The sequence below is a fragment of the Mustela nigripes genome, chromosome 7, assembly GCF_022355385.1.
Source record: "Mustela nigripes isolate SB6536 chromosome 7, MUSNIG.SB6536, whole genome shotgun sequence".
In the NCBI taxonomy this organism is placed as follows: domain Eukaryota; kingdom Metazoa; phylum Chordata; class Mammalia; order Carnivora; family Mustelidae; genus Mustela; species Mustela nigripes.
This window is the reverse complement of record NC_081563.1, coordinates 39,135,184-39,192,089: the sequence shown is the minus strand read 5'-3', so window position 1 is coordinate 39,192,089 and position 56,906 is coordinate 39,135,184. Positions and strand designations below refer to the sequence as shown.

Genomic DNA, 56,906 nt, shown 5'->3' with positions numbered 1-56,906 from the left:
CCTCTCCCCTCTGGCAGCAACCAATGTGTTCTCTGTATCTGTGGGTCTGTTTCAGCTTTGTTTGTTTTTTTAGGTTCCACGTGTAGGTGAAATAATATGGTATTTGTCTTTTCGACTTTATTTTTTAAGATTTTATTTATTTATTTGACAGAGAGAGACACAGTGAGAGAAGGAACACAAGCAGGGGAGTGGGAGAGGGAGAAGCCCCCCCGCCCACCCCCGCTGAGCAGGGAGCCCTACCCAGGGCCGGATCCCAGGACCCTGGAACCGTGACCTGAGCCAAAGGCAGACACCCAATGACTGAGCCACCCAGGTGCCCTGTCTTTTCAACTTTGATATCGGCTGCCTCGTAATCAAGAAGAGTGGCAGTTAGGGGCACTTGGCTGGCTCAGTCACTAGAGCATATGACTCTTGAGTTGTGAGTTTAACCCCCACATCTGGTGCAGAGTTTACTTAAAAAAAAAAAAAATACAGTGGAATTTAAGTCAATGGACGTTTTAGAATTGCCCTCCCCATGTCCTCATTCCTAGGAAAGAAGAAAGAGGATGTTGGTGTTTTGGGGGGAGCAGATACATGTTTCAGGGAAATTTGATTAAAAAAATAGAAATGAGTGTTTTCTTTTTCAAAGTCTGCCTCCTCTCTCTAATACAGCCTCCACCAGCATATCTGCATCATCAGGGAGCTCCCAGACCTCCATGCCCTGGGTGGGGGTGCTGTGGGAGCACCAGATAGTACTGGAGAAGAGGGATGCCTCCAGGAGCCTAAATAGTACTGTTATGTATCTGCCAAGGGGGTTAGTTTGGCATCTGGTATATTCTGCAAACAGTCTGCCTGTGGGGGAGGAGGGAGGGAGACAAGGGGTCTATCACACTTGAGAAGGTATAAGCCTGACAGCTGAAAGTTCCCAGAGCAGCAAGCATCACCTCTTCTCTTGGACCATTTCAGCTGTCTGCTTTGGATTGACAGAGGCATCTGGCTGCTAAAAATACCCTACTGACCAAGTGCTCCCTATTCCAACTAAAGCTGAGTACAACCGCCATCCGGAACTGATCTGCTTCTTGGAAAGGAATTTTTCAAAGTTTTCAGTCCCCATTCGAGGGGCACACCAGCCCATGGTCATTTCTGCCTTGTCAGCTTTGCTGGGTGATGAATGAGACCCTTGTCAGATCACTGTCATCTTGCCTGCCCCATTCCCACCTCCAGGAAACACGGCAGAGGGGGAGGTGAGGCCCCAGTGGCTGAGAGGGGGTAGGGAAGGGGAGGTGCTTGTCCATTTATAGGCTTGCTCTTTGGGATGCTGAAGGTGCTGAAATAGCAAGGACAAGGGACTTGGCTGAGTGTGAAATACCCACCGAGCGGCCTAAAGGACTCTGAGATGACAATAGGGAGCATGGAGAACGTGGAGGTCTTCACTTCGGAGGGCAAGGGCAGAGGTCTGAAGGCCACTAAGGAGTTCTGGGCTGCGGATGTCATCTTTGCTGAGCGGGCTTATTCCGCAGTGGTTTTTGACAGGTATGAAATGTGGGGCAGTGTCGCCTTTTCTCTGTTGGTGTGGGTCTAAAATCCTTTGCTCTCAAAATCATCAGGGAAAGGGATAGAATCCATGTGATTATTTTTAACAAAATGGCACTTCTGACAGCTGTTGCCTGGCATCAATTTTTCTGCAAAGAGTCATTGCTAATGTGATTTACTCTGGTCCCTGAACAAAGGCTTTGGGGCACTTTTTCACAGTCCCGTTGAACTTGGTTGAGTGGGTGTGCTGTATGTGGGAAGGGCAGAGAGAAGGGGAATGGAAAGGTGGGTGTGGTGCTGTAGGAAACATTTTCTTACAGAAGGCTCCATATTTTTAGCTTCTTGAGTAAAATCAGTATATTAGAGCATAAAGTAATTGCAGAGACTTTAAAAAATCAGTTGTAAATACACAACACTGGAATCCATTTACATTTGAAAAATTAGAGTATCACCAATGAAACTGAAAGCCCTTTTTATGTCTCCCACCCCTAACCCCAGTCATCTCTGTCTTTCCTCAGAGGTAATACCTGTTACGATTTTAATGTGTTTCCTTCAAGAATGTTCTTGTACTATGATACACGTATATCTGCATTTATCAGAAATGTATAGCTGTAGTTTGTCTTTTTTTTTTTTTTAACAGAGGTGGTGTTATACTTCAAATGTCATTCTAGAACTTACTCTTTTTACTAAACAACATGTTTTAGATATGTCTATGGAAACTCTAAGTCTATAGATAATTATTTAAAATCCTTGAAGATCTGTTTCTTTTACCCATGTGTAGATCTATCCATGTTGATCCATATGCTGTGTGGATTGCCAGTTTTAACTGCTGCAGATATTCTACCCTATAAATACATGAAAACTTATCTATCCACTTCCCTTTTGAGAGACATTTGGTGGTTTCCAGTTTTTCATAAAAACAAACATTTCTGCAGTTAAAATCCTTGACCATGCTCACTTGTACACGTGTGTGGTTATTCTTCAGGATATATGGCTAGAAGAGGAATTGTGCCATAAAGAGTGCTATTTCTATTTTAATAGGCTCTCCAAAGCACCTGCATTAAATTTACATCCCCATTTTTCCACAACCATGTCTCTACTTGACTACCAAACTTTTAAATTAGTATTAAATCTTTATTAAAAAAAAAAAAACCAAACTGCCAAGTGATTAAATTATAACAATATTCTCCAAGCCCAAAGTTGGGGTGATCTGTCTGACATTAGTATGGTCTGAATCAAGATGGCCTCTGACAATCTAGGCTTTGTGGTTGGCTGAGTGTACTTACCATCCTGAGAATGGGCACTGCTTTTCAGAGATAATTTGATTAGTATTCAGATTTTCATTTCTCCTGTGTAAGGACCTTCAGGGAGAAGGCAGTGAATGGAATATATGGCTGACTGTACCTGAGGACTATAAGGGGGCTGAGGTGACAGTAATACCTCTTCAATGGGAGCTTATCTTACTTGATTAATTTACATGTGTATGTTTCATGGCTGGAGATGAGTGCACTTGAGGAGTCATTTGAATTTGGAATTAAGACTGAAAAGCTGGGAAACTCTCAACTCTGATCTTGGTGCTACCACTGAATGGTCGCATTGCCTTATATAGGATACTTCCATTGGTGCCTCCAGTTTCCTAATAGCCAATTAGTATCCCTTTTAAGAGTGTTTGGAGTTGGGGCACCTGGGTGGCTCAGTGGGTTAAGCCTCTGCCTTCAGCTCAGGTCATGATCTCAGGGTCCTGGGATTGAGCCCAAGGTTGGGTTCCCTGCTCAATGGGGAGCCTGCTTTTCCCTCTCCCTCTGCTGCTTCCCCTGCTTGTGCTCTCTCTCTGTCAAATAAATAAATAAAATCTTAAAAAAAAAAAAAGGAAAACTAAGAAGAAAAAATACGTATCTTCACACAACATTGTTGTATATGTCCTTCCAGCTTATTTTAAAACATAGGTTTCATTTTTACTACACAGCTGGGATCTTATTATAGAAACAATGATGTTTTACATTTAATAATTTAGCTGCTTCTTTGATACTAAGTTCCCTTCATAATATAGTATTTAATGGCTGCCTACCACTTCCTTATGACTGAACATTTGGGATGTTTACATGTGTTTCTTACCATAAATAGATCATCATTCATTTGAAGTTGTAACTACAAAACAACTTTAGTGTACATTGAGATAACATGCTAACAAAATGTTATATTACTATTATAATAATAAAAACTGAGATTATTAAGGTAAATGATCTTTAAAATGATTGAAAAAAATCTAGAAGAGATACTTTTAAAAAGTGATTTTTCCCAAATTTGTCCCTGCAAAGATAAAGGGGCTGCTCTTTGGGTGTACTGGGATAGCCTGGAGAGGCAGCAAAGGAAACCTTTGTCCATGATGTCCTCCCATTTTAGCCTCCTGGTGAGACTCAGCCGCTGGAGAAGAGAAACCCAAGTGGGGAGGTAGGACTGAGTGACTCACAGAAGAGGCACATTCTAATCCATGTTATTGCAAGCCAGGCTTTCTACCCTACCCTCCAAACATAAACAGGAGGAAAGATTTTATTTTTAGTTGAGTGCTATATTAAATGAAAATTCTTTCCAACAATACATGACATATATTATATGTATGAATGTTATGAAACGTAACAATAAATGAACATCTAGGAAACATAATAAATGAGCACCCATGAAACCATCATCCTGCTTAACTAGAGCATGCCATTATATTGCATCTTTATCTTTCCCTATCCAATCCCCGGCTTGTCACAAAGGTGACTAGTATTTTGAATTTTATGTTATTATTCCCTTGGCTTTTGACTAATAGTTTTATCACATGTGTACCTATTCCTAAACAATTTATAATTTAGTTTTTGTGTTTTATTTTTGATCTTTGAAACAATGGTATAATATCACATATGACTTTATGCCACTTGCTTCTTTCACTCAATGTTAGATTTCTTATTCATCCATATGGTTTTGTGTAACTGAAGTGTCGGTTTGTACCACACTTTATTTTTCTATTCTTCTGCCATTGGTTGCAATGGACATTTTTTAATTTTATTTCTTGGTAAACAGATACATAATGTGTGTATCCTAGGAGTGAAAATTACCTGATCATAAAGTATGGGATATTCAGCTTTAAAATATAATGCCATAGTGTGTGAGGCTGTCTTGCAAGTTTGCCTTGTCTTGGTTAGGATGGACTTAGTTTAGCATTAACAGCAACAATCCAGGCCCTTATAATATAGTCCTTAGTCTGGTTAGGATCTTTTGAATTTTACTGGTTGGAAAAATAGGTGGTCTCCTTAAATATAAAGGAGCAAGAATAAAGTAGAGACGGTCTTTTCAGGGCTGGCAAATATGTAATACTTAGACTACTGAGATCCCTTCCAGGTATAGTTAATCAACTGGGCAACTCCTTCCTGAACTCCAACTTAGCCTAAGGAATTTTCCTATCAGGGTGCTCCAAGAAGCCCTTACTAATCCATCAAAACTGGCATTTAAAAGAAGAGCTATTTGCCATCTCTCTTAGGGGTCTGACTGGGTGTTGGAAAGGGATGAAGGTGAAGTAGGTGGGTAAGATCAATGTACCAAGGAGCTGTCTTTCATGGGCACGGTCTTTTAAAGTGGATGAACCCCCAAGGGTGGTAGATGAACTGCTAGTTGCTCTCGACTCCTCGTGCTTTCTACTCTGAGTGTGCCCAGTTTTCGGGAGGGCTTTAAATACCTTAGCTTGGGTGATCCTGCTTATTTCTACATGAGATTGGACTAATCTGGGAATTCATGGTCTTGCCTTGTTCAGATTTTTAAGCTTTTTTATAAAATACAGAAATTATAGGAAAACCAAAGTAAGAAAATAAAAATTCTCTGCAACCTTAACATTCAGAGAAAACTACTGTTAATATTCTGGCATATATCCTTATGATTGTGATTGTTTTGTGTTGTTTTAAGTGAAGTATAATTGACTCCTTACAAATGTTTTATGCAGATATGATCCATATCGAATATTTTCTTGATCCTAATGATTTGTAGGTGAGTGGTGGTGGTGGGAGAAACACTACCCTGAATGTATACCTTGATCGTAAAATGCTTCCCTAAAATTAACAGACTTATTTTACAATGAAAGGAATATGACACATAGTATTTTATTAATTCTAGGATACATATTTAATTTTGACATCTCTGAAGTCATGATGTATCCTACAATCTGTGGCTCATGGTTTAATTGGGAGCATTTGTTTGTTTGTTTCCTAATGGCAAAAAAACGATATATTTAATAATTGACAGTATCTTAGATTCAATGTAATTAATGTACACATTTCTTCCTTTCCCAAAAGTGGGTTCTTATGTAACTTCTTTATCCTAAAATATGTTGTGAGCAACTTTTCAAACCATTATTATCCTCCTAGAGCATATTTAATGACTACATTGTATTCCTTTTATTGACTGTTACGTATCACTTCAGCATGGTCCGTATTTTGGAGATCAAGGTTGTTTCCTCCTTTTCCTAATAGATCGTTCCATACATCTCTGATTATTTATTAAAGATAAACTCCTAGATGTGTTTTGTATTCAAAAGACAGTTTTAAGGTTCTTAATATAGTTTTCCAAATCACCCCCACCAAAGAGGATTATTATACCAGTTTTCTTCACGAGCGATACAGCATTTGCCTTCTTATCCCAGCACTGGCCAACACAGAGAGCTTTGACTTTGTATTTTATATTTTATCTATAAAAACTTTTTTAGTATTATTTTGTTTTCAATCTTTGTATTATTAGGGAGGTGAAAGGTTTGTAAAAAATACATTTATTGATGATCACCTTCCTTCTTTTGTGATTTGTCTATTTTCTTTTGATGCCCTCATTTGAAAACTATATGTGTAGCTCATATAGAGGTCATAGTTCATTCAGAACTTCAAAATTGGTTAACTCCTTCCACATCATTTTGATTTATTACCTCTTTTGATTATACCTCTTTTGTAATTCTCAGTTACTTCTATTTTAATTAATTAATCAACGTATTTATTTATTAAGTACACGCCATGCCCAGTGTGGAGCCCAATGTGAGGTTTGAACTTAAAACCATGATATCAAGACCTGAGCTGAGTTCAAGAGTTAGATGCCTTGGGCACCGGGGTGGCTAGTCAGTTAAGCAACTACTTTTGGTTCAGGTCACGATCTCTGGGTCCTGGGATCGAGCCTCATGTTGGACTTCCTGCTCAGTAGGGAGTCTGCTTCTCATGCTCTCTCCTGCTCCGCCTTTCCCCACTGCTGGTTCTGTCTCTCAAATAAATAAATAAATAATCTTAAAGAAAAAAAAAAAAGCATTGGATGCTTAACTGAGGCACCACCCAGGCACCCCTTGTCCTCAGTTACTTTTGACTTTCTTTAATTTTCATGTCTTTTATTTTTTAAAAACTATTCATTTTTCTATCTTACATATATCTTTTAAAATGATATCTAAGCTTCTTTTAAAGTTTATTTTTATTTTAGTTACTTATTGTCATTGCATTCTTTCACTTTCCTTTTTATAGCTTATTTAGGTCGAGGGGAATGAGAAGATAAGTGGTTTTAGCCTTAAGAGCGACTCAGGCGTTCAGCAAGTTAAGGCCTTATCTTTTTTGCTGCTTTGTCTTGGAAGGACTGTTCCAGTTCTCTGAAGTAAAGCCTCCATCCTTTTCAAACTATAAAATCAGTTGGTTAACCTAGTTGACCTACAGACCAAGGTCCATGGGGCACGCCTTACCACACTGTGAATAGAATTGTATCATTGCCATCACCATCATCATTTAAAACAAAACCCACAACCAAATAGATTCAGGGCCAATCTGGCACAGAATCAGATTTGACCAGGATAGGAATTTGAAACATGCTTTATAGTAATATTGGAGAGCTTCTTTTAATAGCCATCTACAAATAATGGACTGTTGTTTGGAAGAAAGAGGGTTCTGAACTTTTTTTTTTTTTTTTTTTTTTTCAATTGACAGAAGTGTGAGAACCAAGCACCCTGAGCAAAAGTTACAGAGTCGTATTTCGGGTCAAAATGAAGTGTGGAAGGGGTAGTGCTGGTTAGAGTTCAAGCCATCTAAGAACTAAGTAGGCCCTGGAAACCTTTACCTTTAGAGATACCTACCACAATATATCAAAATGTAGTTTTTGCTTACCGTTTTGGAATGGAGTTTTATAACTTTGCTATTGGAATTGTTATTAATTTCCATTTGGCATTTTTCATTTTTTGTTTGTTTTAAGAAAACTTTAGGACTATTCAAAAGTATTATAAGTCCCAAACCTTTTCCTAGGTCACCTATAAGCTTAGGCCTTTGACACTGAGCCTCTATTGCCTAAACGAGACCAGGGCTGCCAGTGCTGTCTGGAGATAGAAAGGCTATTTTCAAGGTTGTGTTGTTCCTGATGGCAACCTGGCAGAGATGATGTCCATGAGGAGTCAGGCAATAGAGGGTAATTGGGTCATTTGGCCCTGACGATCCCCTCTAGCATGAGATTCTACGGGTTATATGATTTCTTCAGTACATGTGAAGGACTCCAGTGCAGCACCAGAGGGGTGCTCGGCTAATATAGAAATGGAGCTTATTCTGATTATTATTTTATTTTAGCATTAAACACAAGAAAGGGCATGGAAATGGTGCTCACAAGCAGTTCTAGGAGCCAAAAATACTGTGTAGTGGTTCTTTTTTTAGCAATCTTAGACATCATGAATTTAGAGCGCATCTAGCTTTTGGGTTCATGGATCCTTAGCTAGGGAGAGACCTGTATTTAGAGGATCAAAGTTTATGTGGATGTGCATCCATGCTTTCTACTTCTGGAGAGAAAATCTATAGTTTGCATCACTTTTGAAATCACTTTCAACCCAGAAGAAGGTTGAGATCCATTGAGTTTATTCAATCCTCTCTTACAGATTGAGAAACAGCTTAGTGACGTGACAGACCATGCCCACGTCATACACAGACAAATCATAGGGCAGGACTGAGATTCCTGGGATCTTGTCCAGCCATCACTTTTCACTGTGTTGAAAAGTGGGGTCCAGCATTGCCTACTTAATTACTTCTTTTCTTGTCCGTCCTGTTAATAATATTTAATTTTAATACAAGAAATGGTATCCGTCCATCAGTTTCAAAACAATCAGTCTGGTTCTGGGACCTGAGAAGGGTTAGATCCAGAAACTGATTAGATCCAGAAACTAATAGGTAAAAAACAGGAATATACATGTGATTACCCAGGAAGAAAAGTGCTTGTAATAATGAACCAATGTATTCCCTTCCTACCATTTCTATAACAAATTACCACAAATTTTAGTGGCTTAAAAACAAATTTTTTAAAAGATTATTTATTTATTTGACAGAGATCACAAGTAGGCAGAGAGGCAGGCAGAGAGAGAGAGAGAGAGAGGAGGAAGCAGATTCCCTACAGAGCAGAGAGCCTGATGCGGGGCTCTATCCCAGGACCCTGGGATCATGACCTGAGCTGAAGGCAGAGGCTTTAACCCACTGAGCCACCCACGCACCCTCAAAACACTAATTTATTATCTTACACTTTTGAAGGTCAGAGATCTAAAATGGGTCCATAAAGCTATGTTTCCTAGACTTTTATAGTTTCTTCAGGTTTCCTGTATTCCTGGGCTCTATCTTCAAAGCTAGCAGCATAGTGTCTCCCCCCCCCTCCGCCCCCCAACCTCTTGCCTCCTTCTTAAAAGGAACCTTGTAATTACATTGGACCCACCGGGATACTTCAGGATTGTGTCCCCTTCTCAAAGTCCTTAATCTTAATTATATCTGCAAAATCCCTTCTGCCATGTAGTATAAAATATTCACAGGCTCGGGGTGGGGGGCTTTTGGGAATTTTAGGGGGGCCTTTGGGGATTTTGGAGGGCTATCATTCAGCCTATCACAACCAATAAGATGAATTGCATATTAATCCAACTCATCACAGAAGATGTTAAGAAGGATCAAAGATAGGGGCACCTGGGATGGAGCCCCACATCGGCTCTCTGCTCAGTGGGGAGCCTGCTTCCCCTTCTCTCTCTGCCTGCTTCTCTGCCTACTTGTGATCTCTGTCTGTCGAGTAAATAAATAAAATCCTTTAAAAAAGAAAAAAGAAGGATCAAGGATAGTGCATTCTTTTAAAAGATTTTATTTATTTGACACACAGAGAGAAATCACAAGTAGGCAGAGAAAGCTGGGGAAGCAGGGTCCCTGTTGAGCAGAGAGCCTGAAATGGGGCTCATCCTAGGACCCTGTGATCATGACTGGAACTGAAGTCAGAGGCTTAACCCACTGAGGCACCCAGGCGCCCCAAGGATAGTGGATTTTTACAAAAAAAATTTCTATAAATAGAAACTGAACTGGATCCTTATTCTGTTGCAAGAGTTTAAAGTGCCCAGGAGATCATGCATTCCTGTATAGGAAAAAAACAAAGTTAAGAACATAAGAAAAAGTAGAATACTTTAAAAGAAATTAATGTCAGTCAGGCTTTTTTGAAAATTAAAGCAGTTAGGAGCTTCAGGTCCACTGGAGACAGCTGGGCTTTTAGCTACTGTAATACTATGTAGGCCTGTGGGAATACTGGGATTAATGTGGCTTAAACACCAACACACTGTGGCCTTAAATCGGATAACAGCTGGTAGGGTGGGTAGTGAGGACAACTGGTGCTATAAATGGAAATCATTTAATAAAGGGATTAGGGAAATTCCTGAACAATTAGTTCAGAAAATGAATGAATCATTGTTTGCTATTCAACTTACAGTGTTAAACATTTACACTCAATGTTCAGAAAATAAATGAATCATTGTTTGTTATTCAATTTACAGTGGTTAAACATTTACACTCCCAGTGTTGAGGATAACCATAGCAGATTTAGAAATATGTCTTTATTTTGTTTTATTTTTAAGTAAGTTCTACACCCAACATGGGGCTTATACTCACAACCCTGAGATCAAGAGTCACATGCTCTACTGACGGAGTCAGCCAGGCACCCTTACAAATAGTCTTCAGGGGTGCCTGGGTGGTTCAGTGGGTTAAAGCCTCTGCCTCCGGCTCAGGTCATGTATAGTCTCAGTGTCCTGGGATCCAGCCATCGCACTGGCTCTCTGCTCAGCAGGGAGCCTTCTCCCCCACCCCCCGCCTGCCTCTCTGCCTACTTGTGATCTCTCTCTCTCTGTCAAAAAAATAAATAAAATCTTAAAAAAAAAAAAAAAGAAAGAAATATGTCTTTAGTTTGGCATTTTTAGTTGCAGAGACAAGACACAGTGAAATGTCACATGACCTGTTATAAGCTGTATTGCTAAATTTCATGAAATAACCCTTAGATGTGGAAGTTTGAGAATAATTGCTTTTTCGTTATAATTAGATCCAGGTTGTCCCCACAGCAATGTCATCTTCAGTCATGTGCATCTGAAGATGTGTTTTGAGCATGGGAAGTGGGGCGCGATCACAGCCCCAGTGTGGGAAATGCAGACAGGTCCAAGTGGGGTGTGTGAACTTCATCATGTGAGTTGTGGCAGAGAAAATGCTGAGAATTGCTACTTAACTAAGGAAGAGATGTTAAAAAAAAAAATAGGCAATACCTATATCTGACCTAAGGAAGTAGTATCACCTAACTTCTTATGCTGAAGTATGTAGAGTACAGACATTAATCCAGCGATGCCCCATGGGCTGACATGGGCCATTTAAAAACAACATTAAGGGGCGCATGTGTGGCTCAGTGGGTTAAGGCGCTGCCTTTGGCTCAGGTCATGATCTCAGGGTCCTGGGATCAGGTCCCGCATCAGGCTCTCTGCTCAGCAGGGAGCCTGCTTTCCTCTCTCTCTCTCTCTGCCTGCCTCTCTGCCTACTTGTGATCTCTGTCTGTCAAATAAATAAATAAAATCTAAAAAAAAAAAATAAAAACAACATTAAGTAGATGGCATCAGGAAATGAAAAATGAATCTCCCAGCCCCATGTGTGTGTTTCCACTCTGCAAAAGTCTTGAGCGGCTCCCCTTTGCCTGCAGAATAAGGACGTACTACTGAGGGTAACATTCCAGCCCTCCTTGTGTCTGGACATTGTTCCAGCATTGACCCAGCAAATTACAGGTCATTTCCCAGTGTGGTGTAGCCCATGATCTTGTCAGATAGCTACTCCTGTCTCCTCCACATGCCTGTGTCCCCCATGTGGATGCCTTGACTCAAGCCAGTGCCTCTCCATGGAAGAACTTGACATTCTCTGAGTACAAACTCAGCCCATGTTTAGTGGGTTCCCTCACAGATGACCGACTTCCCAGATTCCTCACCTCCCCTACCTCAGTGTGAGTTCAGTCTCTCTCCCTTGAACCCTGCAGCAAGTTGCCTGCATTCCTGGATGGCATGCCTTAGGCATGCCCTACATGTGTTTATGCCTCAGCTCAGTCTGGGGACTGCTCAAAGGCAAGGTTTGTCTTGTTTATCTTTTTTTTTTTTTTTTAAGTTTTTTTTTTTTTTTTGGACAGGGAGAGCCCAGGTGGGGGAGGGACGGAGGGCAGTGGGGGGGGGGGGGGGGGGGGGGGGGGGAGAGGGAGAAACAGGCTTCCCGCCAAGTAGGGAGCCCAGTGCGGGTGTCAATCCCAGGACCCTGGAATCATGACCTGAGCCGAAGGCAGACGCTTAACCACTGAGCCATCCAGGCGCCCTTGTGTCTTACTTATCTTTAAGGCCCTCTGTTACCAAGCTCAAGGCACAACACACAGTAGATGCCCATAAAGGCTTGTGAAAGGATGGTAGAGTGGAAAGAACAAGGAAGCAAGGAAAGAAGGAATTGAAAATATTGTAAAATCCTCTGGGTACTTGAGGGGTAGAGTATTCTTTTTTTAAATTTTTAAATTTTTTTTTTTTTTTAAGGGGTGGAGTATTCTTTAAGACATGCCCCTTCCCCTCCATTTTTGAGGGAAGAGCCCCTGGCAGGGTGACAGTTTTTAGGAGCCCAAAAAGCCAGAGTAGTTGGTTCAGTCCTTTCTGGCTGTTTCTGGAAGCCTTGTCCACCTTGCAGGCACCTTCTCTTTGCATCTATCTGTCCAGTAACTAGTTGTTTCCATACAAGGAGCTGAGTAGCAGCTGCATGTCCAGCCTCTTGACTCTGACAGATGATATAACCCAGGACAGACTCCAGAGCAAGGAGTGAGTGGAACCGGCTGGCCAGGGCAAAGCATGCTCAGGGCTGCAGGCAGAGCCCAAAGGTGGGCTTTGGCACCTTCCTTTGTCCTCTGTGCTGGGCGCAGTGGAGGCAGCTGCAACTCCTATAAGCATAATATCCCTGGAAAGACTGTGATCACTATTCTAAAGGGTTGCTGTGAAGGTTTAACAGAGGAGAATTGCTTACAACTTCTATTTGAAAATTGCAGAATGTTGTGAAAAGGGGAGTTACTATTCTCTAGAAGCACTGGAAAAAGGGCCTCAGAAGAAAAATGGGACTTCCCAAAGGTCTCCTGGCTAAGGCTGGCTGGAGGAAGCATCTTTCTCTTGGAATGCAAAAAGCGGTTTTGGACTTCCTGTCTTCTGGATACTCTCTCTCTCACTGGGGAAAGTATGTAGGAGGGAGGTATTTCTGTTAGAGAATTACCTGCCTCTCCTACAGGGGTTCCCCTCTAGCTGGGAGGTCTTCCTTGCTGGCAGCTGCCTGAGAAGATGCTGGAGGAGAACAGGAGCTCTGAGATCCCCTGGCCTGACCTCCCCACATGGCAGATGGGCTGGTGGACCAGGCTGACAGCTTCTGAGCCCTCATCTTGTGCAAGGCTCACTGAGCTGGCTCTTTTACATTTCATTTCATCTTCAAAATCACTCTGAGAGTGGTGGGATTTGGGAACTTCTTTATAATTTTCTTCTTGCTTGAATTTCTTAAAATAGTTAAGCATGTTTCATTAACAAGTAATATTCATCTGTCTAAAAGATTTCAAGATCTAGGTGTTGTTATTCCCATTTTCACATAAGGACACAACGACTCAGAGAGTTTAAGGTACCTGCTTGAGGTCACACAGCTGGTAGCTACTAGAATCAGTTGAACCCAGCTCTGACTGACTTCCTGCCTTCCTGACACTTCCGTGCATACCCTACGGGAAGGAGCAGGTTTTCTCCCATCTCTACATTCCTGTTACTCAGTTACAGCTCAGCATCACCCAGGAACTTGTTAGAAATGCAGAATCTCAGGCCCCACTGCAGATCTACTGAATTGGAACCTGAATTTTAACAAGGTCTCTGACGATGTATATGCACACTATGTTCGAGAAGCCCAGCTCTACATCATACCCACCCCCTCCTCCTTCCCGGTTCCAGTCTTAGGGCTAAGCTTATTGGCAGGTGAGGTGTTGGAGAGAAACATCGGCTTCATCCCAAGGAGATTTAAATTAGGAGATAACTCACAATGCTTTTCACCAGGATTTAAAACTTGACTTTAGGGGTGCCTGGGTGGCTCAGTAGGTTAAAGTCTCTGCCTTTGGCTCAGGTCATGATCGCAAGGTCCTGGGATCAAGCCCGACATGGGGCTCTCTGCTCAGCAGGGAGCTTGCTTCCTCCTCTCTCTCTGCCTACTTGAGATCTCTGTCTGTCAAATAAATAAATAAAATCTTTTAAAAATGAATAAATAAAACTTGACTCTAGGCCCTAGAAAACTTGTAGGATGGATTGTAAAACAAGTGTGTGAGCCTGTAGAAAACAGTTTGGATAATTTGGTGGCTAACATCTGGAACCTACTATGAGTTCACTATGAGAAAAAAAAAAATCATTTCAAATTAACACTCTAACACCTGGTCTGGAGTGAAGTTTTTATGCTGCAGCACGGGACCTCTGTCTCTAGCCTTCTCCTGGTCAGAGTGGTTGTTAGTGACTTAGAAGGCACAAGGGGCTTTCCACTAGAATTTCTTTTGGACATTTTATAGCCATCATTCATGGCAGGTAGATTATTCTGTAATTAGGCCCCATTAGAAGTGTAGTAAGTCAGTTCATGGGATCCTGGAGGCAGGTTCCAGGACAGATGTATTGCCTCCCTTCGAGCCAGGCTAAGAAAATTTGAGCTTTATAAGCAGCGTAGACCAAGGAGAGGGCAATGCCAGAGGTCCATCCCTGGGGCAGACCATAAGGGTGTGTTGTTTAAACAGAATTTAAAAACAATAACAAAACTGACATTTAAAAACCTAACTAAAAGACTTGGTTTTAATTATCAGTGTGCATCAGTAATTCTAAACAATGTCAAGGATACAATACTCTTCTTTGGTGGGGAGTGGGGAGTCTACCTTGGTCTCAGTTCAAAATAATTGTTTTTTTTTTTTTTAAAGATTTTATTTATTTATTTGACAGATGGAGATCACAAGTAAGCAGAGAGGCAGGCAGAGAGAAACAGAGAAGCAGGCTCCCTGCTGAACAGAGAGCCTGATGTGGGATCCCAGGGTCCTGGGATCATGACCTGAGCTGAAGGCAGAGGCCTTAACCCACTGAGCCACCCAGGCACCCCAAAACAATTGTTTTTTCATAAACTTCAAATTAGCACGTTTTAAAATCACTTACCCAAGTGATCTTGTTACCCAAGATAACAAATTATCTTGTCCAGAGGTTAAGCCAGAGGACTCTTCAGTCATCTGGTCGACACCTAACACCCATGTCTTCCACCACGTGTTTGTTGCAAGAGCAAGTTCTTAAGGTTCTCCATTGCTTGGCCATGGTTCATGTCTCCAGCCCCTGTGCTACTACGTCCTCCTGAAGTTTAAATATATTAGAAATAAGTGGAGCCCACAAAGATGAAGCAGCAGAACTTCTCTGTTATTCTAGGTGACCACCTGGAGTTTGTGGTTCTGTTTAAAATGTGAAACTGAAATAGTGCGGGAACTGCAAAGTGTAATATTTAGTAGGTGCAAATTTCAGTTTCCACATGAAATATGTCTATGGATGTGAATATATCTGTATGAATAAAAATATGAGGATATTATACTTTGAGTAGTCTAAAAATATCTAAAAACTGGGCGTAAAATGCTAGAGCAGTTCCAATGTGGGGTTGTTCCCTGATAGCACCCCTAGAGCAGATAGGCATGGAACTCCATGTGACAAGTCACAAGTGACAGCCAGCATGATCATGCTTGCTTCTCTTTCTTCTCTTACTGTTTCCCTTTCTTTCCTGCCTTGGGTTTGTATTTCTGTTCTGGGTCCTGAGACCCCAGAAGTGGGCATCTGCTCCTCCTTCCTCTTCCCAACCTAAGACTTGCTCTTAGCCCTGTATCATCTACTGATAGAAGTGATGGCAGAATGAAAGTTCAAAGTGGTCTGGACCATTTGGAATACTATCAGCTAGGGATAAAGGGGAAACCCCCCACTTCAGGTTAAAAAAGTTCAATGTCATGAAGAAATTTTGGGGAGTGTTGGATAGGTTCACTGTCTTGGTCATGGTGATGGTTTCACAGGTATGTGCATATGTCTGAGTCTATAAAGTTAAAGATTTTGGATAGGTATGTCAGTCATACCTCAAAGCTATTTTAAAAAACACAGCATTGTATAGACACATTGGGGGAAGCTTTGACTCGCCGGCAGCACCTTTAAGAAAACTTGGGAGGTTCTGGTGTCTAGAATTGTCATTTGATCTTAAATAACTGTGAATTTTTTTTTGCTGAAAGAGTTAACTGAATCACAATATTCAGATCCAGGAAATGTGATACTGTACTCTATTCTGGGCACCATAATGCTAAAGCACTGTGACTCACCATCCACCTTTGAGTGACCAGAAAACAAAATTTGGAGCCTCATTGGGATCCAAATTACTTGGGTTCTTCAGCAGTTCAGTCTCTGCTGATGAACTTCATTCACATGCCTGCCAGAGAATGCTATCTTGACTTGAGGCAGATGTGAGAAATTTATAGCTTCCCATCTCTAGGGCTTTGTTGACGCCATTAAATGATCAGGGTCCCTGCCCGTGTGTTCTGTTCTGCTGGAGCACTTGTGGTAGATGACCTTCTCAAGCAGGGAATACCCTCTGCAGCATAGCTACGATGGGTGCAGATTCTTTGCAATTCTAAATATGCCAGTGTAATTCTACCCTTCCTCTCTCACTGGGAAAGCTTAAGGGATCGCAGAGGAGGGAGGAAGACATTATTATGGGGATACCCTTGAACCTGCTCTAAACTTAGAAATAACCACTAACCATGTGAGTACTTCATGGTTAATAACAAATTATTAGCAATGCACCTCGTAGTAGTTGGGGACACAGTGGTGTGTTGAGTTGGCAACCCAGAGACTGAAAACTGTACTTTAGGAAACCCAGGACCTAGCTTAGAGTAATAGCCCATGCAGTGCCCTCAGCTTGGCTCTCTACCTGTCTGTCTATTTCTGGATGCTGTCCTGGGACCATGCGACCTGGCCTTTGGGCTGTTGCCCTGGCATTGGCCACTGGATCTTGCTTGATTGCCCTGCTGTGTCCACCTTCCTTTGGCTGCAGGGACCCACTGTGGGCACACTGAGACCAGAATGGGATTGTTGAAGGGACTGGAAATATTTAATGTTGAAAGGGGAAGTGAAGGGGAGTCACGCCAGTGGTCTTCAGATTCTGGAAGCACTGAGCTGCCCAGATCTGTTCCATGGGACAAGGATCTAGAGAGCCCAATGAGATGACAGGAGTATGTTTCTTGGGAAGGAAATTTGAGCCTATCATGAAGAGGAAATCTGCTATAGTTAAGACTGGCTAACAATGGACTAACTCTTCTTGGAAGCAGTACTCTTTTTTACTATGGGAATTTCAAAAAGGCTCGGTCAGGGATGGACACAAGGGATTTCTGTACTTGTATGTTTTATTGAAGTTTTTTTTTTTTCAGGCTCTAGAACGTATGATTCTAAAAACCCCTATTTTCCTATGCTTTTGAGATCCCTCTTTAGACTATAACTCCAGCCTGAGTTTACATACCCATTTTCCCCGGGAAGCTCCGTGCTTCTGTGCATACTGCTGAACTTCTTTTCATCATTTCTCTACTTCAGGGGCCAGGATTTCTTTTCCCCACATTGCAGAGATACTGAGATATTGCGCATCATATCAGATTTCACTCGCTCTGGGTGTTAGGTTATGTCTTGAAGTACGTTTCCTTCATGCTAACTATACCCTTTTCTGCCTGAAAGACAGCTCCCACCTGGGAGACGCACAAGCTCTCTCTTGGGAACACTGGGGGCTGGGAGCATGGGGTAAGGAAACTCATCTGCCTATGCCTCTCCCCCTCTCCTCCTGAGTGGGCAGGCACTAACTTCCTTCACTGCCACTCACTCTCTGAGCCAGGAGAATACAGTGGATGACCTGAGTGACATCAGTGACCTTGTAATTGTTACTCTTGCAAAACGCACAGAACTGACATGTATCACGATGTGCGGACCCCATTTTGTGTAAAATGTATCATGTTTCATGTTCCCTCATATTGTAGATATGAGTTTTATTCTTCAGGGAAAGGGTCACTGCATTTCAAGAATGAGAAGTTCATGTCACACAGAGCGTTCCCTCCCTCCCTGTGGTGCCAATGGCCTGTGGCTTTTGGCAGGGGGACCATGAGGAATTTCCACCCAGTCCCTTGGCCTGGAAGACTTCCTGGGCTCCTCAAGTGTCTGTTCAAGTGTGTTCCAGGAACAACCCATGGGTCCACTATCCTAGCCTCCTTATGCAGGTTCACTCACTCTGACGGCTTATGTATTCCCAGTGCCAACCAAATAGGGGTCATAAATCTACACTCGCTGAGTTAAATTGAAAGGTTTATAAAGCAGGGTGCAATAGTATCTCCCACAGGGGGCCCAATGTCTAGTGCATTCCTTTTCTGTTGTGACACCCCAGTCACCTGTTTCTCCCTCCATTTCCAGCCTGGTTAACTTCGTGTGCCACACCTGCTTCAAGAGGCAGGATGCGAAGCTCCATCGCTGTGGACAGTGCAAGTTTGCCCACTACTGTGACCGCACCTGCCAGAAGGATGCTTGGCTGAACCACAAGAATGAGTGTTCGGCCATCAAGAGATATGGGAAGGTGCCCAATGAGAACATCAGGTCAGAGCTGGGCCTTGGGGGTGGTACTTAGGATTCCCAAATGTCAGGTGGGGAAAGGCCTTAGTAACAAGCATTCCCAGGCCCAAGGAAGCAGGCTGTGTGCAAATCAGGATAGAGCCTCAAAGAGACTGGAGAGGGGCACTTCTGCATCTGGGAGCCCATCTAGACCTGGATGTCTGCAACAGCCATTCCAGTCCACAACCACTGGTTGGAGCTGGTGGCAGACCCTTTCTCAATGGCTCTCCGATGTTTAATTCTTTTTTAATTGACCTGCCAATGTTTAAAAAATTGGGAAAGGCCACATTAAAAAAAATAAGGATTTCTGGTTTCTATTTTTCTTTTTTTTTTTAATTTTTTTTTTTTTTTTAGGGATTTCTGGTTTCTCTTGGAAAAAAAAATCTCAAGATTTAGCCAAATGAGCTAGAACTCAATCGTAGCAGCTGCCTTTAAAAAATGAAGAGCTTTTTAAAAAAAGCTTTTATTTAAATTACAGTTAGTTAGCAGAGAGTATAGTATGAGTTTCAAGTGTACAATGTAATGATTCAACATTTCCACCCGTCACCCGGTGCTCATCACAACAGGTGCCCTTCTCAATCCCCATCACCTACTTTTCTCCATTCCCCTCCCCACTGCCAGTAGCCATCAGTATGTTCTTCATGGTTATATAGCAGCTTATCCTCAATCATCAGATTATGGAAGCAGCCCATGTGTCCATCAGCTGATGAACGGACCAGGAAGATGCGGTAGATACACACACACACACACACAGAGTAATACAATATATACATATATTGTGTATATATATATATATATACACATATACATATATGTACAATGGAATGCTATATATATATGTATATATATAATGGAATATTACACAGCCATAGAAAAGAATGAAATCATTTGCAATGACATAGAGCTAATGACTATTTTTTTCAAAGAGTATTATCCTAAGTGAAATAAGTCAGAGAAAGACAAATACCCTCTGATTTCACTCATATGCAGAATTTAAGAAACAAAGCAAAAGATCAAAGGGAAAGAAAGAGAGAGGCACGCCAAGAAAAAATGCAGAGCTTTTTAAGCACCACAGCCCACTAGTCCCTGGGCTTGTGCAAACTGCCCTCTATCCTCATTATACGGGAAAGGCATTTGCAACTGTTACTGATGACCCCGGCGGCTAAGGCCAGAAATATCAGGGTCTACACTGCCAAGTAGGGCTGCGGGTTGGTGCTGGGAAGTGGAGAGCAGAGGAGAAGTGGAAGGTGAAATTGGGAGCATTTTCACCAGGTTTGTAGGGTGTGAAGTTGAAGTACAGATTGGAATGATCATATCCTAGAAATTTTTAAGAAACTACAAAATGAAATGGCTCAGTCAACCTTCGCATCTCCCTTAGTTTCATCTGTTGAACTCCTGCTTCTTTAAAAAAATTGTCCTTTTGGGGTGCCTGGGTGGCTCCTTCATTATGCATCTGCCTTTGGCTCGGGTCACGATCCCAGGGTCCTGGAATTGAGACTCACATGGGGCTCCCCGCTTGGTGGGAAGCCTGCTTCTCCCTCTGCCTCTGCCTGCTGCTCCCCCTGCTTGTGCTCTCTCTCTCTCTCTCTATCTGTCAAATAAAGAAATAAAATCTTTAAAACCAACCAACAAACAAAGTACTCTTTTTCAATTTTATTTTACTTATTTTAATTTTTTAAAAAGCTTTACTGAGATATAATTGGCATATCAGTTTGTAAGATATTTAAGCTGTAATCATGGTGACTTGATATATGTATACATTGTGAAAGGATGCCACCCCCATCTAGTTAATTAACACGTCTATCACCTGACATATCCTTCCTTTTTTTTTTTTTCAAGTGAGAACTTTTATGTTCTACTCTCTTAGCAGATTTCAGTGATACAATACAGTGTTATCAACTATAGTCACCATGTTTTACATTAGATCCTCAGACCTTATTCATCTTATAGCTGAACGTTTGTGCTTTTACTAAGCCTCTCCCTGTTTCCCCACGCCCCAGAGCCTGGCAACCACTTTTCTCTGTTTCTGTGAGTTTAACTTCTTTCTTTCTTTTTTCTCCTTCCTTCCTTCCTACATACCTTCCTTCCTTCTTTCTTTCTTTTCTCTCTTTTTCTCTTTCTTTCTAAGATACTATATATAGCAGATACCATGCAGTTTTTGTCTGTGTCTGGTTTGTTTCACTTAACATAATGCCCTCAAGGTCCATCCATGCTGTGTTAAGTGGCAGGATTTTCTTCTTTCTTGGCTGAATAATATTCCATTATATATGTTTATTGCATCTTCTTCATCTTTTCTTCATCACCTAGGTTGTTTCCCTATCTTGGCTCTTATGAATCATCCTGCAGTAAACATGGGAGTGCAAATAGTTCCTCACTATCCTACTTAGTCTTTCAAGCCCAATGTAAATGTTACCTTCCGTGATGGGGAGCTCACTCACTTATCTGCACAGTCCCAGTTGTTAATATCTTCTGATACTGAGTCGAAATCTTTTTCCCATTTGTTTTTACTCTCTGAGCTCTGTGACCCTTTCCCTAATATTCAGAGGTAACAGACACCCAGCCCGAACCTTATTTTCTCCAGTGCTGTCCTGAGCTCTGTGTGGGGATACCTTGGTTCCCAAGCACCTGGGATGCCCAGCAGGGCATCTTTGCAGAAATAACTCTGTGATCTAAACAAGAGGAGAAGCAGGCCTGTTCTTTGCCAAGGGGGTCCCTCAGGGGATGGATCTGCCTTAGGCCACCAGACCTGCAGGTGCCTGGCCAGCATGCATTCAGTGAGTAGCTGAGAGTTGCCAAATGTCCCTCAGTCATAGGCTTCATCTTGTGATCAATTAACATGGGGACCCTCACTGTACTCAGGTGCACCCCTATCTCACTCAATGCCCTGTGCTCTCTAGAACTCCCTCCTGTCCCACCTTGCCTCCACTCCTCCTCCAGAACCCTATGCCCCAGCCAGACCAGTCCCTCCCTGCTTCCTGCATATGCCCAGCCTCTGGTTGCCCCCGATAACATTTACATAGGCCTTTGCTTTTACTGTTTCCCCACCTGGATTGTCTTCCCACTTCTCTCTCTAAGCACTAAGACTATAAGTTCACACACATGTGGACATCCAACATGTTACTTTGTCTTCCAAATACCACTTCAGGGGATGTGTATTATCCCTCTTGTGGCTAAGTTCAGGGAGGTTCAAATGAATTGCCCAAGGTCATACAGTAACTTGAAACAGATATGAACCCGGGCTGTTAGACTCCTTCTCCAGTGCCCATCTCAGTGAGCCATACTATCAGTAGAGACCAGGCTGCCATAGCTCAGTGTCCGCAGACCCCTTTCATGGTCTCAAAGACCCCATGAGCCCTGGTTCCTGCCCACTTCTCTACCCTATTTGCTCTGTACTCCTCACTCCCTAGGCTCCAGCCACTTTGACCTTCTTGCTGTTTCTCCATCATGCCAAGCTCGTTCCTTCTTCAAGGTCTTTGTGCCCACTGCTCCTTCTCCCTCTGCCCAGAGCCCGCTCCTTCTGTTCATTCCATTTTCAGCTCCGGGGCTCCCCCTCCACGTCACCTCTTCTGATCACCGTGGCTTCCCTTCCCCCAGCCACTCTCTATCGTATGACCCTATTTTATTCTCTGCATAGCACTTAGCACTAGTTTCCATTTGTAACTTGGGTCCCCCCCTCTATGAAAAGCTCCATGATTAAAGAAATTCCGTCTATACAGTTCAACACTGCCTGGCACACAGTAGGTAGTCAGTAAATGCATCTGGAACAAACGACTGCCTCGGGACATCCCTAACTCTGCCCCTGTCCACAGGCTGGCGGCCCGCATCATGTGGCGGGTGGAGAGAGAGGGCACCGGGCTCACCGAGGGCTGCCTGGTCGCTGTGGATGGCCTGCAGAACCACGTGGAGCACTTTGGGGAGGAGGAGCAGAAGGAGCTGCGGGTGGACGTGGACACCTTCTTGCAGTACTGGCCGCCCCAGAGCCAGCAGTTCAGCATGCAGTACATTTCGCACATCTTCGGCGTGGTACGGTTCCTCGCGACATCGCAGGGGCTGGGGGCGGGGGGTGGGCAGTGGCAGTGACTGCTGGGATTGGTCTGCCAAGACCTCTTCAGAGCCTGCAGGGCAGAGTGGGAGGGGAGGCCGAGAGAAGGAATGGAGGGGACAGAGGCCCAAAGTAAAGAACTTTCACCCTCTTCCTTCCTTCCTTCCTTCCTTCCTTCCTTCCTTCCTTCCTTCCTTCCTTCCTTCCTTCCTTCCTTCCTTCCTTCCTTTCTTTCTTTCTTTCTTTCTTTCTTTCTTTCTTTCTTTCCTTACTAGGAAGTCATTCCCTCCTTCTCAGAAGCTGGCATCTCATGCACAAACTATTTGTTATCTCCAAATGGTAGATTTGGATAGAAATTTACCCTCTTGGTTATCTGTACTTTCTACTTTTTCTCCTGTTCGCATTGAAAACAAAGACCCAATCACTACCCCTTGTTGTCCACTGGTCACATTGAAAATGAGATCATTCCTTTTCCCAGACATGGTGGACAGGGTAATGGACAGCCTGGAGCTGGGGGCTGTGGACATCGAGGAGAGGAGAGGAAGGACTTTTGGGGAGTGCTGTCTTGGAGCAGCAAAGCCAGACCTCTTGTAGCCATAAGAGTCTAAGGGGTAGTGGAGGCTTAGGCCATACAACACCCCCACCCCTACACACACACAGACACACTAAGGCAGAGCAGGGCAGAGAGAGAGAAACCAAGATAGAGACCAGAGAAGACTCATGTGAGACCCAGATACAGGAAAAGGGAAGACTTCCCAGAAGCAACATTTCTGTTTTTGGCCTTTGTAAAGAATACAACTACCCCAAACTTCCAAGGTGGCCTTGCATTTTAGCAAGTACCACCGAGGTACTCCCCCCAGGGTGCTTATCTCGAGGGTCCTTTGGAGTGACCTAGAGAATAGGAGACTCTCTACGCATCCCCAGAATGCGACCGAGTCTTCTATTTTGTTGAACTCTCAGCAGCCAGGATGGTGTTCTGTCCCTGATCTATGCATGTTAACTGACTCTTTCATCTTTTCCTCTGGGTAGATTAGCTGCAATGGCTTCACGCTCAGTGACCAGAGGGGCCTGCAGGCGGTGGGCGTGGGTATCTTCCCCAACCTGGGCCTGGTGAACCATGACTGTTGGCCCAACTGCACCGTCATATTTAACAATGGCAAGTGAGTACGTCTTTAACTGGGGATGGTGTGATGGGGATGGGGAGACCTCACAGTGTTTTCTCCACTTGACCTAAACCAAACCATGGAACCTGCACTAGTATGGATTTCGACTGGGCAGCAAATAGAAATCTCATTCTAGAATCGTAGTGGATAGCAGAAAGGTAATGAGGAGGATAGCAAAGAATTCCACATGGGTAATTTCTGGGTCTTTACGTGTTTCTTGAGGCTGCCTAGATGTGTTAGGTGAACCTCTGACTACTGCTTTGAAGCTTGAAGCCTGGGATTATCTATCTAGAGGTCACTGCAGAACAGCATCAGCTGAGAAGGGGCTGAGGCCGAGCATATATTAGTCAAGGTCCCAGCAGAAATCAGAAGGCACGCTCAGAGTTTACCCAAAGAGAATTTAGTAACAGGACAATCTACAGAAGTAAGGGTAAAGTTTAAGAAACTAACAAGGAATGGTGAGAGGTCCAGAGTCTAGCAATAGTATGAAACCATTACTGCCTCTAGACCTAGGGGTCAGGTGTACCATATTGTTCCTCCAACTGGTAAGAGATATAGCCATGGGAGAAGTTCCTTTCTCTACCCCCAACCCAATAGCTTGGCTTACTGGTAAAGAAAGCTGCTGCTGCTGGAACCATTGCAAGGCAGAGAGGGAGCCGGGTGACTAAATACCCCAACCTCTCTCTCCTCCCACTTTCTGATCTCTTCCCATTGGCCAAACTCCAACCAGAAGCTAGAGAGCAAAGGACCCTGAGTAATGAAGCCCTTTAGAAGCCCACACCCTTCGCCCCACACTCCAAAGGCACAGATCAAGGGACAGAAAGACAAAGAATATGTCTTGGGGGGCACCTGGGTGGCTCAGTGGGTTAAGCCGCTGCCTTCGGCTCAGGTCATGATCCCAGAGACCTGGGATCAAGAGTCCCGCATTGGGCTCACTGCTCAGCAGGGGACCTGCTTCCCTCTCTCTCTCTCTGCCTGCTTCTCTGCCTATTTGTGATCTCTCTCTGTCAAATAAATACATAATCTTTAAAAAAAAAAAAAAAAGAATATGTCTTGGGGGTGGGCACAAGTGGAGAAGTCAGCAAATAGGAAGAGACCCTATTGTCCATGGCTCAGGGCTGGGGGGATTTGGGGGAACAAGACCTAAGCAGTATTACTTATTTTGCTCTTAGAGATGAGATAAGCTTTTATGACAGATGCAAGTCAACTCTGAGCCATCAACAGTGAGGAGATTTCCTTTCCCAAAACTTCCTGGAAACCAGAGACAGTGCTTTCTGGTTTTCAGTCAAGAATCAAGCCTAAACCCCAGTCTATCAGGGCCTCTGATTCCCCCATTCCTTCCTATTTCTGGAAACAAGGGCCTGCATGACACCAGGCTCTCGAGCAAGTAAGAAAGTCACTCAAGACAGAGAAATTTATTTGGGACCCAAATGGTGATTTTCCCGTGGCACTTGCAGTTCCCTTCTTAAGCCTCTTGGGGTCACTGGCGTGGACCTCATGGAATCCTCCTCAGAGGAGCTGTTGTCCCAGGTTAGCCTGGTTGGATCAAATCCAGCCACGTATAGGGCTGGCCTTTCAGGATGTCACTGCCCCAAGCCATGGTGACCCAGGGCTCCCCTTGTGACATGTGACAGCCATAGGAACCCGGGAGCCCTTTCTTCAGGTCATTCCTGGTGTCTGTTCCAGCTTCTTTGCATCCACTAACTTTGAGCAGCCACATTGTACCTGGCTTCTTGGCTGTTGTGCAAGAGAATGTAACAGCAGTCACCACCCAGCTGTCTGCCATAGTGGAAAGAACCCAATTCTAACCCGAAGAAACTTTATACATGACCTGTGGGATCTAACCAGTCTCCATACACAGTTCACACAGTCCCCCAAGATAGACATCAGAGAGGCAACACTTATTCAGCCAAGATGCTTGTGAGTGGGATAACAATAGCATCCCATTACAGTTTTGGGCACCTACTTTGAAATGCACTATCTCATGGCAACTGCATTTCCAGGTTACAGTGGAGCATACTGAGCCCAGGAACGACGAGGACCTTTGAATCCAGAACTTTTCATTCCAGAGCCAGTGTGCTTTCCGCTATACCAGGCTGCGTCTGGTCGAGGGAGCCCTGCTGGATGGGGCTGGGATGTAAAGCTGGTTGTCCTGGCCAAAACTTTGATCGCACTAGCCGGGATGCTGTGCCCCCTTGCTAGCTGTGCTGAACTAGCCAATGGTAATGATTCCCATTCGGGTGTCTGTTTTGTCTTTCAGTCATGAGGCAGTGAAATCCATGTTTCACACCCAGATGAGGTGGGTCAGTCTTTGCAAGCATCCCTTCTCCTCTGACCCATCTCCCTCACTTGCCTGGTTTGCTGGGCCCACCCCTTCCCGAGACTCCGTGGCTGCTTCTCGGCTGTAATGTTCTCCTGTGTCCCCAGAGCATTATCCTTGCTGAATGCTGTATTTTAAATGCATATATATGAATCATCGTGTTCCTCACCCACCCACTCCCTGCTGTGCCTTTGCTTTCCTTTGCTTCTTTTCTTCCCCATCTTTCATGCCTGACTTCTCTCACTCCCCCAGCCCCAAAGCATGATGGTCCCTTCTAGTCCACATCACCTTAGCAAAGCCCACACTGTCCCTCAAAGTCCTGCTTATCATAAAAGGAGGACTGCTGATGTTATTGACCTACTAAAGAAGTGTGTTTGTTTATAACCCCCAACTTCCCACCCATACTGGCTTCTGAAAATAGCTCCTGTAACTGTGATAATTTTGATAAATATTTATTCACACTATTCTGTTTACTGCTTCTGGACAATTGTGAATTAGTGTTGTAGGTTAGATTTTGCTCTGACTTTTCTTAATGACAAAATAACCCCAGATGGGTCTTTTTTCTCAGGTTTGGTTTAAAAGGACTTGAAATGCTCTTTGGATTAAGAACCAAACTCTGTGTGGGAGTTTGGGCTCTGGGAAGGCAGGGGTAGGAGTGGTTAGTGCATTGGAGTCTGTGTTGGCCTGCGTCACAAGTGACTTTAGATGATTTCCATCATTCCCTGGGCATTTACTTCCACATCTATAGAGCCAAGGTCAGGATGAGACGTCTCTAGGGACCTTCCTGGTTCTAAGTCTCTGTGGCTGTGGCTGCATTTCTAATCTCTCCAAGAAATGCTTAAATAAATTGTCCACGTGTGGCTCAATTAGTTGAGCCCTAGAATTGCTGGGCATTAGAGACGGAAGAGGGAGAATGGAGTGGTGCTCACTGTTTATCCCCTGATCCCCTTTCCAAGTAAGGTAAAATGGGGCACCCATATTTTCATATTTAAGTGACATTAAATTAATTTGGCTCTGGAAATTCCCTTAACATGATTGAAATAATTTGAAATACTATGAGACCTTGCAAGAGTTGGCTGAGCCATGAGGGGACACAGAGCTGCTAGAAATCCTAAGTCGCCCAGCACTGGATCACTGTTGAACATCACGACGGAGCCGTGCCTGGAGAAGGGGTTATTGGGGGCAGAACTGCTGACTTATGCCACCAGGACCAGATGCCAGAGATCCACACTCAACACTGGCCCAGGAGTTGCTCACATGGAGCTCTTCAGAATATCAGCAGAGCCCTAAAATGAAGGGCTTTGGTGCATCTCCTTTCCTGCGCATGGCAGACCCAGGAAGCAGATGGAGGACGGTCCAGGGAGAGCAGTGTGGTGAGGTGAAGCATGACTGGCACTTGATTCTGATCTTGACTGTTGCCAAGGTGCTGTGGGACCTCGGGGGAAGTTCCTTCCCCTCGGCCTCCCATCTGGGAGACTGCACCCTCCCTTGTGAAATGGAGAGGTTGACCCCCTTTGTTGCAAGCAATCAGTAGCAAAATGCACAGGGATAATTGCAGCATGGAAGCAAGGTATGGTTTTGTGATCTCTACCCAGAATCTATTTAATTGGATTTCCAATCAATTAAATAAGTGGAGCAGATTTGATTGTTGATAAGTAGAGCAGAATTATCCACAAAACTATCCTTTAGGTCACATTTTCCCCTTTTGGGAGGAAAATGGGAGTTTTCTCGAGCGCTAGTGGAAGTGGTCTTTGAGACTCAACTCCTAGAGACCTTGAAGAGCAGAAAGCCTCTTCTGATGTCTGACTTCCTTTTTCCTTTACCCTGTCCAGGATTGAGCTCCGGGCCCTGGGCAAGATCTCGGAAGGAGAGGAGCTGACAGTGTCCTATATCGACTTCCTTAACGTCAGCGAAGAGCGCAAGAAGCAGCTGAAGAAGCAGTACTACTTTGACTGCACCTGTGAGCACTGCCAAAAAAAGCTGAAGGATGACCTGTTTCTGGGGGTGAAAGATGACCCAAAGGTACATGCAGCCCTGCCACTGGGGCGAGTCCACGAGGCTGGCGTTCACTGCTAACTGGCGCCCCCTGGTGGCTAGTCCGTGGAGAACCAGCCTGTAACTGTCCAAAAGGTGTTAATGGGGGGTGGACGGAGCACTGATCACAGGTCCCAGCTAGTGTCCTGGGGCCACCCCTTGCCAGGAGTTTACACTGGGAAGTTGCTTGGTTTTCTCATCTATAAAATAGGAATGATAACACCCAGTAGACGGGGTTGTTAAGAGGATCGAACAAAATAATATATGTAAAGGGAGTGGCATATAGGATTGGCACTGAGTAAATTTTAGTTCCTCTCTTTACCCTTTTGCTGGTTAAGTAATGCTGAGAATTTCATATATTGAGACCAGATGGGCAAAGAAACTAGTTGCCTGGTTATCACAAAGGTATTCCTAGTGCCCTGGGAATGGGTAATGTGGACATGGGGCAATGTGGAGGCTGGCTAACAGGCTTAACTCCTGAGTAGCCTGTTGTCTGGTTGATGGTGAGACCATTGAGCAGCTGAAGGATCATGGAGGGGATGTCAGGAGCTCAGCTAAGCTGGGAGAGAGCCCAGCAATGGTATCAACGAAAGACTTAAACTGGCCACCTCCTGTTCTGTTTTCCCCCATGGAAGGGAGCACAGGTGGAAGTCAGGGCACAGATGTGGGGGGTCTTCTCACTGCTGGGGCGCTCAGAATAAAGGGCTCCATCACTTTTATAGACCCTGAGGTGGGGAGGGTGAGGGAAAGGGTGTGGGGGAAGGGCTAGGGGTGGAAAAGTGCTGGGTACTGGGCTGGAGTGAGAGAGAGAGTCTTCAGATCTCCCTCCTCCTCCCTTGTAAGGCCTAGGAATGAAGGCCCCTGGCTGGGAATGAAATTGTGCAAGGAACATGAGCAGCAGAGGGCTGGACTCCCTTCAGAGACTGTCCAGAGGGCACTTTCCCCCACAGGCATGCCAGGTAGAGCCTTTATAATTGTGGTCAGGTCTGAAAAATTACACATAGGTTTTTAACCGGGAGCTGGACTCCTGTGGGGAGGCTTTCTGAGCCCCTCTCTATAGCCCACAGGCCACCAGTACACTTAAGATACAAATACACAAATGTGCTTCTTAGCTTAACTTCTGCATTGTATGTGTGAGCAGAAGTTTGCCTCTGATTAGAGCAAAGACTAGGAGCAAAACTGACTTCTAGGTACAGACAGTGGGGCCACTCTCAATTAATTTGTTACTCAAGGCTATCAGTGCTAATGTTCAGATAACACTATTTCCCCACTTGATTCATTTCTCTCATTCATCCTCTGGCCATTCTAGATTTTTTAAAAAATTTTATTTATTTATTTGGTGGCAGGAGAGAGAGAGTACGAATAGAGGGAGGAGCAGAGGGAGAGGCAGACTCTGCACTGAGCAGGGAGCCGGACATGGGACTCCATCCCAGGACCTTGGGATTGTGACCTGAGCCAAAGGCAGACACTTAACCCATTGAGCCACCCAGGTGCCCTGCCACTAAGTTATTTTTATTCTTAGGATGTAATATTTGTTACTCTTTGTCCAAACAGTTCTACTTCCAAGAATTTACCAGAGTGACTTATACATGTGCACAAAGGTATGTGTATAAAGAGATATGTTGCAGCATTGTTGAGAACAACTGAATAAAACCTAAATAATCATCAATTGGGAAAATTTAAATTAAATTACCTTGCAGTCACTCAAACCAATGAGGTTAATTTTTGTGGACAAATATGGAATGAGCTCTTTTTTTAAAAAAAAAGATTGTATTTATTTATTTGACAGACAGAGATCACAAGTAGGCAGAGCGGCAGGCAGAGAGAAAGAGGAAGAAGCAGGTTGCCCGCTGAGCAGAAAGCCTGATGTGGGGCTCGATCCCAGGACCCTGGGACCATGACCTGAGCTGAAGGCAAAGGGTTAACCGATGAAGCCACCCAGTGCCCCAATACAGGATTTTTGTTTTTCACAAATCAAACGTTCTATATTCTGGGAAATGTATACTGGTATGTGTATGCAGAGCACGGAACATAGTACCATAGGAGCTACAGGAAAGAATAAGCTCCTGTGTCCACCCTCGCCTGGACATTCTAGAACCTGTGGGAAAATGTGTTTTATCTGCAAAACAGCCAGTCTTCCTTCCTGATGTGTGGCCCTGGGTATTTGTTTCATAACTTGCTCCCACAGTTACTTAATTTTTTTTTAAAGATTTTATTTATTTATTTGACAGAGAGAGATCACAAGTAGTCAGAGAGGCAGGAAGAGAGAGAGGGGGAAAGCAGGCTCCCTGCTGAGCAGAGAGCCAGATGCGGGGCTCAATCCCAGGATCCTGGGATCATAACCTGAGCCGAAGGCAGAGGCTTTAACCCACAGAGCCACCCAGGTGCCCCCCCATTACCTAATTTTTTGTTAAGAAACCAGACTCTTTTCTCCCTTCCGAAGTTAAATGTATGTGGTAACCTGGATAAAAATAAAAACCAAATATTTTTAAAAATGAGAAAATAACACTGCATTGTAAAACATTCCCCTCAACTGTAGCTTTGGAACCTCCCTGTTTAGGTTGCTTGGGTTTTTCTTTTCTCTCTCCCCAGCCCTCACCCCTTGTTTTCACAATAGGAAGGTACTAGTTTTTCAAGGTTGGGGAACCAGCGTCCCTCTTTTTTCTTCTAGCTCTTCTCCCTTCAGTGACTCCTCCCCCTCTGCTGACTCCTCCCCTTTCTCCTCTAGTCTTCCTCTGGCTCCTCTTCCACTGTCATTGCCCCCTGCTCCAGTTCCTTACTCTTTCCCTCCTGGTTGTCTATTTATTTTGTGTTTATAGGGAGGGGAGTCTCTCTCTATAGGGTTCCTTAAATCCTAGCTGTGGATCATGCTTTCCTCTTGCCTTTACTCTGAAAAGTGGAGCCAAGTGGAACAGCCCCATTTCCTTTCTCAGAATAGCTTTATCACATGTTGCACATGTAATTAACAAGCTTCTAGCCAGGTTGTTTTGAGAATCTTGGCAGTTGCCTCTTTGAAAAAATTTGATTCACTTCCAGAGCTTGAAGTAACACTCTTCCTTTCAACGTCAATCGAACAAGACTTTTTATTAACATCTGACCACTTGGTATTCTCCAATTCTACCCTGCAAGCTATCAATTACTACAGAAGATTCACTAAGAATTTTGAATTTTAAAGATAATGGAACTTAGATTAGAGACCAGTGGTCATAAACTAGATTGAACCTATGAGCCACTGTTAGGGCAACAAGCTATGGATGTTACCAAAAATCTAGGTTTGGCAGACTAGTGTTATACTTCTAGACTACCAGTTACAGAGCTCTGTACAACCAGATGAGACGTGGACACCCTTTTACTTATGTGCTTGATTGAAATGAGTTTAGGAAAGTGAATATGCACCAAAATGACTTGTCTATAACCAAGACAAGGCCCAAGTCTACAGAAGACTAAGTAGCACTCTGGGACCAGAAGATAACCAGAAGCCAGAAATCTCAGCCATATTAAAGATCGAGACAAAGGTGAGATCAGGAGTGAGGCCTGTGAGCAGAAGTAACAGCAGCGGTGGCTACCTAAGTGGTTGGAGTCAGGCCGTGTGACAAGGGCAGGTAGATGTGCAGGATTCCAAGGAGGCCAGGTACAGAGGGAAAAGAGGATAGTCAAAATTGTAGGGACAAGAATTTCAGAGAAGCCAGAGTAGGTGAGGTGAAGAGAGGCCTAAGTAGAAAGTCCATTCCTTTAGGAGATCCTGACCCAGAAGCAAGCCGTCCTGGCCAGGGCCTCTCGTACTATAAGGTGGACCCTGCCACACTGGCTCAGGACACCTGGGAAGCTGAGGGAAGATCCCGGTCTCCATCTCTTAAGGGAGTATGTTTTTAAGGGGATGAATGCCCATCCTCCTGTTACTTTTTGATAGTGTGGTGAAGGTGACCTCACAAAACAATGTAGGCAGAAAATCTAAATGAAACCTCTGACTCAGTTCCTCATAGTGAGAAATTTTGAAAACTGGAGAACTGGCTAAGTAAATTAATTTGGCTTTATACAGTGGAAAACTCTACAATTAATCGAAGTGGTAATGTGTTTTTATATTGGTATGGGAAAATATCCATACCTACTGAGTGAAAGAACAGACTATTGACAGAAATCTGGTACACTTCCAGTTGGAAGAACTATCTGCGCTGTTGGCATATACACACATGCCTGTGTACACCTACGGAACGCAGTTCAGCCAGTAGGTGCTGATAAGGCCGTAATCGACATGCTTCCTGTTTATGGTCAGTGTCTGTTGATTGGTCAGTGCCTTTCCTGGCCAGTTGTTAAATATTTTAAATATTATGCCTATATGTATGCATTGGAAAATGTTCCTCGAAATGGTGTGGTCATTGTGGAGTGGATTCTAGGAATTTCTATTTTTATTCCCTACTTTTTTTCATATGTTTTGATTTTTTACAGTTTCCATCTATCAGTTTTGTGGGATCCAAATGAATAATGAAGTATTTTCATTTTGGAAAAAAGTTTTATCAGATATGCCTAAGGAAAAAAAACCGGGGGCGGGGGGAAGAAAAAGAAAAAGTTAATTCCAGAAAGGAGTTTCTCATATGGACAAGCACAGCAAGTAAACTTTTTCTTTGGAAATTGAGAAGTTTGACATTCCTTTCTTCAAAATTGTGATGCCTTCATGGGCTTCTTAATTGAGATACCTCTTTCCCTGAAAAGCAAAACCTCATTCTTTTAAAAATAAGATCATTAAGGGGGTACCTGGGTGGCTCAGTCTGTTAAGTGTCTGCCTTCGGCTCAGGTCATGATCCCAGGGTCCTGGGACTGAGTCCCACATCAGGCTCCTTGCTCAGTGGAAAGCCTGCTTCTCCCTTTGCCTCTTGCCCTGCTTGTGCACTCGCCCTCGCTCGCTCTCTCTCTCTGAGACATAAATAAATAAATAAATAAATAATCTTTTAAAAAAGTAAGATCACTAGAGGGGCACCTGGGTGGTACAGTTGACTAAGCATCTGACTCTTGGTTTCGGTTCATGTCAGGATCTCAGGGTCATGATATGGAGCCCTGCATCAGGCTCCTTGCTCAGCACAAAGTTGCTTAAGACTCATTCACCCTCTCCCTCTGTCCCTTCCCACCTCAAATAAATGAGTAAATCTTAAAAAAAAAAAAAAAATCACTAGACCACTCAGGTAAACGCTATAAGCCTAATGAATCCAGATTTCACAGAAACAGCTGACAAACTCTCTTATGATATAACCTGGTCAAGACAAAGAACTAGGAACTGGATGCTAAGATACTTCAGAAGGATCTGAATGCCCACAGCCACAAATCCTCCTTTTAATAAATTCCAGTGGCAAACTGGAGTAGGATTCTTTTTGGTCAAGCCTTAAGCTTCAGTCCTCAGCTCTGTGCTGGTCAGTATGTAAATCGGTGAGTTGAGCAAAGACTAAAATGCAAGGGCATATGTGGTTGACTTGAAGTGATGAGGAACAATGGGAAATATTCAGGTGATAGGCTAAAAATCCAAAATGCCAGAGAAAATACCACAGAGTTCAAGGTCCAATTCGGCCCTGGGGTCCAAAAACCCAGGCGAGAGTGCAAGGTGGGGAACGACTGGCTGCCAGCAAGGCTCTGGGGCTTGGTCAGTGGAAAGTGTCCCTGAGTCAGAAGCTTGATGAGGGAGCTGCAAAAGCTGTAGGAATCTGGAGCTTCCTGTATGGAAGTGAAGCATTCAGAATGAGGAAGGCCTCCATCTTGCACGACACTGAATGTCAAAGATGGCGACTCTGCAGAGATGCAATGGGTTGCTTCGTGAAGGGGGGTTCTAACTCATCGTCCCTCTCTTTCCCAGCCGTCTCAGGAAGTGGTAAAGGAGATGATACAATTCTCCAAGGATACCCTGGAAAAAATTGACAAGGCTCGCTCTGAGGGTCTGTACCATGAGGTAAGAATCCGTTTTTATAGGGATGGGATGGGGAAAAGAGCAAAAAGGTTCCTTGGTAAGCAGGGCAGTGGGGGGTGGGGGGTGGGGGGAGATGGAGTCGGGTGGAGATGAGGAGACGACCAAGCAGGTTGTTTTTCTGGAGGATGCCACTTGGTTCGGACTGTGACTCTTCTTGTCTTCAGAGCCTCCTCGAGGTATGTTGTCAGGGACTGTTCAGCCTACTGAAACTGGGTCTGGGGAGAGCACAGGCAGCCTGACAAATGTCCCTGGGGGATCTGTGATAGCTCAGGTTGGCATCAGAGGTGGAGGAATGGAGTGGCAGTGGCTTGCTTGCTTTTTCATAATGGAATGCATGTCCTGGCTACAGTTTTCAGTCTCTACTGAGTATTCAGTCCTGGCTCTCAAAGAAGCAGACTTATTAACTGTCTGTGCACTAGAATCATGGAAAAGTCCTGATACGCAGACACCAACCCAGGACAATTTTATCAAAATCTCTTGGGGTGGAACCCAGATGTCAGGATTTTTAAAGCTCTCAAGTGATCTCAACAGTCACCCAAAGTTGAGACAAACCACCCCCTCTCCCCCCTCCCAAGTAAACACTGACCTGCAGAGCATTTCATCAAAGTCACCAGGGCAGCCTGCTGGAAATGCACAGTCCTGTGTCCCACCCCCTCTGATTCATCCAGACTGCAACAGACTGCGAATCAGTATTTCGTTTCCAAGCTTTTTAAACATCTCAGGCATGTAGCTGGGCTTGGAAACCACTAAGGGGTGGCAATGTGAGAGATGAATGTGTGTTCACTTCTGTCTGCTTGTCCTTTATCTTCATCCTCCTCGTTTACTCATTCATTGCACATTTAAAAAAAGATTTTGTTTGTTTATTTGACAGACAGAGATCACAAGTAGGCAGAGAGGCAGGCGGGAGGTTGTGGGGGAGAAGCAGGCTCCCCGCTGAGCAGAGAGCCCAATACCGGGCTTGATTCCAGGACCCTGAGATCATGACCTTAGCCGAAGGCAGAGGCTTTAACCCACTGAGCCACCCAGGCGCCCCATCATTGCACATTTTTGAGCCCTTAGTGGGGTGACCAACACAGATCTGCTCCTTGCTTCCCGGGAGTTCTGTCAGGTGGGGAGATGGTCACATCAATGGGTGTTTTTGTACAATGTGGAAACCCTGTGTCGGAGGCCTGACATAGGGGCTGGAGCAACCAGGAGGACTGCGGTGGTTCCCTCTCCTCTTCCTTGCAAACTAAGCCGGGCCAGGTGGAGGGCTGGACACTGGCCCCATGGGTTGAAGAGGATTGTCTTCGAGATGAATGGATTGTGGGCCCACATTTTGTCACACCCCGACTCAGTTGCCTCATGGGACTGGGAGAATCTCAGAGCAAGTTTAGCTTCTGCTCATTTGAAATGGAAGAAATCATGTGGCATTTCTCTCATGACAGTGGCAAGGCAAGAAGAGAACAATGAGCAACTAAAATCCAGAGACCATCTGACTTTGTAGGGTCAGCCTAAACCTGTGTAGACACATGAGTCAGGCAGGAAAGCTTGACACTGAGCTGACTGGTGTCAGGCGTGTCTTATTCCTCACCAGAACCAATGCGACACCCTCCTGGTGGGTCTCCTGGCCTCCTGGGAGCCTCTCTGCCACTCATGTTGTACACTTTCCTCGGAGAATGATTGTCCAGCCTCACTGTGCATAAGGACCACTCAGGGGCTTGTACAAACTACGGATGCCTGGGACCACCCCCGACCCGGTCTCCACACAGCCCCAGATACTTGGTTTCACTTGGTCTGGGGTAGGGCCCACACACCATGCCGTTTTTAAAAAGGTCTGCAGGTAATTCCGGAGCCCCACCGGGGTGGAGAATCACAGGAATGGTTGTTAAGATAAAGCATAACTGCTTAGTTTGAATTTTTGCTCCATGTTTTACTACCTGTGTGACTTTGGCCAAGTACTTACCCTCTCTGTGCTTCAGTTTCCTTATCTGGCAAAATGGGACTATTAGTAGTATCTATGTCATTGTACTGTTGTGAGAATCAATCAGTCCATCAGTCTCTCCCTTTCATAACTCTCTGCTCCCTACTGATCATGAGAACACCTCTCTTTGCTTGTTGCCATGTCAGCCACATCTCCCACGGTTACCCTCTTCATCCCCACTCGTAGCAAAATAGGACCGTTTTGTTATTCAGATCACAAACTTGGGCTTTTCCACCCCTGTCAGCAATGTCCTGAGCCTTAAAAGAAGGGGTGTCCAGGGTTATGGTGATGCTCCCCTGCGTGAGGGCAGTGGTAACGGACGGGGCCTGTGTCTCCTCCAGGTTGTGAAATTATGCCGGGAGTGCCTGCAGAAGCAGGAGCCAGTGTTTGCCGACACCAATCTCTACACGCTGCGGATGCTGAGCACTGTTTCCGAGGTCCTCTCCTACCTCCAGGCCTTCGAGGAGGCCTCCATCTACGCCAGGAGGATGGTGGATGGCTATATGTAGGTAGCAGTGCTGGGTCTCAGAAAGTACCCTGGAATGTGTCTATTTCAGGGATGGCAAATAGACAGCACACGCGTTGCTACTTCCCCTTCCTGTAACTCACCCAGGCATCAGTAATTGATTGTGGTTCTCTCTATCTTTACGACTGAGCATTTTTACCGCAGTACTTTGAGTAGTAATAACCAGATCTTCAGGGCTGGTACCTGCAATGAAACCTATCTGTCATCTCTGGTCTTTCCCACATCCTCCAGCTCATCTATCACTTGGGCAGCGGCTTCTGCTTTTGGTTTTCTTAAGGCTAAGTCCCACTTAATTTAAGTGCTCAGAAAGGTTTGTCTCTCCAGCAGTCAGCATAGGCAACCTTTCTTTTATTAATGAATGAATGAATGAATGAATAGAAGAGGTGTTAGCCAAGCCTGCTTTCACATTATAAAATGCAGAGCCCCTGCCTTCTCTCTGCCAATGTCTTCTCTTGCCTTCCATGTCCACATTGGCATGTGACTTTGTATCTTTGGCCAAATGAGTAAGTTGGCACAAGCAGGTTCCCTTTTTTTTGCGAGTATGTTATTCATAAACAAAAGCCAGGAAAATGGTGCAATATGCTAAAACTATTAGGAGGGTGCCAAGGAGGTGAGAATACAGTTCTGTCCCAAGAAGGACATTCAAGTTCTTTTTATTCCCCTGAACTTCCACTTTCCAGGAAGAGGGCTGGGGTGTCCCCGAGAGCTCCTCTCTTCCTGTTTTCCCGTGTGGAGTCCTGACTCTTGCCCATGAGGACTTGGCTTCATGACCCAGGGCAGAGTCTCAGTTCCCACAAGCCTCACCGTACGGGGTGTTTGGTAACTTCTCCCCTTCTCTGTGGCTCAGTCCCTGCTCCATGGGCTACAGATGCCTCCCGGTGCTGGGGGGAGAGCAGATGGACCAAGTCAATGAGGGTACTTGGTAAGTTGTCAGATGCTGTGCAGAGGTAAGGAAGGTTGGGATTATCTGTGACAATTATTTGCTGTGTCCCCACAGGAAGCTCTACCACCCCAATAATGCCCAACTGGGGATGGCTGTGATGCGGGCAGGGCTGACCAACTGGCATGCTGGTAACATCGAGGTAGGGCACGGGATGATCTGCAAAGCCTACGCCATTCTCCTGGTGACCCACGGACCCTCCCACCCAATCACCAAGGACCTAGAGGCAAGTAGCATGTCTGGATTGGGCCTCCTTTTCTGGTCCGAGCTCTCTCTACAGATGGGAGCTGGGTTCTAGACTCTGCTTTTTGGAAAGTCCATAGATTGCCCACTGGAGCAGAAGGAAATTCAGAAATGCTTTAGACCACTTGCCTTGTTTTACATCTGAGCAAACTGAAGCTCCTGGAAGGGCCTAGCCTGGCCATGGTCCCATGGCAAGTGGATGGCAAAGTTGAGGTTCGAAGCCAGAGATGCGCCAAGCGTGGACAGAGAAAGCCCACCCAGCAGTGTGTGTGTACCCTTGTACCTTGCAAGATGTGCTGTGCAGAGTGGAGCAGGGGAGCGCAGGCTCTAGAGTCAGACTGCTGGGATTAAACTCCAGCTTCACTCCTTTCCAGCTGTGTGAGTGCAGACATGGAATGTGTGCGCCTCAGTCTTCTCAGCAGTAAAATGGACAAAAGGGTAGGGGTGTGATAAGGGTTCCATGCGTTAATGTATGAAAAGCACTCAGAACAGTGCCTAGCAAGTGGCATGCTCGTAATAATTGCTGTTTTCCTTTGTGCTTTGAAGGGCTGGTTTGTTTGAGGGTGATGGACTTCAAAGGACTGTCCTCAGTCAGTACAGTACAGGGAAAGAGGATAGATTTTGGTGTCATAAAATGTCTGAGAAGACTAACTTTATGCCTGGTATACTAAGCTTGACTGCTGTATCCTCAGCCCCTCAGTGATGCCTGAGAAATAGTGCTTGAATAGAAATGTGGGAGCCTGGGGTTTTCTGTATGTCACATACTATACTCTTCCTGGTCCACTGTGAAGTATGAAGGAATCTCACCTACTTTATGTACGAGGAAACTGAACCCTGAAGGGATTGTCACTTGCCTAAGGTCCCAGAATGTTAGTGGGGACCTGTGTGCAGGATCCAGGGCTCAAATCTAGGTCCCCTCTGGTCCGTCCCTGCAAACAAGCATTCTTTGCCAAGAACATTCCCTCGAGCGACTCTCTCAGGCGTCTAACTCCCTCTTCCTAACAAACCAAGCCCACTCCCAGGACATTAAGCTCCCAGAGGATGAGTGAGTGAGTGTGTGTGTGTGTGTGTGTGTGTCTGTGTCTGTGTCAGTGTGTATGACTGTATGTGTCTGTATGTGAGTATGTTTGAGTGTGTGTGAGTGTGTCCTCTGAGCGCGTGCAGCTGAATCTCAGTGACTGGGAGTCCTTTACTCTGTTGTCTGCCCTTTACGAAAGGACCAAGGTAGGTCAGAAGCCAGCATGTCCCTATGGCCTGTTGTCACTGTATGTGGCGTATCTCTGTCCCACAGGCCATGCGGGTGCAGACGGAGATGGAGCTGCGCATGTTCCGCCAGAACGAGTTCATGTACCACAAGATGCGCGAGGCTGCGCTGAACAACCAGCCCATGCAGGTCATGGCCGAGCCGAGCAGTGAGCCAACCCTGGCTCTGTTCCATAAGAAGCAGTGAGGCCCTGTTTGGTGGGGGCGGACTCCATGCCTGGGGAACTGGGGAGACATTCTGGAGGGAGTGGGTTTCTGGGAAGACCCTGGATGAGGATGTTCACTCTTGTTGCTGTGGGAATGTACTGTCCTGTGTTCTCAGGTCAGTTTGGTTCATTAAACTTAGTTCAGTTCAGCTGAACCCTATCCGAGCCCCGCCTGGCCCGGCTTATCCTACCAATATTTATTGGGAGGAAAGCCCTAGGGATAAAGAAGCTTCAAGCGTAGCTGGGGAAGTGAAATGTAAACAGCTAAAGCAAAGTGTAATAAATGCAGCGGTAAACCGTATGGAGGGCGCAGTGGAGGGCATATGTCTGGTATGTGGGAGTGTGTGTATGCATTGGGAAGGGCATCATGGAGGAGGTGACATTTGAGGCGAGGGTGGCAGGGGCCTGGAGCCTCAGGAGGCTGCTCACTGATCTGCATTATCTCTGGGGCTGCTGGTCTCATTCAGGGTCTGGATTACTCAGGTCTTATCCGACGAGGATGGGTGACATCGGGCTTCCTCAGGTTAGTTAGCATGGAACTATGAAGAAGGGGCCATGTTTGGACCATTTAGGTTCTACTTGGAGAATCAAAACCTCTTAGTAAATATGAGAATGAGGTGAATATGCAGAAAGAGGTGTGCCTTTGCCTTAGCCACTGGATTCCTCAGTTTAAGGTCTGGATTGCAAGTAATATTCGGAAACTATTTCTAAAATACCCAGAAAATGTCTCCTTCCCTCACCTTCACTGCCAAGCTTTGATTCCCTGTGATGTGGGTGCCACTTGGACAATATCTGAGATCTTCCTGGCCATTGGCCAAGTAGGATTGAAGTTGTAGCAGGATGAAGCTGAGGGAGAAACTTGTGCGATGGGTCTTGGGTTCAGCAGAATTGGTTTTGGAGAGTTTTATTTGCTTACATGTGCCTGGATGGTCTTTACCAGCTTAGACATCATCATAGGCCCTCGGTAAATTTCTGTTCTTAGTAAGGAATAATTGTGATTTCCCTTGCTTAATTTCTTTCACTGCCCATGCCCTGGGATCTCTGCTCTCTCACCAGGAAGAGTGTCTAATCCAGACTCTGCATGCCTAGGTTAGGATCTCCTTGGTGATGTGACCCACTTGCCATCATGTCCCGAGAGGTTGCTGTGGTTTCCACCCAAGAGTGAGGGTCTTGGAATCAGCCAATCTAGTTGTCCTGTTATCTTCTGGAGTTCTAGAATTCTCACCAATGTTTTAGGGGAATCCTGGAGCAAAGCTGTCCATTAGGGGTTGTCACCAAGTTTTCCAAACCATGACCCCAGAGCTCTAGCTACCATCTTGAAGTGATCCCACCAAGCCCCATATTTGTCACCTCTGCCTCAAATGTTAGTTCCTCCATCTCCCACTTCATCCTCAGAACCACCTCCTGCCTCCCTCTTAACTTCTCCAATGGCTCTTCAAATATGCCAAAAACTGGTCCAAAGCTCTGTGAGTGTGCTACCTCTTTGCAGAATACTCATGCCTGGCATTCAACTGTTCTTCAAGGTTATCCCCTTCTCTAGAAGCTTTCACAGGAAGACTGGCAGTCTTCCAAGCCTTCATTCTAATAGGCCTAGAGATGGCACCAGCATTCTCCCAGGAACCCAGAGCACATTCAAATGATCACTCTCCTGCCTTACTGTAAAGCCGCCCTCCAAGCCTCTTCTCTTCTTTGTCACCATCCTCTGTGTACCTCTCTGAACACAAGCACTTCTCCACACTCCTTGCCAGCCTCAGCTGGCCTTTGGGTGCAGCCTGGAAGTGTTTCATGTGCCCCTCATTGGCTCTCTCTCCCTTTTGCCCAGTAACTATCTCAGCCCTTCACCTCTGCCGTCTAGTCTTGTGCTTTCAGCAGAAGCTCATCTCCCGCTTCGTAGAGAAACAGAGGTCTCTGATTGGACGCCCTCAGTTCTCTTCCCACATTCATGCACGTCTTGTCTGTCTTGACCTTCTTTCCCTCTTTCTCATGTCAGTGGAATGGGAGCCCCTCTCCTCCCACAAAACTAACTCTCCACCTGTGTCCTGGACTCCTCTGAAGTCCTCGGGCCTTACTTCACCTGTATTTCCCTCTCCACCCTGGATCCAGATTGTTCCTCCATCCACTGCCTTCCTCATAAACAAACATGCTGAGGATTCTTGGATCATAATCTTCACAGCTGAGTATGTTTTTTAAAGGACTTGTCTCTCATAGTTATTATCTGCCTTTCTTCACTTTCCATTTCTTCCTGAACCCCCTGCAGGCTGGCTTCCTGAACTCCACTAATATGGCTCATACAAGGTCACCTCTGGCAGGGTAGCTTCTCGTCCGTATTTGGCTTCCCTGCATCAGGTGACACTCCCAACCCTTGATTTCTGGGTATCATTTCCTTGTGATGATCCTCTGATGTCCGTGGTTTCTCCATCTTCTTCCCTAACCCTGTTTCTCTGCCTGCCACCGATACATTGGCGTTTCCTGGGGTTGGGTTTGTTCTTTCTCGTTACTCTTGGATCGTCCTTATCTCACTCTGCACACACTCCCTGCATGAGCCCGGCTAGGCCCTTTGTTGAATCACTACCTTGAGGCTGATGTTCTTAACTCCCTTTTCCCAGGCCTTGCTCAGGAGCTCCAGCCCCACATGCTCTCTCGAATGTTCTCCAGGCACATCACACTTGGCACATCCAAACTGAAACTCTTTCTCTTTCCCTTGTCCCCTCTCCCACATCTGTCCCTCAACACCCTGCCAGGAACACCCGACTTCTGTTCTAGTCTCTCACTTCCATTGCATCCTAGACACCAATCTGACCTGCTCACTCCTGGGTCCCTGAGTGACTCATGTTCTCCTGGGCCTCTCTTTGAGTTTTGAACCATTCTATCTAAAATATCTGTAACCTGCCAACTCCAGTTCCTCTTTCAACATCCAGTTAGGAAATCACCCCTTCAGTGAAGCCTTTCGCCAAGGCCTTAGCTTTTGCTGCCTGCCTGTCTGAGTCTCTGATATCACCTTCAAACCCCCCACCAGAACATTCTCCTCATGGCATCACAGTTGCCTTTTTACTTATCTGCCTCCTCCATCAGATTGTGAACAGAAGCCGTGTCCCTTTAATTTTTTCCTATCCCCAGAACCTAGCCTGGGTCCTGGAATATAGTAGGTGCTCAGTTAATGTGTGTTGAGTGAATGAATAAGTGAATGAACTTGCTTATTTCAGAGCAGAAGAAACATAAAACTGCATATTTTGAGTTTTTATGTCGTAGCAGTCAACAAAGGCCATTAAATCATCTGTATTTCCAAGCAAATGTGTGTGGCTTCTTTCTTTGTGACAGTCTATTTAGAGCAGTGCTGTCGAATAGAACTTTCTGTGATGATGAAAATATATTGTGTCTGTATCATCAAATATAGTACCCACTCACAACATGTGACTAAGCTCTTGAAATGTATCTAGTGTAAGTGAGGAACTGAATTTTAAATTATACTTCATTTCAGTTTAAATAGACAATGTGGCTATTGGCTGCTGTAATAGACAATGCAGTTTTAGAGAATAGCATACTTTTAAGATTATGGACACTGAGACCAGTGACGTTCCTATGTCAGCTCTCCTGATGTCAGCGGGATGACGATGTAGGACTGGTGATTTCACCCAGGCCTGTTTCCTCATTTCTACCTACCACACAGATTTGCTGTTGTGAAAGCCCTTTGAACAATGCCTGGCCCATCCTAAGTGCTCCAGGGGCACTCCAGCCATGCTTCTGTCGAGGATCCCTCCCCCTGCAGAGAAGGTGAAGGTGGAGGGCAGACAGGAGCAGCAGTGGGCGGCCAGCTCTGGAGAGCCGACTGTGCCCTTCTCTTCCAGACTCCGCATTCAGCACCATCACGTTGATAGCTCGATGTTGGCCATGGTGGGAATATTTATACTGGGGCAATCGGCTTAACTTTAGAAGAACACATGAATTTTGGGGAGTTGTCCATCTATAAAAATGGAGTTTGCTACATGGAAGTAACAGAACGAATAGTTAAAAATGCCATTAAAGAAATCTTTCCTAACCCTGGGGTGAAATCTGCATTCTGAAGCTTGTGCCCCAGGACCATGACTAAACAATCTAGGACCTCTGTCTGATTCCTCCCCTTCTGACTAGGCCACCGCTCACTGCACCACCAGTGTGTCGACAGACCCCTGTATTTAGGGCCCGATACAGCCACAGCTTGGGCCAATGGCTCAGGGTTTTCTTCTGTAAGGGTGCAGGAGGGAATCAGGAGAGCTGGGGCACACAGCAGAGAGAATGACGACACATAGGAGGGCAGTCAGCGGTGCGAGCTCCCGGCCCGAGGTGTGCACATGGTAACACGTGGTAACATCCAGGGCACGAGGATGAACAGCCCTTCTGGAAGCTCCCTTGCCCACTCCTGGTCCTGCATTACAAATCACCCAATACGTTTGCATAAGGCCCCCAGGAGTACGTCATCAGTCTTGGAGAAGCCCCACACACAGCACAACCGGGGGCTGGCACGTGTGGTCAATAATCTGGCATGAACTCGTCCTCCTCGTCAGCACCCCAGCTCCGCTTGATCTGAGAACAGTCTGGTCAAGGCACAGGACTATGGTTTCCCAGATGTCCTTAGGGGCCTGTGGCCTGTTGTTGTTGTTTTAAGCCACCTCAGTGGCTTAAAATAACACAGATTTATCATCTGACAGTTCTGGAGGTCGAAGTTCAAAATGGGTCTCACATGGCTAAAATGGAGGTGTCAGCAGAGCTGGTTCCTTCTGGAGACTCTGGGGGAAGAATCTGTTTCTTGCCTGTTCCAGTTTCTAGAAACTTCTTCGAGAATGCCCACACTCCTTGGTCTGTGGGCCCGGTCAGCAGCCTCATCACTCCTCCTCTGATCCTCCTGCCTTCCTCCTTTACTTACCAGGATACTTTGGGCCCACTGGGATGAGCCGGGATAATCTCCCCACCTCAAGGTCTTTACCTTAACGAGTCTTCCCTCCCTTGCATCACATTGCAGCCACGTGCAATCTGCCTGCTTCCTCTTCCTCATTCACCAAGATAGGGGTTGTAGGTGCTCACTAAGTGAACCTCAGTCCTGTCTCACCGCCTTCCTCTGCCCGCCTGTCCCAGGCAGGTGTGGTGTGTGTGGAATCCCGCTAGAGACCAGGCACCTTCCTGGGTATGGCAGAGAGCCGGGGACGGTGCAGGGACCTGTAACTTGAAGCATCAGAGAGCATTCCAGATGTGTGGTTTGTGTCCTTCCGTGGCATTCACATTTAGCCTCATAGGCTGGTTCTTCCTCCTTAGGCACCATCTGGCATGTCAGGGTGTGTTTCTTGTGGGAAATTTTGTCTTGCTCACAATGGTAGGTGTTCAGGCCCTTCATACTGCTCATGGCTGAACTTATCATTTCCCTCCAAACCTCCACCAGCATCCACCTAGTTCCCCAAGATCTGGGCTATTATTATTACTTTTTAGATTATTTATTCATTTCACAGACAGCACAGTAGGCAGAGAGGCAGGCAGAGATAGGGGGGAAGTAGGCTCCCCGCCGAGCAGAGAGCCCGATTGCGGGCTCGATCCCAGGACCCTGAGATCATGACCCGAGCTGAAGACAGAGCCCAACCCACTGAGCCATTAGGGGCCTCTCTCTCCTTCACCCCCTGTAACGGGCTTCTGAGCCAGTCTCTTCAGCCCAGCATCTCTCCAATTCTGAAAACAGTACCGATTCAGGCTCTAGAGACTCCGCTCTGCACAGGTCACAGGAGGTTGCTCAGGACAGGCTGGCTGAGGACCCAGCCTGGACCTATGGTGGGGCAGCATTCCCCGACCCATAATGGGTGTGCTGGCAAATATTTAATAACAGTGTTGAGAAGAGCCCAGATATGTGACACGTGCTGATTTTTATGAAATACATACATACCCTCACCAGGGCCAACACTGAAGCTACCGAGCTGTATGTTAAGTTGGGAGCTGGTTCTAGCTGATTCCCGCATACCTCTGGATGCGACCCAAGCTAGGCAATTGGGCTCTTGGCAGGGCCCTTCTGAATTGGAGGAGGGAGAGTCCCTGCTCTTCTCTGGGAACACAGCTCTCAGTGTGTGACCTGGGAGGTGCTGCTAGTGGTACTCACTGCTGTTTGGAAAGTTCTGGGAGAACCTAAATACGTCCAGAGAGAAAAAGAATGGTATAACAAGAGAACGATTGGTAACATTGTTGTAAGACTTTGGACCCACCTGTTCTTTCCACTTCTGAGTCAGTGAACCCCCTCTTCACCCCACCCGACTTTAATTTTAGCCTAAGTAAGTATATATATATTTTTTCTATTTGGGACTGAAGGAGTTCCCACTGTGCTGGTTTGTTTCTGTTTATCTTACATCTCATCTCCACTCATCTCTGCCCTGCTCTGTGCCCAGAAGGCTGATCTCTGCTTTCTTGTTCAGCCCATGGGAGGACCCAGTAGAAGAAGGGAAGACGGAAGGATGGAGAGGTGGCATGTTACTCCCCATAGCAACCCCCCTTTCCTGCCCCCGCTCTGCCTATCCAGGGTTCAGCTCCTGTTGGGTAGCTCTCCAGTGGCTCCAGTGCTCAGTGAATTCAAGTAAAGCAGTTCCCCACGTAGTGCCTTCAAGCCTGTGGTTGGTAATGGCTTTCAGTGGTTGCTCGTCCCTGGGTGCCTCACCTACCTTGTGGGCTCCCTTTACTCAAACCACACCTGTGTAAATAGTGCCTCCCTTAAATTCTCATCAGGAGAACCCTTTTGAGTGAGGCTTATTTCCTGCTGATACATCCCTGACATATATCCGTCCAATGCGCTTCTTACCTCACAGGCAGTGCCTTGGTTCAACCCCCCACATCTCTCATCTGGGCCATTGCCACAGTCTCTTAATGGAGCCTCTGTATTCAGCCTTGACCCTTCTCATTGGTCCTTGACCCCATGGCCAGAATAATTCTCTACAATGCATTTAGTATTATGTTATTCTTGAAGATAAAATATCTTCAGTGATTGCCCACTGTCTCCAGGATCGAGTCCAGACTGCTAACCAGCGTGAAAGAATATTCACGAAAGAGACTCTGTGTCCTTTCTCTGCCTCATCTTTTGCCAAGTCGCCATTTATACCATGCTTCCTGGCCAGGCAAACATCCTTGAACACTTTGAGAGTCAGCTAAAATGTCTGGAGCTTGCACCCACTAGGATCACAGCAGGGATCATACTGTTGCCATGATGGATTAGGGATTCATCTCCACCTCCCAGGACCGCAAGTCTCCAGGGGAATCATTGTCAGAGCTTAGCACTGCCCAGTCCTGATTTGACTGAATGAGGCCAGGTTGTGTGGAGAAGATACACTTAATTTGATTTCTCCATGTCTACCCCATATTGGCTCCATGAAATCCTAGAAAATCATGGATGGCCAGTGTGCCTCTAGTATATATAGAAAAAGTACTATGAAGATTGAATATTGATTAAGTTAGACACTCCCCCCAAATCACTTTCTTTACCCTAACGGGAATTAGTTTTTTAAGAAGAAGATAATTGGAAAAGTCTACATTTGCATGAATATAGATGCCGAAACTGGCTCTTTACAAATTAATGAGCACTTGTAGGTACAGAGTGTGCTCTGTCGTTGGGATGCCCACAGGACAGGTGGAGAGAAGGGAGCAGGGTCAGGAGGGGAGGGGGGTCAAGGCAAAAATAACTGATGTTATTAACTGATTAACTGATGTTAAACAACAGCTGTTTATTCAATTTATTTAAAATTGACTTCAGGCCCAAAGTTCTCTGGGCACCTATACAAAATCCAAATGCAGCATAAAATTAAATTTATTTTTTGGTATAAACACACAAACAATCCTCTCCAAAAAGGACTTGTTCCCAGGAGATCTCAGTTAGGAGGAGGCTTTGGGAATGTTTCTACAGGCTCTCTGCTCAGTGGGGAGCCTGCTTCCTCCTCTCTCTCTGCCTGCCTCTCTGCCTACTTGTGATCTCTGTCTGTCAAATAAATAAATAAAGTCTTTTAAAAAAATATTAGTGGGTATTGTTAAATGGCACACCACACAGGCTGTAACAATTTTCATCTGTACCACTGATGGGAGAGTCATTCCTCATATCCTTCCAAACACTCCCTGTTATCAACCCTTTCACTTTTTACTAGTTTTATTTGTAAAACGATATCTCATCTTACCTCCCTCCTCCCTGATTACTTTGAGACGCAGCCTGCTTCATACTGTGAATTACGCATTAATATTCTCACCCCACTTCCCACTGACTTGCTCGGCTTCTTACTGGTTTTGATAACCTCTGTTAAGTAAATCACAAGTATTTTCTTCCACTTTTTTGCTTTTTTTGGAAACTATGTTTATAGTGTCTCTTTTCATGCAAAACTTTGTTTTTGAGGTAATAATATGAATCAATCTTTTCCTTTGTGGTTTTTGCACCTTCTTTAAGAAGGTCTATACATCGATATATACTTGTTTACCTACAGTATCTATTTTTAATATTTCCCATTTATTTTCTTAGTTCTTTAGTTCATCTGGAATTTATTTTTGTGCATGGTATGTTGTAGTGTGCTATAGGATTTTTCCCCTGTATCCCCTATCTCTGAGTTCTTACTGAAGCTCTGAAACTCTTTCCTTAAGGGTGCCTTAGTACCCCAAATTATGGTTCCCCTTTTTTCCCAAGACCCTGCTCCACACAGGAGAAGGAGGGAAAACTTATGGTAGATACATGGATAGTGCAAGGCAGGAAGAATTTCATCCAATAGAGCTGTGCTGATAAATGCCAGAGAGAGGGAAAGAGCACTTTCAGCGGTATAATTTAGGAAGCCTTCTTGAAGGAGGCAGCAGTTAAATTGCTGGGGGAATGAGAAGTTGTTTAGTGGAAAAGGTTGCAGCTAGATAGGGTGGGACAGGCTATAATCATGCAAGGGTCAGCAACCTACAATGCGTGGGTCAGATCCAGCTGCCACCTGTTTCTACAAGATGTGTGAGCTAAGAATGGTATCCAGTATTTAAATGGTTGAAAAAAAAAACAAAAGAAGAAACTGTTTTATGACATATGAAAATAACATGAAATTCAAATGTCAGTGTCCATAAATAAAGTTTTGTTGGAACACAGCCATACCCACTGGTATATTGCCTGTGGCTGCTTCGTGCTCTAAAAGCAGAACTGGGGAGTTGAGGCAGAGACTGGATGGCCCACAACACTGAAAGTATTTACTCTCTGGCTTTTTACAGCAGAAGAGTCCCAACCCCTGTTAGAGAGATCTGAAGGTTTAGGAGTTTGACTGTTAATGTGCTAGGCAATGTTGTAGGAAGCATTCTGATCAGTGCTGTTTTTACAGAAGATGGCTGTTCATGGAGATTGGTAGATGGGGTGGGGGGGGCATCCAGTTCCTTGCCTGTACGGCTGACCGGGAAAGGTCATTCCAGGGTGGCTTCACAGCCACATCTCGTGTTTCTTGTAGGATAACCTGAGTGGGCAGCCTGGGGTCTGCTTTCAGGGTGAGGATCACCCTTTGGACCTGACCCAGCAGGTTAGAACATACAGATCATCAAGATATACAAAAATATAGATGATCGGGGCGGGGGGGCACCTGGATGGCTTAGATGGTTAAGTGTCTGCCTTTGGCTCAGGTCATGATCCCATGGTCCTTGGATAGAGCCCCGCATCGGGCTCCCTGCTCAGCAGGGAGCCTGCTTCTCCCTCTCCGTCTGTCTTCTGCTCTGCCTACTTGTGCTCTCTATCTCTCTCTCTGTCAAATAAATAATAAAAAATAAAATAATATACACATAGGTGATCAGGGCCCATTGATACAAATAGCACCATCATTGACAAGCCATCAAGAAGAAAAGATATTTTTTTAAAACAAAGTTTGCTTTATTACATTAATTTTACACAGTAAAAGAATATGAAGTGCAGACTTGTTTAAATTCTCTTGCTGACTCTCTTGAAGACAATGTCACCCAATGTCATGGTCTGAAAGTAAAAAAAAAAAAAAAAAAAACATCATAAAATGTTCATCTGATGTTCAGTTGTACAAGGTAATGAAGGCTACAAAATCATCCCAAATATGCTAGCATGTGAAACAACCCAAAGATTTCTCTGTTTTCTGTTAGATCAGAGGAAGGGTGGGCGATCTTTTCTAAAATCCCATGCCAAGTCTTTCCCACTTCACTTCCTCCTATGAAGAACTGTCCTGCCTTTTAGTGAATGCCTTTCTATATCGATGGCTGTGAAAGCAAGACCGTCCAAATGAGTCCAGTTCAATCCAATTTCTCGAAGTTTCATTGAGTGCCTACTATGTACCAAAGGAGCCCTTTAGCTTCAACAGCAATGGAATGGAATGAAAATATCTAGGTTTGAACCCTGGTTCTATAGCTCATTAGCCGGATGGCCTTGGACAGGTCAACCTATTAAATCCCTCATCCTGCCTCCCTCACAGCTGAGGGGAAGATTAGGGGAGCTATCAAACGCATATCCAAACAGACAAAAAGCCTATCAAAGGACTTTGGCCGGGACTGAGACCAGGACAGGCTCATTTCCCTCCACCCTGCCGGTACCTCCTTCCTGCTGTGCTCTGAATGTGCCTGGCAGGGGTGGGGACAGCATGTTTCCTTGCTGACCTTCACACTCCCCCTAGTTGAGGGATTTTCCCACTTGAACAAGGAGTGGTGTGACAGACCCCTGGGTAGCGTTCTGCCTTCTGTTACTCCCCAAAGCACTTTCTGGGGGCAAAAAGGATCCAGAGGACCCTCCTCTTCTGCTAGAGAAACACTGTGCTATTCACCCCCAAATCAGGGACAGGACATGGCCGACTCCCAGGCACCAAGGAGGATTGCCCATCTGGAGAGTGCCCCTCATAAGCTACCGTAAAATTGCTCTGAATATGATTCTCCTTGTAAAAGCCCGTGAGCAAGCCTTACGGCTCCATCGCGGTGGAGACTGAGAAAGGTGGGTCATGCTGGTGGCTCTGAAGGACCCTGTCTCTCCCTGTACCAAGCACCCACTTACCCATCCCATGTGGGATGTTTGTTTAAATTCTTTTGCTGACTCTCTTGAAGACAATGTCACCCAATGTCATGGTCTGAAAGTAAAAAAAAAATCATAAAATGATTTTTATGATCATAAAATAGGGGGGAGGCTAGCCCGCATCCACTCCAAGATGGTCCCAAGTATATGAGCCCACACCATCTCTGACGGGAGTGGCTCCCTGTAGGACTGCACAGCACACAGCTGTGGATGACAGCCCCCGCTCAGAGGAGCCCTCGTTCTGCCATTTCCTGGCTCTTCGTTGCCTCAGTTTCCCCCCTTAGAAAAGTCAGGGTGGTGGGAAGATAGAGATCATGTGTGTCAACTGCCTAGTACATCATGGGTCCTCAGTAAGTGGTAGCCAAGGTCGAGCACAGGAAAGGTGGTGGGGGAGCTGCACTTCACCCTGACTTCTCCCTTCCCCTCAAGCATGGGGAGCCACCAGCTCAGAGTGCCAACTCACGTTGGTGATCACGTCGCCATTGAGTTCGGTCACGGACTTGATGCCTTTGAAGGTTGTCACCAGTTTATTGTCACCTTCCATCTGGACCACCGCCTGCAGGGGAGAGAAGAGATGAGCTGTGAGGCAAGTCTGGGGAGGGAGCAGGACTCTTGCCTGTAACACAGGCTCCCCCCTCCCCCCCAGGTCCTGGCTGACAACAGCCAAGCCACTTACATACCCCAGTCCTCTGGATTAAAGACAGGAGGTGCATTTGGGTGGATCAGTGGGTTAAAGCCTCTGCCTTTGGCTCAGGTCATGATCCCAGGGTCTTGGGATCAAGCCCAGCATTGGGAATCTCTGCTCAGCAGGGAGCCTGCTTCCTCCTCCCTCTCTCTCTGCCTGCCTCTCTGCCTACTTGTGATCTCTATCTGCCAAATAAAATAAATAAAATCTCTAAAAAAATAAAATAAAAGCTAAAGAAAATGCCAGGGCTCCTTTGATCAAACTTTTAATTTATGGTACGTGAACTAGAAATGAGTGTAGGACACCTAAGTGGTCTCAAATGCAGGCACTAAGATAAAACTGGAAAATCCCAATTCTCCAACTGATGAACAGAGGGAATAGCAAAATTCCAAACACTAGCTGGTTGGGAGAACACCTATCTAGCTGTGGTATGTGTTCCTTCCAGCACATTTTATTGCGTATTGTGGTCTCTTTTTCGAGGTTTATGCATCCAGGAAGAGACAGCAGAAACCCAGCAGGAAACAGAAGAACCTGGACAAGGTTAAGAATGTACCTCCAAGATGGACAACTGGAAAAGGCCTGTGGTAAAACCCACAATGGCCTGCCCCTTCCTACAGGCATATCAAGAGAATTTCCCTCCTAAAGTTTATTACACATTTCCTGGCTTGTAATGTCATATCCAGGGAAGGAGAAATAAAAGTCTGTCAGTAGAGGTAAAAAGACCAACACGCTGAGGCCAAGGCACAAAGTTGTCGAGAGTGGGAGGGGTGAAGACAGCTGCTCTGTGGTGTTGGCTGTGCTAGGCATGTGGAGTTTCCCGGGGAGGAAAAGAAGTCTCTAGTGGGCACCCCACTGCCTCTGATCTCTCTGCCATCATCTTCTGGCCATTTCCACAGCTCTCAGGGCACACCCTGAGCCACAGCCCAGCAGAGTGATGCTGCCCTGCCCACTGCCTTCTGTCAGGGAGGGGAGGCTATGCCCATTTTACAGATGAGGTACCTGAGGCCAGGGGCTCAGTGACCTCTGAAGGCTTGGTCTGAGGGCCTGCCCAGGGCCTTGGTATTCTGGTGTTCTTGGTGTTGCCAGCACCTCCTCCAGGAATTCTCTGCCCATGACCAGAAACTGTAGGCTCAGCAAGGCTGGTTTACTTTGGGCTCAAGGATGACATCGCAACAAGAAGGGCATCCCTGGAGCTTCGTTCCTGAAGCTATTCGGTCTTTCTGGCTCCTACCGCAGAAGTGGAGCCACAGATAAGGTATCCGTGGTGGGAACTGTGAGGTGGGAGCCTGGCAGGATGAATCCCTAGGACCAGGTTCAGGGAAAGTTCCAGAAGCAGAGAGTGGTGTGAGGGGGCACCTCCTACCTTGACCTTCTCCCCAGTCATGGTCTCCAGCTCACACTCTTCCCCCAAGGTGAACTCATTTTGGATCACTTTGGGCCCCGTGGTGATGGTGAGCTTGAAGTGCTTCCCGTTCTGCACAATTTCTGACACCCCCTTGATGTCTTTCCCCTTCTGGATGAGTTCGTCAGGCAGACCTGGTGGAAATCATTTGAGGTTCAGAGATGAGCAGAGGTGGGAGCTGCAGGGCGGCGGTCACAGAGAAACTCTGTGGCGTGGAGTCAGACAGGGAGGGGCTGTGTCTCCCCAGAGGCCAGAGGCCCGGACTGAGTCCTGTGAGCAACATGGGCTTGGGCCTCTGAAAGGAAGGGTCAGTGTCCTGACTTGGCCTGAACTGGCGGTCCACTGTTGGGGGTTATAAAAGAAGACACGCCTGTGTCCTGAGGAACCTTTACTCTAACGAGTGCCCTGGTTCCCGCTCGCTCTTCTATCTCACACCAGACTTTGCTCTGAGTATCAGTGTTTCATTCCACACCCAGAGTGACCACACAGTTTGTGTTCTGGCCAGGTCCCTCCTGAGAGCGAGAGGGGGAGCTATCAATAATATGCCAGGACAACGCGGGCCAGCCGGGACAGCGCCCGGCGATCCTGTGGCCACGGGTCCCCCCTTCGGCCTCTGCTGTCGAGGTGCAGGGGGACTTCCTTGCCCTGGGACAGACCTTTACACCTTTCAGGGCACAGGTATGCTGTTCTACGAAGTGAGGGCCCCGTGTGTTGGCAGTAGGGGTAGAGAGTCCTATGGCCTGAGTAAGGGACTCGCAACGGAGGTGGCGTGGCACCCTGTAGGAGAAGAGCCTAGTTCTCGGCTAGCCCTGGAGGTCCTCCTCCCTCTGCCTCTGCTGTCTTCCCCACACTCTTCCCTGTTGGCACCCTTCTGTCCCACTGCCCCTTTCCTCATAGGATTCCCTCTGCCTGGAGCATGCTCCCTCACCCCATCTCCTAGGGACCGCTTGCTCACCTGACAAGGCCCAGCCGAGGCTCACCTTCACCGTGAGCAAGCCCCCCTTTGTGCCTTCCCATGAGCCCCTCATCCTTCTGCACATGACCCTGGGGGGGCACAGAGGAGTAAAGTGGGGTCTCTGGAACCAGTATCCACTTCGTATCCCAATGCAAATGCTTCCCACCTGGGTGACCTTGGTCTGTATTACTTAACCTTTCTAGGCCTCAGCTGTCTTGACTGTGAAATGGGAATGATATTACTATCCAACTCAGAGATTTTTGGTGACGATTCAATGGGGTATTGTATATTAAGGGCTTTGCACAGTGTCTGGCAGTGAGTCAGGTTAGGAGGTTAGGAAATGCTTTACTGCATCTCTACTTTTTTTCCATCTCTAAACTGTGACTTGGAAATGGGACTCATTTCCAAGTTATCTGTCTCCCTGGTATCCATCCAGCACAGTGAGCAGCATGTGGTTGGCCTGAGTCAACGTTTGTTAGAAGAAGGAATGAATGAATGAACGAACAAATGAATGGATGAGTGAATGGGGGAGGGAGGTCACACAGTGAGGGACCAGCAGAGATTGCCTATAGAATGGCCTTGTCCAGTGAGTAATAGCACAAGCTGCAAATGACTACAAAAATCCTATGCATCACATGGCCTCTGGTCTGTGCAAAGCCTGGAACCTTCCTCCCATCCCCGAATCAAGACTCTGATGAGCCACTGACAACAGGGCCAGACCCTCGCCGCCATGACCCCCACCCTTGGTGCCCAGCCCAGCACTCACCAACGGCCTTCATGAAGGCCTCAAAGTTTTCCTGGCTCTGCAGCTGGTACTTGCCGGAGAAGTTCATGGTGGCGACAAGGCTGGCTCCAAGCGGATTGGCAGCTCTGCTGGCTGGGCTGCCCAGTGTGGTCTGATTTATAGGGGGCTCCTTCCGCTTCGGATGTCGGACATAGGTCAGCCGCTGTCGACTCCTTTACGGCCAGGTTCAAACATTAACTGCTAAGAGCAATGGTCAATGATAAAAAAACAGGATTAGAGCAGAGGTTTGCTCTAATTCAGTAAACATTAGTGGCTGTCCATTAACTGCAAAGCCCTAAGTTCCTATAGCCTTTAATGTGCCAATCCTCCGTTAAATGTGCGTGTGTGTATGTGTATGTGTGCATATCTGCACACGTATGCATGCGACTGTGTTCCCAGAGATGTGTGCTTATAAACGTATGTGTGTGCCCATATCCATGTGTGTGCTTAGATCTAGACACAAAGAAAAATGCCGAAGAATGCTTTTAAACTCAAAACTTCTCCTTATTTACATAACCTTATGATCTCTTCCATCTTTTTTTTTTTTAAAGATTTTATTTATTTATTTGACAGAGAGAGACACAGCAAGAGAGGGAACACAGCAGAAGGAGTGGGAGAGGGAGAAGCAGGCTTCCCAGGGAGCAGGGAGCCTGATGCGGGACTCGATCCCAGGACTCTGGGATCATGACCGGAGCCAAAGGCAGACACTTAACGACTGAGCCACCCAGGTGCCCCATCTCTTCCATCTTTATCATTACACAAACATAATATTTACAAAGCTGTCCTAAGCCCCTGGTGCTCTTTCATATTCTGGGATTCCTCTTGATAATTCCAAGCTCTGCACTGTGAACATCAGTCTCCATTTAAGGGTATCAAACACAGCACTGCTTCCTGAAGGGTAGGTGGGAACCACAGAAACTGGGTGTGCGGAAAGTGAGAAGTATTTTATGAGGCAGAGACGAGGTAGGAGAGAGGAAGCAGGTAGTCCCAGCTGGGCCAACGAAACTCATCCAGGGAGTGCCATGCCCCATGTTTGCTTTCTCGCTGCTCCCTCTGCCCTTCCCTCCCCTTCTCCACTTGCTCACCTCCTCTAGAAATCCTCTGGGCTCATAGGGCACTTTGTAAATACCCATGGTCCAGATCCTACTGGGGTTATTTCTCTATGTTTTCTTCTTCGTTTCTTCCTTGGTATTCCCAATACGTAGCACCTCGCAGGTGTCCATGATAGGTCAGTAAACAAAAAACCATCAAAAGATAATGAGGCCATGGATCTCCTTGTTGAAGGAAAATGAGAAATATGGAAAATTAGGTTGGCACAGCCCTTCTCATCACTGCATCATTGGGGCAGGGCAGTCGGGATCAGGGTGTGTGTGTGTGTGTGTGCGTGTGTGTGTGTGCGTGTGTGTGTGTGTGTGTGTGTGTGTGTGTGTGTGTGTGTGTGTGTGTTTAACCAGGCAAGTGCATAGATGAGACTCCAGCGAACAGGGCTGGCAGCGGGTAAATCTGGGACCGAGAGCCGGCTACTCTCTTCCCACCTCTGTCCACTCTTTCTCCTTCCTCCGAGGTCCCGTTCTGCCATTCCAGCCCGCACTGGGGTAGACGGTGGGAGATTGGTTCTGTCTCCTGGACAGGGCTCTCCGCTGCCAAGGGACCCTGTCTGTCCTTACCGGCAGCACGATCGCCAGGATGACTGCACACTCACTCACTCAGCTGCCAACATTCTGGGCTGCCAGAGCATCTGCTCTGGAAGCCCAGCAACCCTCAGGTTCTGGCTGTAAAGGAGTCAGGGGACACATGAGTGTATGAGGGCTCGTCCCAGGGACACTGACCACAGGAAGACAAGCCGGGGGAGCACAGCGCTAACACAAGTGTATCGGTCCGCAGGAGAGCCATGCTCTTTATCTCCAACTCCCTCTCAGTGCTGTGGGAGGGGAACCAGGGAGTGGGTGTGGGGTGATGGGCACGAAGACACCCCCAGTGGCAGTAAGGCACGGAGAGCTTCAGGAAACTCCTGTTGCTTTTGAAGCTGCTTATTTGCTGTCAACTGAATCCCCAACCATCCTTCCTTAATTCCCTCCCCAACCACCTCAGATGCTTTCGTAAAACGTAATTCATAAGTGTATAAGGTGGTGACTCACAGACCTGTACCCCTGGGGCTAATAATACATTATATACTTATTAAAAAATAAAAAAAGTAATTCATAAATCAGGACAGGTGCAAAAGGAACATGATGAAGGGCTGAGTTTCCTTTCTGGATGGATGTCACGGAGATGAGATAGCACACGTGAAACCATACAGATCTTCCTTGACTTACGACAGCGTTATGTCCCAATAAACCCATCATGAGCTGAAAACACCGTGAGTGGAAAATGTGTCTACAACACTTAACCTACAGATCATAGCTTAGCCCAGCCTCAATTGCACGCGCTCAGGACACTTACATTAGCCTGCATTGGGCAGAATCATCTAACGCCAAGTCTATTGTATAGCCAAGTATTGACTGTCTCGTGTAATTTATTGACTACTGTACTGGAAGCGAAAGACAAAGTTTACACGGGTACAGTGTGGCTGTAAGTGTATTGATTGTTGACTCTTGTGATCATGTGGCTGATGGAGCCAAGGCTCACAGTGGCTGCCCAGTATCTCAAGAGATGATCGTGCTGTGGATCATTAGCCATATCATAGTCACACCAGGGTAAACTCAAAAAACCCTAAGTTGAATGTAAATCAGGGACTGTCTGTATCAGGAAGCAGGGTGTTTACAGGATCACGGTACGCCTCAAGGATCCCCCAAAATCTTAGCGAGGTCTTTGGAGGAATTCAAACAAATTTTACCCAAATCCCAGAGTGCCATGTGATCCCAGATAGTACTGGGTGGCACAGACTAATAGC

General features: G+C 45.8%; 2 protein-coding genes across 3 annotated transcripts; one reads left to right on the top strand and one right to left on the bottom strand.

Moving 5' to 3' along the window:
* Positions 1-927: 927 nt before the first annotated feature.
* SMYD1 (SET and MYND domain containing 1) lies at positions 928-42,464 on the top strand. Of its 2 annotated transcripts, XM_059405646.1 has the most exons (10): positions 928-1,512; positions 18,335-18,514; positions 22,339-22,552; positions 23,601-23,731; positions 25,995-26,033; positions 27,887-28,076; positions 33,928-34,020; positions 36,343-36,506; positions 37,525-37,693; positions 39,002-42,464. In XM_059405646.1, the coding sequence occupies exons 1-10, from the start codon at positions 1,376-1,378 to the stop codon at positions 39,158-39,160; spliced, it is 1,476 nt and encodes a 491-aa protein (XP_059261629.1). In that variant the 5' UTR covers positions 928-1,375; the 3' UTR covers positions 39,161-42,464. The 2 variants fall into 2 exon arrangements, with proteins under 2 accessions (XP_059261629.1, XP_059261628.1); XM_059405645.1 differs by lacking the exon at positions 25,995-26,033 and having other exon boundaries at positions 930-1,512.
* Positions 42,465-49,011: 6,547 nt separating this feature from the next.
* Positions 49,012-54,171, bottom strand: FABP1 (fatty acid binding protein 1). The gene is made up of 5 exons (XM_059407732.1): positions 53,996-54,171; positions 52,236-52,408; positions 50,651-50,743; positions 50,170-50,242; positions 49,012-49,134 (listed from the first exon to the last, which is right to left on the bottom strand). The coding sequence occupies exons 1-4, from the start codon at positions 54,060-54,062 to the stop codon at positions 50,192-50,194; spliced, it is 384 nt and encodes a 127-aa protein (XP_059263715.1). The 5' UTR covers positions 54,063-54,171; the 3' UTR covers positions 49,012-49,134; positions 50,170-50,191.
* Positions 54,172-56,906: the final 2,735 nt, after the last annotated feature.

Bases quoted from the DNA above. Each gene is read 5' to 3' on its own strand.
- SMYD1 (XM_059405646.1), top strand. From the start codon at position 1,376: ATGACAATAGGGAGCATGGAGAACGTGGAGGTCTTCACTTCGGAGGGC. The intron at 36,507-37,524 runs GTAGGTAGCAGT...GTGTCCCCACAG, and splicing joins AGGATGGTGGATGGCTATAT to GAAGCTCTACCACCCCAATA. The intron at 37,694-39,001 runs GCAAGTAGCATG...TCTGTCCCACAG, and splicing joins CAATCACCAAGGACCTAGAG to GCCATGCGGGTGCAGACGGA.
- FABP1 (XM_059407732.1), bottom strand. From the start codon at position 54,062: ATGAACTTCTCCGGCAAGTACCAGCTGCAGAGCCAGGAAAACTTTGAG. The intron at 50,744-52,235 runs GTAGGAGGTGCC...TCTCCCCTGCAG, and splicing joins TGACTGGGGAGAAGGTCAAG to GCGGTGGTCCAGATGGAAGG. The intron at 50,243-50,650 runs GTGAGTTGGCAC...TTTTACTTTCAG, and splicing joins ATGGCGACGTGATCACCAAC to ACCATGACATTGGGTGACAT.